The 71,208-nt window shown below is 39.4% G+C and overlaps 2 protein-coding genes and 1 pseudogene across 6 annotated transcripts; all 3 read left to right on the top strand.

The window, feature by feature from the left end:
• Positions 1 to 11,759: 11,759 nt before the first annotated feature.
• On the top strand, positions 11,760 to 20,498 carry LOC115015912 (BOLA class I histocompatibility antigen, alpha chain BL3-6-like; annotated as a pseudogene).
• Positions 20,499 to 20,888: 390 nt separating this feature from the next.
• On the top strand, positions 20,889 to 49,633 carry LOC115015900 (ATPase family AAA domain-containing protein 2-like). 4 transcript variants are annotated; one of them, XM_029443519.1, is made up of 27 exons: positions 20,891 to 21,256; positions 22,104 to 22,186; positions 22,523 to 22,551; positions 24,142 to 24,238; positions 24,761 to 24,833; positions 28,378 to 28,459; positions 28,613 to 28,738; positions 28,930 to 28,996; positions 29,499 to 29,585; positions 34,106 to 34,214; positions 34,410 to 34,525; positions 35,895 to 36,069; positions 37,882 to 37,970; positions 38,168 to 38,327; positions 38,771 to 38,861; positions 39,191 to 39,505; positions 39,582 to 39,690; positions 40,277 to 40,463; positions 42,596 to 42,781; positions 42,971 to 43,106; positions 43,184 to 43,374; positions 44,215 to 44,374; positions 45,709 to 45,831; positions 46,074 to 46,160; positions 47,017 to 47,192; positions 48,439 to 48,563; positions 48,892 to 49,021. In XM_029443519.1, the coding sequence occupies exons 1-26, from the start codon at positions 21,098 to 21,100 to the stop codon at positions 48,559 to 48,561; spliced, it is 3,336 nt and encodes a 1,111-aa protein (XP_029299379.1). In that variant the 5' UTR covers positions 20,891 to 21,097; the 3' UTR covers positions 48,562 to 48,563; positions 48,892 to 49,021. The 4 variants fall into 4 exon arrangements, 2 of the variants coding, with proteins under 2 accessions (XP_029299379.1, XP_029299380.1); XM_029443520.1 differs by lacking the exon at positions 47,017 to 47,192 and adding an exon at positions 49,503 to 49,633 and having other exon boundaries at positions 20,892 to 21,256; positions 48,892 to 49,020; XR_003833038.1 differs by lacking the exon at positions 48,892 to 49,021 and having other exon boundaries at positions 20,889 to 21,256; positions 47,017 to 47,376; positions 48,439 to 48,525.
• A 2,005-nt stretch (positions 49,634 to 51,638) lies between these two features.
• Positions 51,639 to 65,766, top strand: LOC115015903 (zinc fingers and homeoboxes protein 1-like). Of its 2 annotated transcripts, none has more exons than XM_029443525.1 (8): positions 51,639 to 52,002; positions 54,921 to 55,403; positions 56,402 to 57,019; positions 57,680 to 57,806; positions 59,292 to 60,479; positions 60,852 to 60,983; positions 61,833 to 62,296; positions 65,330 to 65,766. In XM_029443525.1, exons 2-7 carry the CDS (start codon positions 55,045 to 55,047, stop codon positions 62,286 to 62,288), a joined length of 2,880 nt encoding a protein of 959 aa, XP_029299385.1. In that variant the 5' UTR covers positions 51,639 to 52,002; positions 54,921 to 55,044; the 3' UTR covers positions 62,289 to 62,296; positions 65,330 to 65,766. The 2 variants fall into 2 exon arrangements, with proteins under 2 accessions (XP_029299385.1, XP_029299384.1); XM_029443524.1 differs by having other exon boundaries at positions 51,640 to 52,025.
• Positions 65,767 to 71,208: the final 5,442 nt, after the last annotated feature.

The raw sequence follows: 71,208 nt of genomic DNA, 5'->3' as shown, positions 1-71,208 counted from the left end.
TGAATAGAATAAAACTAATACATTGGCAATAAAATAGAACAAAATACATCAAATTAGCACTGAAGGAAGAAATTAAAAGGAAAATTAAATGATATTTACAAGCAAAAGATACAGTTATGTAATTACATGTATGTATATATACACATATACAGTATATATTATATACACACACCAAATGTTATGTAAAATGATGGCATGGTGTCTGAGTTAGTTAGAAAACTGGTATTTACAGACATTTTGTATCTCATTTAATCAAATATCTTTATGTTCTTCTTTCACTCATATTTTTTAATTGTGAACACACACACACACACACACACACACACACACACACACACACACACACACACACACACACACACACACACTCTCAGGTGTGGTTTCAAAATGCTCGGGCCAAACTGAGACGCTCCCTCACTACAGACGACTGTCAGGTCAACTCGCCCTCTGCTCCCCCGAGAGGCCTAACCATGTCGACCGGCTCCTCGCCTCCAGCCTGCTCCCCACCCGACCAATCACAGCCCTTCTCCTCCATCAGCACCATCGACCAGCTGCAGCTCTCTCTGCTCACCGCTCCACTCAGCGAGCCGCCGGTGAGTACGGACACCAGCCTGTCGCATCAGCTGCAAAACTCCGCCTTCTTCTTTGACTATGATTCCCAGAGTGCACCAGGGTGCATCTCCTCACTGGAGGCTTACGAGGACTTTGAAGAGGCTGGAGGAGCAGAGGGAGAGGTTTCCCCTGATAGTTCTTTTAGACCACATTACTGCTAGTCCTTACACCACCTCCACACTGTGAGTAACATCAAGAAAAAAAATATCTTCAAACTAAGAGAAAAGTGAAAGTGACAATCCTTAAGATTTTAGTTTTTAACACTTTTAATGTGAAGTATTAGGACATCAATAGGTTTATATCAGCAGGAACTTGATTCAGCTCGGATACGTCCGTAGGAGAGTAAACAGTTACACTGATATCAATCTGGTCAAATGATAATCTACAAATGAATTTCTTGTGACTCTCTCATGTGTGAGAAACTGAAAACTATTGTATAAGGAGATCATTACACAACAAATCATTCAATAGCTATTGCCAGTGGTGGAATTTAACTCAGTACCTTTACTCAGCTGTACCTGCCTTTATTTGTACTTTACTTGAGTACTTCCTTTCAATACTACTTAATACTTCTACTCCATTACATTACAGAGGGAGATATTGTACCTTTTACTGCACTATGCTTATTTGGCATTTAAGTTATTAGTTACTTTTTTAATGATATACTTATATGATGCAGATACTACCTGGCTACACAGCAGTAAACAAAGTATCTAAGATCGGCTCCACTTTGATAAACTACAACATTAAAATGCTCTCACATGCATTTATTAGTGATAGAAATGAAGGAAAACTGATATTCCATATTTAGATAACACTGTGAAAGTCATTCTGCACAATGAGTACTTTTGCTTTTGATACTTAAAGTTTGTTCATAATACTTGTGTACTTTTACTTACTCAAGGAACAATTTCAATTCAGGACTTATTTCTAGACTGAGATATTTCTACGCTTACTTGAGTACAAGATCAAAGTACTTCTTCCACCACTGGCTATTACAAAAAAGAAATTGCTGACCATAAATGGTTTTATTTAAAATCTTAAGGATTATAACTTGAACAAAAGCTGTAACTCTCTTGTTGTGTAGTTTCACTGTGCATTTACTACTTTTGGGTCAATATAAGCAAAATCACACTGTGTTATGCAGCTTCTTCTTAATAATTATTGCGAACAACAGAAATGTAAAGAAAGAAAACCTTATAAGGTCATATCATCACGAGGACAAACGTTGAATTATTGCCCAGTCCTACTTTAAAAAAGACACTTGGGAACATGTGATGGACACCATTATTAAAACAATCATTGATAGTTTAATCCATCATAAAACAAATCATTAGTAGAAGTAATAGTTTGTTACGGTCTCAGATTCAGTCAATAATTTGATTGTAATTCAATTTATTGTTATTTGCAACACATGAAAATGTGGAAACAATATTTCCTCAGTTCGACAAAAAAAGCATCTTCACTCAAGGTCAACTTACTAACTTTTTCTTGGAGCTTCTAACCACATCACGTGATCTGGGTGGTGTACACTTTACTCCACTACATTCATCTGACGGCTTTAGTTACTTTACAGATTAAATGTTTATCCCCTTCCTGTCCAGTGAGAACCATGTGTCTCCAGATGAGATGCATGTTTGTGATGAGCTGAAGGATGAAGTGTTGCTTTACGTGTTGAGAAGATTCTCCTCCTTCTTCAGCTAAATAAAGTCTTTAAAAAGCCTCTTGGATCAGCTGGAACACACGTCGTCACAAAGCTGTTTTTCTGAGCAACTCACGAAAAGTTGAGTCTTTAGAGACACGTGGTTCTCACAGGACAGAGAGCTACAGACGTGATGATCTATATGAGCATGATGCATTGTGTAGATTAAACTACCAACAGGATGTAAAGGAGAGCAACCTTAAACTACTGCAGTCACATGAACATGCACATTAAAGCAGCAGGGATGTTAATCCAGAAACATCATGTATAAAAGGGAAACACTGAGGGAACATTTTACTGCTCTTACTTTTCATACTTTGAGTGCATTTTGCAAAAAATACTTGCATACTTTCACTTCGATGCGATACTTGTAGTGGAGTATTTTTACAGTATAGTAAGAGTAACTTTTACTTAAGGATCTGAATACTTCCTCCACGCCAGACAGGTTCACATGATGACACCGATGCTGAGATGTGATCAGTACAGTAGCATGTAGACCATGAACGTTTCCAAACGTCAAGAAATAACGTAATATTTCTTAACTTTTGTACAACTTGTTTTGTAGGGTCACACATTTTTTCCACCAACAACACACTTGTACATCTATTGAAATCAGATATGTCTGTTTTAAGATTCTTCTGTTGCTTCCTGTATGATACAACTCTCTGTGTTCTGTGAATAAACCAACAATGTTTTCCCCACATGTCCTTCCTCCAAGTCTTCTGTGGCTCATCCATTACAACGGGTAGCTGATTCAATCATTAGTTGATCAACAAAAAAATGAATTGGCAACTATTTTGATGATCAATTGATAATTTAAGTCATTTTTCAGACATCACCTTGGCCTTTAAGATATTGTGATGGACATTCTTCACAATTTTTAGGATGTTTTATACGTCAAACAATTGACAGAGTGAAGGTGCCCTGTGGAGTTTTCTTAGCTTACATTCAGTGTTTCTCACCAAGATGCATTGTGGGTCTTTGAGGTCTAATAGATGTGTTTCCTTCCTCTTTAAACATTTCACAATGCAGAACTTCTTTAAAACCTGCATTCTTTATATTCTTGTTTGGTAGTCTTCTTATTCTTCTTCTTCTTCTTCTTCTTCTTCTTCTTCTTCTTCTTCTTCTTCTTCTTCTTCTTCTTCTTCTTCTTCTTCTTCTTCTTCTTCTTCTTCCCTGCCTCAGTTGGTGCAGAGCTGTGTGTCCTGTTGCATAACAATCACAGATAGTGACATTGTGTGAAACCAGCTGCAGGAATGTGTATGTGTGTATGCATGAGAACAAACTCATAGAAAATGCTCCATAGCACCACTAGTGGTTAAAAAGGCTACAGGGTGTCTTTATCTAAAAAGTCTGCAGATTAACCGCGATATAACAAATAATCGTTAGTTTACGTGTTCAAAATCTGATTTCAGAGAGAAATCATGAAAGCAGATATGACGTACAACAGTAACGTTACTCTGAATATACAGTTATACATTCCTCTGCTAGAACCAAGAAGTTTCTCTATGAACTTGTGTTTTACCTTTGTTTTCTCTTCCAAATGAATTTGTGTGATTGATGTGTTCCCAGATATCAGCTGTCATCTGGGTGAGTATAATGTTATTATTACTTTATTATTATTATTATTATGACTCTGGTCCTGGCCTACCGTGCTGTGAATGGATCAGCCCCTTCCTACATCCAGGCCATGGTTAAACCATACACCCCAGCACGCTCACTTTGCTCTTCATCAGCCAATCGGCTCGCTGCTCCCTCACTGCGAGTGGGACTCAGATTCCCCTCAAATAAAACCGCCTGTTTGCTATCCTGGCTCCAAAATGGTAGATCGTCCTCCCCATTGATGTCAGGTCAGCAGACAGTCTTCACACCTTCCGTTAATACAATAAATAAATAATGATTTCACCTATTTGAAGATAATGTACTTGCAAGATTCTTGCTGTTCGGAGTTGTATCCTCATGATTGTTTGCACTTATTGTAAGTCGCTCTGGACAAAGTGTCACCTAAATGAACTGTAATTACTGATAGAAACAAAATAAAATAAGTAATATGTTGTCATAAATCAGACTTCCCCTTTAAACCTAACAATGAGTTTGTGCATTGAAGCCTCTAAACTTTATCAGTGCTGGAAAGTAACAAAGTAGATTTACTCAAGTACTGTACTTAATTACAATTTTGGTACATGTACTTTCCTTTTTATTCCACTTTATACTTTAAATGAACTGAAATAATGTTGTACTTTTTACTGCACAAAGTAACCAAGTTTATTTAAGAGCGATAGTTTCTTTCAAAGTAAGCAATTACTTTATAAAATATGATCTATTATTACAGATTTAACTATCAAAAGCATATGACGTTAGGTTCACCTTGACCAACGACAGCATTAAAGTACATATTAATAAATCAATAATAATGGCCAGTAGCCACTCTACTTTTACGTGTCCTTTTGAATACAGGACTTGTACTTGTAATGGAGTATTTTTATGCTGTGTTGTTGCCACTTTTAATTAAGTAAATGACTTAAATACTTCTTTCCACTGAACTTTGTGTCCTGAACAAAAATGATCGATCTTAAAATAGGTTGAAAGTAGAAACGGTTAAAGAATCAACACTCTGCAGAGCCTTTGTTGTATAATTGGTGGCAAATGAAATGAGTGAATAGTGTTGTTTGCTTTCAGGTTATGAGTGAATGAGAGTTTGTCAATGACATGATCCCTCAAAGCCAGACTGCTTGAATAACATTCTTTCAGGCGTGTTTGTGTTTTCCCAGCGAGACGACTTTCATGACGACCACATTGACAAAAGAAGCCACAAACTGCCCTCGTCTTCCTCTCCTTCTCTCCACACAAACATCTTAATGAATTGGCTGCTTCCTTCTTTGTGAATTGGCTCCCCAATCAAGCGGCTATAATTAGGACAACACTCTGGGCCTCGTCGCTGAAGTGAACCGAGGTTTCTCAGGTGAAAGAATGAAGGTTATGACTGTCGACACTGACTTTGTGTGCGTCAGAGGGGCGAGGACCAATCGGGTGACAGCAGCCTGTGACCCAGGGAGGAAGGAGGGCAGGCAGTTTTTAAAAAGGTCAGAGGCGACGAATGTTAGAGAAGATTCAACAAGTTGTGCCGCGACACAAGGTAAGAAATGTGACTAAATATAATTTCCTTATTTGTTTTTTGATGCTAACAGATATAAGATATAAGTATATGTGTATGAAACAGCCAAGAAGTTTCTCAGTGATGTGATTTTGCAGGCGTCGACTCGCTTCGTCCACACAAGGATCAACAATGGTTTGTTAAAAATGCTGCTGCAAGACTTATTTATTATTTATCTTATATAATATACTTGTTGGACCTGATGAAGGTCTAGTAAAATAAGGATTTAGTTGTATTGGACTTTTTGCATACGTTAATAGTTTTGCATTACTTGCACCTCAGTATTGTTTTATTTATTCATCCAGTGTTTTGCATGGCCTGGCACTCAGTTATCTTTTATTTCTGAAAAAGTCGGGTGACCAACTGGTCAATTGTCAACGTGGCAAGAAAAACTCAATTCATTTAGTTTGTGATTTTCTAAGTTTTGAGTGTTTGAGAATGATTTATTTTCTTTGGGAATTTAAGAGAAAGAAATAAACATGTCACAATGTTATTTTTGTTTCAAAATGCTCTGGTCTTTAATTTAAAGCACTGAAACCTACAGTATCTACCGTAACTCCAATTTAGCTTCAATCACAATGAAGCTAAGTTGGAAGTGCGGTAGGTTTTGGTGTGGAACACATATTCTGAACCCAAACACAAAACTCTCCTAAACAGATATTCCACTTTCTTTTCAGAAATTGTCCTGCAAATTTGATCCAATCTTCATCAGATTTGGGAGACATTTGAACATTTCCATCATTCGGTAATTTCCATTTTCCGTCATGAGTCTGACCCACTTCAAATATTGCTAAATTTATCCTCATAAGCCCCATCATACACAGATAAACGTTTTAAAAAAAGATTTGGCTACCATTACCCAGGAAACTTAGTCACTTAGTGTATATTGATCTGGATAAATATAAACACTGTTATTAAAATAACACATTTAGAGGATTATGCAGCCTTGGTGGATTTATAAATAAACATAAAGTATATAAATATACACACACAGTAGTTTAACTGTAAAATTGGATTTATAGATAAGAAATGTTCTAGTTTTTACAAACATAACATTTAAGCAAACTATTTACATTATAGAAAAGTATCAACATTAAAATGTTTGATTTAGTTGCTTCGTAGTGTCCTTATATTATAGTATATTATTATAATTAATCCTTTGAATGTGATCACAAATTCGAATTGTTTTTGTGTTCCATTGATAAAACTTTTTATCAGGCAAACAACAAAACTAATGCAGCATCATTTAAAAAACCAAACATTTACCTCCTGATATCTGCAGCTGTAAATCTCTCAGTCCTCTTAACACAAGATTGACTTTCTTTTATTATTATTATTATTATTATTTATGTGATGCCATCATGGTTCTTGTACCCTGACTTAATGAGCTGATATTAATGTAGTGAAATGAATTTGCACAATAATAAAAGTAACTCTTTGATAAATTCTTTTATTTCAAGATGAGACTTTCCTTCCATCTCGGGGCCTCAAAGCTCACCCTCCTCTCCCTCGCGCTCTTCTGCCCTGTCCCACGGACAGTCACATCGTACCCCCACTCCCCCTCCGCCCTCCAGCCCACGGTGGAAGGAGCTAAACTGGAGTCTGACCTGCTGCACCTCCAGGCTGCTCTGGATGACCCGAGGGCAGACTGGCTCGTCCGGCCTGATGCCTGGGCCACGAGGCCTCAAGACCTCCAGCCAGCCCTGCTCAACACCGGGGAGGAGGACCGGTCCTGGGAGGAAGAGGCATTACTGAGGGCCGAGAGAGGAGACCTGGTAGCCCGGCCGCAGTCGCCCTTCCCCGGGGGTCACTCTCTAGAGAGCATGAACTATCAGGAGGGAGGAGAAGGGGAGGACGGAGGGAAGAGGAACGAAGCTCTAACCTCCATCGCCGGAGGCCTTCAAGCTGTCAGCCGGGAGAAAGGAGGATTTGGATTCCGCTTCGGGAGGAAAAGATGGACTGACAGGGGATGGATGGATTAAGGGAGGAGGAGCACAGAGGAGAATAAGTGCAACTGATGAGGGAAGGAAAGAGAGTGAAGCTGTTAGGAGAGGAATCAGTAAACAGACTTCTTTCCGTGTGAGGGTGGTGATACACTCAGCAACAAAGATGGCCTCCAGCAACATGCAGAGTTAAAAAAATGGCACCAAATTGTTGCTGGAAAAGTTGCCCATTGGATCACTGCCTTAAAAAATAAGCTAATTGCAGGTTGTACTTAAGTTTAAGGAAATATTTAATAGAACACAGATTTTAATTATGGCCTCTATCAACACCTGAATGCATGAATTGTAGTATATGAATTCAACACTGCAAAAAGTAGCACATTGCAATGTAAAATGCTCTCCTGGTGTTTTCTTCTTCTTTGTTTGCCTTAAAGAAAGCAGTGAGAGACTTCTTCTTTAGTAACTAGATGTACAGAAAGACAGAAAGAGAACTTAGCAGCAAGTGTTAAAGCTTATCTGCAAAAGTGAATGTAAATGTAAAAGTATTTCTGTCAAATCCAAAGTCTTAACAGTGTAACGATATATGTACATAGCTATAGATCTATACATAACAAGAAGTATGCCTTGTGTGTTCATTTGTTGCCAATCAATAAAGAGTTAAAATGCTAGAAAAGTTAACGCACATCGTGGGTTGGAAGTTTACTTGAAAGTAGGAACATTTGTATTTTTGGCTCCTTTCTTTTTATTCAGATGACATTTCGAGACGTCACCCTCAGACTTCAACATTAACAATCTTGAAGAAAAAAAAAGAACAAAAGAAATGCATATGGGGCCAGCGTATGCGACACTTATTTGTTACTTTCAAAGGAATAAAGAGTTGTATTACAAAACTCTCAACACAAATGTTAGATGTTTAATGTCATCACTAGACTAGCTTCGCAATGTAATTAAATACATTTACTCAAGTGCTGTACAAATGTGAGGTACTTTCTACTTCTACATTTTAAAGGAATTCTGCATAAAAAAATGCAAAAAGAGCTTTTAAAATATGATGTTTTGTAAAAAATGTAATTAAACTACCCAAATGTTTATACACGCTGTTGGGTAGTTTACTTATTATTGATAATTGTTCTTGCAATCTACTAATTATTTCAGCTGAAAACAATTAGCCATTTATAAGAAAGTTAATTGGAAACTTCATAATCATTTAACCATTACTTTGAATAATGTTAATATATTAGTAATACTGTTGAGGTTTGGACTGTTGGTTTGTGAAGGTGTCACTTTGAGTTCTGGGTAATTGAGACAACATTTCACTATTTTTATAAACCAAACAATCAATGGATTAATGTAGAAAATGATCAGCAGGTTAATCCATATTGAAAATAATAATAATAATAATAATAATAATAATAATAATTAGTTAATAGTTCAGAATGAGTTCCACCTTCAACTAATAATATTATAATGATATGTACTAGTATAGCAGCCACAGGGAACATTGTTATACTTAGTAATACTTTAAGTACATCTTAAAGTGGTGGAAGAAGTTCTCAAATATTTTATTCTTAAGTAAAAGTAGAAAATCAATAGTGTACACTGCTCCAAGTAAATGTTCTGCATTCAAAAGTATTAGCATCAAAGCATACTTAAAGTACCATTATGCAGAACTGCCAAATTTAGAATAAAAAATATAATATTATTGCATTAATTATTAATGCATTGATGTATCACTTTAATGTTGCAGCTGGTAAAGATGAAGATCATTTGAATTACTTTATCTTCTGCTGGGAAACGTTATCATCCATGATCATTTATTAGTTGATTAATAGTTTGTATTAATAATCTGAATTTGCAAAGTAACTAGGAACTAAAGCTGTCAAATAAATGTAATGAAGTAGAAAGTCAAACAATACAATATTGGCCTTCAAAATGAAGTGGAGTAGAAGTATAAAGTAACTCAAAACTGTACTTAAATCCAGGAGCCTACATGTGTTACTTACAGCACTTACAGCAGTTACATTCCACCACTGACATTTTCCTGCATATACTTAAATACTTTGATGTAGCTAACATTTATATGCAGGACCTTTACTTTACTAACATATATTACGGTATGGTTTTAGTAATTAGTAGCCTACTTTTTGATTACTTGGTCATATTGGATCCTTGCTGAGCTGTTTAACAACAACAACTGTACAACCTTGTGTGATAGAATCTGCCTAGCAACCTGCTCCGAATTATCTAATTGGATGATTCACGCAGAGTAGGACAGCAGTCCAAGCGCGCACTTCAGAATAAAGCGGGTGATTGACTGTTTTTCCTGCCCAAGGTCAGGGTCCTTGAACACAACACAAGTGGAACGTCAAATTACGTGGTCACGTCATGTCAAAAACGAAACTGTCATTACGTAAAGTGTTAAAAAGTGTTAAAAAGAGAAAGGTGGATGCGGAATGTCGGAACTTTTCAGGAGAAATGGAGAACGATTATTTATTTGTGGAAGTAAAAGGCCATTGTGCCTATTTTGTGCGGACGCGCTTGCGGTCATGAAAAAGGCTCTCGAGTGTCATTACAGCCCAAAACATACCAAACTGCACGAGCTGAGAGGACGAGTGTGTTTGGATAAATGTAACACACAAGCAGCTCTCTGCAGAGCGTAACATACAAACATGGAGAGATAAAACAGAAAGATACATGGATGAAAAAGTTGCTTTTTTTGCACAGCATGAAAGAAAGGTGAAATGAATGGGCTGTGTCTTAATTCTTTAGCAGAGGCTATGAGTTCAATAATTAGTACGGCCCTCGAAGGATGTTCTAAAAATTTAAGTGGCCCTTGATAGGAAAAAGGTCCCCCCCCCCCCCCCCCCCCCCCCCCCCCCTGCTGTAGAGTATCACATTTGTGAAATGAAAGTAAAAACTGCATTTTTGTTGTTGACGTTAGTTGCCACTATAGACTGTAGGCCTATACAGATACATGTTATTGGCCTACTATATATACAGTCTATGGATTCAACCAATAGATATTTTTTTTAGCTAACTAAATTCATCGGTAGGTATTTTAGAAGACAGACGATGTGTAACGATCCCTACCTGTCCTATTGAACAACCTGCTACTTCTCTAATCTGTTTTGGGCATGTCCCACTGTGATATCCACAACTTTGACCGTTAAAAACTATTAAAGTAGTTAAAAAGTATTCAAATCATTCCCTCAAGCAACACCACTATAAATACTTTGCTTAAGTAAAAGTAACGTTAGAACAGAAATATTTACAACAACATGTACCTAAAGTATCAAGAGTCAAAGTATGCATGATGCAGAGTGGCTATTGTCAGTGTTAACTATTATATTATATTATTCGATCCTGTTGTAAGCGGTACTTTATTGTTGTAATTTTGAAATACTTCATATAACGATAGGCCTACTATTGGCTGTTTAATGGATTATATTTTATAAACTGATAACATGTTTTGTTTTTAAAATTGTAATTTGAAAATGAACTATACCTCTCAAATAAATGTAGCGCAGTAAAAAGTAAAATATTCTCTCAGAGATCTGAAGTGTAAGTATAGTACTTGAGTAAATGTACTTTGTTACTTTCCACCACTTCTATTTCTATCAGCAATATAGGGTGTATTAAATGATGCAACGTTAAAAAATATATATTAAAAAATCTATCAGAACTGGTTATCACAGTATATTATCATATAATTAAATTATTACATTACATTATTACAATAATTACATAAAAAATGTTATCTTAATCCAATACATATAACAGATTCAGCTAATATTATAATGATGTATTGTCAGGTATGTAATATGTAATTTTTCAGACAATTTGTACTTTTACTTCAGTAAAGTTTTGAATACAGGACTTTTACTTTTCAACAGAGTATTCATAAACTCTAATATTGTTACCTTTACTTGGGTTAAAGACCAGGATACTGCCTCCATCGCTGCAGATGTAAAAGAGCATCATCTGGATTATCATAGTAACAAAATAAAATCGTCAAGGTTAAACGAGTAGACATAATTAGTAGCTATAAAAGAGTGAGAATCCCGATCTCTACAAAAATGTGTCTGATATTTTACAATCAATGTAATGTTTAGCCATGTATAGATCGTGTGCATGTTACGTCACGCTGTGCGCAGTGTATAATTGTTGTAATAACTCTACTCGTGACCCAGAGAAACGGTTCTTTAGATTTTCCTAAAATCATCAAAAACAACGATCCACAAAAGAGGGATGAATTACTGTCTACCTAACGCCATAAACTGTGCTTCGTCACACAGTTTTGTCACGTGTTTGCACACTACCGCTAAAAGTATTTGAGATATGTAGTTTACGGGCAGCCCCTGAATGCACCATGAAGAGTTGACAGAAGACGGAAGCAGCAGACACACCGCAGCGCTTTACCTCCGGGACATCCGATAGTCGGATAAAACTTGAGTTTTAGAAACAACAGCACTCTAGATTTAGGTGAAAATGTATTTCATAGCCGTGCTTGTTCTTTTAGGGATAGGACAGACGGTGAACTGCGGTAAGTTAAGAGTTTTCCGAAACGTTCTTGTAAATCAGAAGTGAAAGTAAAACAACGAGTTTGTGACGTCTTAAAAATTTCGTTTTTCTGTTCATTATCTTCGTTTAATTTGTTCAAATGGACGTTAAGCGTTTACATTTTTGGTAATTAAAACGTATTCTGTAGCCGCTGTACATCAAAAATAAACAAGAAAAAATGGATTACTTCCAGATTGTTAGTTGTTGTTGAGTGAGGCTATTTGTACAACATGGCGTCAGTGTAAATCAAGATAAGCGTTACATTTCTCTATCAAATACTTTAAAGCTAAAACAGTAATATATTGGCGCTGAACGTAACGAGCCAAGGAGACGTCTTAAAAGTGTAAATAGTTTGTTTAGTTGAACTAGCAGTCTACCAGCCATTGACAGAAAGGATCTGTTCATGGCTGGTAGAAGCTACAGTCATATCCTGAGAGTAAAACAGGTTGGTAGACATGTTTGAGTGTGTATTGCTCTTAAGGGCTTTGGCTTGATCCATGAACACCACCCTGTTGCTGCTGGCACTGAGGTCCAACAGGCCACATTGTTAAGACATGACGAGCACAGGCTGAATTGGCTCATAACAAAGTTAGATTTCTTTTTATGTTGTTGTTTTTCTAATATTTGATAGGTTTATAAATACATTACATATTTCACGCATATCTATCTTTGGCATTTCTCTACTGACATTTCTTAGTACTTATTGACAGACATATAAGACAACACTGACATCTGTGAAAAGCTTTATCTCCGGTTTCTTATACCGTATGTTACAGGAAGTCAGACAGGAAACAACACACTTCCGTCTTAATGAATTCAGCTGTCTACACAGGCCGAGCTACAACTCACATTTTGCTTGTGCTGTATGCACGTATCCACGACCCAGAAGCATCTTTTAGGTTAAAGGTATTTTCTGTTTTACTCCAGGTGTTATTATACACTGGGCTATTAAACTGAAAAGCATCTATTGTGCTATGAAATTGAAAATACTAAATATGACTTACTTTTTCCTCGTCCCAGTGATCGGAACATCTGGGTGATGCTGTTAAATGTTCCGTGTGTTCCCAGTCACTTTATTTGCTTCCCACGAATCCACAAACCTCTACAGACCTGATGTTGGTCAAACAAAACAAGCGATCTGTTAAACTCACCCGTTTTTTCCTTGTTTGGATTAATGAATCTTAAATGAGTTTTCTCAAATGTTTTTATGACACATAAATATTATATGTTATTAAATATTATTATGACACTGAAATAGACAAATGACAATGTTACAAAGGAAATGACAAAAACACATTTCAAAACTTAATGATATCATTTCTGAAAGAAACAAAAGTACAACTAAACAAGAAATAACTTGAAAAACATATAATAAGAAAAAATATTTTCCACATTTCAGGACAACTTTTAAGATTATCAAAGTATTGGATCAAAGGACCCGGAGTGGAGTAATACTTCTTCCTCGTAGTGCAAGATAGTATTCTAACTAATCGTTACTGAAATGTCAAAGGTGGTTGTGCAAGCGTTTTGACTCAAGCTGTGCCTACATGTTTGGATGGACGGGGCTCATTCAAAACATACGTGTCAAATCTACAGGTTGTTATCTGCCTTGTCTAATAAATATCTGTCTGTCTTTCTACCTGTGTGACTCTCAGAGGTCCATTCCCTCACTTACACATACACAGCCTTCTCCAAACCTGTCAAACTCCCTGGCATCCATGACTTCACAGCAATGGGTCAGCTGGACGGCAGGATGATCGACTACTTTGACAGCAACATTCAGAAGAAAGTTCCCAAACAGAAGTGGATGAACGAGAGACTGCCTGAAGATTACTGGGAGAAAGGCACGCAGTCCCGCCAAAGCAAGCAGCAGTGGTTCAAAGTCAACATCGACATCCTGAAGTCTCGTATGAGACAGAATGACTCAGGTAACTCCGGGAACGCTTTCTGATCCTCATGGAATCAGCAACTCGCGCTGTCTTGTTGCAAGAGTCCAACAAACAGGGAAACCTCTGTTTGTGTCCCGCGTGAAACCGAAAGTCAACGTTGAATTATTTTAATTTACGTTTTAAAATGAACTTCATCTTTTAGTAAACTGACCAAATCATTTTGTTTCAATTCACAACGTTAACCACGCGTTTAAAACTGTGACTAATCTGGGACAAAGTATGTTTCCCTTGAAATGTAATTGACAATGCAGTTTGGAAACATAATTTTTCAGAGACAGTGTGTGGCTATGTATTTATCCATTTCCTTGTTGTAAGGCTGTTGTTTCACTGTCCTGCCCCTCGCTCTGGTTTCAGACATCCATGTTCTTCAGTGGATACACGGTTGTGAGGCCAACGAGCTGCCCGATGGCAGTATGAAGTTCCGTCGCGGTATAGACATGTACAGCTACGACGGAGACAACTTCCTGTCCTTCGACGACAAAAGCGGCACCTGGGTTGCCTCAATTCCAGCGGCTAACCCGACAAAGAAGAAGTGGGATGATGTCCAGGTGCTAAAGGAATACACCAAAGGCTACCTGGAGAACGAGTGTATGGATTGGTTGAGCAAGTTCATGAAATATGAGAAGCAAACGCTAACCAATGGCCTGTATGTATGACTTAAAATCATTCCTGTATTTTTATTTTCTTATTACTTCAGATAATCAAAGTAGCTTTAGTAATGGAAGGACTACTATGCAGGTTGTTAAGTTACTAACCGGCCCGGGGCTCAACATCGACCCGTGTCCATTTGCTGCCCGTCATCCCCCGCCTCTCCCCCTTTCCCAATCGTAAACTGTACCATCATTAAAGGCATAACAAGTATAATACAAATACTAGCTGTTCTTGAAACTATTGTGATTCACTCTACATCTGTACATTCTTTGTTCTAATAATAAATAATATAATTATTATGGACACAGAGACAATATATACAAAAATACAGTTATAATAATCTTGTTTTTATTTTTTATAAACGGTTCATACATAAGCAGCTGCATTATATCTAAAACACAAGTGAGCTCACCAACATTAACAAGCATTTGGCTGAAATTTAGGAAGCAGTCTGACAAAGATAATTACTTGCATATTGTCTTTAATTGTAGTATTTGTCAGGGGACATTTTCAGCTCCAGGTGTGGCAACATTTCCATCAAAGTTAATACTAGATTCCCTTATTGAATACATTCCGCTTCAGCTGTCGACACTTATAAGTAAAGGTTAAAATAACTTTTCTGTTAAATCTGTAATCTCCTATTTCGATGAAATCAGAATCACTTTAATTTTAATGGCAGCATAATTCATTTAATTTGCCAACCTGAAACCACTGTTTGTAAAAAGACCTGACTCTATGAAAGGAAGGTAGATGTGTCACAGCGGTGGTGTTTGATGTTGCTAGTTTGATGTGTTTTTGTGTCATACTGGTTTTATTTAAACATGAAAAGCCTGCAATCGTTTCTCTTTCCAGTGTCCTCCGAAGGTGTTCGTGTTTTCAAAGAAGGCCCACAAAGAGAAGAACGTCATCTTGACGTGCCTGGCCACAGGTTACTATCCAAAAGAAATTGTGCTGCAGATCAAAAGGGACGGACGTGTTCTGACTCTAACAGACGGATTGTTTTCCTCGGGCACTCGACCAAATGGAGATGGCTCCTTCCAGAGACGAGACCACGTGGAGATTTTAAAGAGTGACATGTCCACATACACCTGTGACGTGAAGCATATTGCAATCCAGGGCTACATGTTGTGAAGACTTGGGGTAAGAAGTTTTTTCTTACTGTTTTTTTCCCGCCATTTGTCGCGGTTTCTTTTTGCATCGTTTACATGTTGCACAGAGCAGCCAGGTGAAAAGGATTATTTGTCATTATTAGTTGACTAACACTCATGTCATTTCTGTAAGCTGAGTATCTCCACAAAGAATCCTGCAAAAGCACCACTTTAAATTGTGTTTTTACTAAAGATGTGCGCAGAAGTTTCTAAGATCTACTCGAAGTCATTCAGCATTAAAGAAGCATAAACAAATATTAATCAACTAAAGAAGTCTTAGTCGACTAAAACCGAAATGACCGATGGGTGGACTAAGCGAGGGCAGCCCTAGAGATGACCTTACCAGCAAAGGTTCCTAACCACAGTTGAATTCGTCATAAGCCACAAGATAGATTATATGAAGATAACAAATGGAAACGCTTTTGAAAGTGAACTTAATATAAAACTAATGTGAATGTTTTCTGTGTTTTAGATCATACACTTCCTGACGATTCTACCGGATTGATCATTGCTGGAGTGCTCCTGATCCTGCTCCCGCTCCTGATCTCGATCGTGGTCCTGGTCTTGTATAAAAAAGGCATAATTAGTACGTGCAATATATAAATATTGTCTTCTTTCAACAACAAGATATCCTCTAGGCTGGAATATTGTTTCGTTCCAAATTGTGTTTAATATTCTGTAAAAAGAAAATACATGCAATGTTTAATTCCACTTTGTGTTTAATGAACAAAAACACTTTAATATTGAGGTTTAATCTTCAAAGCAAAATATATCTTAACCATTCATATGAAATGATACTGTAGTGCAGTATTCAATGCAGTGCGTTTACACCATTTACAAAGTACATGATGTTACAGTCTGCTCAGCCGTAAGTTAAGATGTGTTGTGTGGAATCCTTATCAGGTGCAAAGGTCTCTTATTATTTTATGATAGGACTTCATGAGGCGTTCAGAGGACACATTGAACTGTTATCCTTAATTCACTGAAGTCACACATTTGTACTGGGAGCTTCACCGTCAGCTATAGTCTTCGGCAGGGCTGCGTCTAAACAAAATCTATTTTCAGATTTTCATTCGAATGATCTAATGATGAGTCGATTAGTCGCTCGACAAAAAAATGAATCTCCCAACTATTTTGATTATCAATTATCATTAACATCATTTTTCATGCAAAAATGTCAGGAAATGCTGTTTTGGACGGACAAAACAAGACAGGCCCCTGGACATGGAGAAACTGGGGTGGACATTTTTAACTGTTTTCTGACATCTTGCAGACCAAACAATAAATTGAAAAAGTGATCGGCAGATTTGTGAATGATAAAAGAAGTTGGTAGTTGCAGCCCTTATTTCAATGCTGTGTATTTAAAGATCTATATAGTGCTGACCATGCTGTTGATTGTTATCATTGTCTTTATTTACAGAATGTGGCAAAAATGGAGACAAAAAAAGCGATGGTAACTACTTTTATTTCTTTAACTTAAAGCATGTGGCTGGTGTTATTTTAGATGACTTACTTACTACAAATAGTATAATAGTTTCTACAAAACCAAACCCAACAATATGTTAGTCCGTGTCCAAATACTTTCTGACTTACTGCCTAAATGCAAACCAATGTAATGCAAATCTAAAAGTTTTAATCTCTCCTCTCACTTATTGTCAAAGCTCAGTGTGCAAAACACTCAGGTAGCAGCAGATGTTGAAATGTCATATCAGCTGTCACTGCTTTGTGAGATTTATTTAAGTTCTGTGTTATAATTTTGGTAATTATAGAGTTATAATTATAAAATTGTAAAAACAGTTAAAAGAAAGTTGTGACGCTGCCTTTTGTAAATGACCTAAAATAATTTTTCTTTGTTGGCAGCTTCTAGTCTGTCTCTGAAGAGCAGCAGCTCTGAAGGCTCTGGTGAGTATCTTTGTCCACTGGTTAAGAAGCTTGACACTTTGGCAGTCTTAAATTGTTGTCTGGCCCCCTCAGTGGTTTCTGATTGGTCGATTTAATATAGCAAAGTTATCTAAATGAGATCATAATCACTGAGAGTGACATGCAGCAGAGGTCCCCTGCTGGAATCAAGTGATCCTTTTAGTCAGTCTTGTCCAGGCTGTAACTTCTCATAGACTATTGATTATAGACAAATGTATGAAAAGAGATACAAATTGTTAGTGTGTGTGTGTGTGTGTGTGTGTGTGTGTGTGTGTGTGTGTGTGTGTGTGTGTGTGTGTGTGTGTGTGTGTGTGTGTGTGTGTGTGTGTGTGTGTGTGTGTGTACTTTGTCTTTCTTAACAGATGAATCACTCGAAGTGAAGTGTGTGGCCAAAACTTTTATCAAGGGTAAGTGTTTTCTTCTTGAACGATGTCACAAAGACGTGATTTTGCCTTAAGCTACATTACAATAGTTGATATATTGTATCTCAAGTGGTAAATAGTTTGTGTGTTTTAGTGTGAAGAAGTGTGATTGTACAAAGGATTAGTGTTAAATCAAGCTGAAGATGATGAAGTTAAGAGGTGCTGTACTTACAGTATCATAAGGAAAACCACTAGTTTAGTTTCAGTTGTAAAACTGATGTGATGTCACATCACTTCAATCTACTACGCATTGTTTTTAATATAGAAGGGGGTCTACCTCTGCCGGCACTGACTCACAGCTCCTGATTTCCAAACACTACTAGTGTTGGGCTTTTGTAAGAATGTTCAAACCGGTTTGATATTAAGCAGAACATCTGAATGGACCAGAGTTTACCACTAGGTGTCGCACTTGACTCGGCAGCCCATGGCTTTCTTTCTCTGCAGTGTTTACACGTTGCCTCGTCTGTTTTGATGTGAGGATCTCCTTCATGTTGCCAAGTCATAAATAGCGCACGGCCTGTCAGACACTAGTGACCCTGTTAGTCCATTTATAAACACATAAACACTATTATTGTATTCACGTAGTCACATTACTTATTACTAAGGCAATACAAGTTGGATTCAGCGCTGCGACGCCGTTGTTAACGCTGTGACCCCCGCGGCACAGGTTGCTTATGCACGCTTCTTTTTAGATCGCCAGAGCGTGTTATAATGCTAAATGCCGCTTCAGTTTTAAGCTCATACACCAGACGGGACAGGGGAAACCAGAAATCCACCCATCTCTTAAGTATGACAACACATTTTATCTGTAGTTTTTAAGTATCTACCGTATTAATTTAAAAAATCACTTCTGTTCATCCCTGCAGACGATGACAACAATCACACCAGCCCCAAAGCCCCCGAGTCCAACTGCCTTCTGGAGAACAAAGAAGAGCAGAGAGGCTGAAGTCTCTCAGATAATCAATGATCGAGTGCAAACCCTATCTGCAAATATGATGTTAATTGTTGTGGATTATATGGGGGTGTTTCAAAGTCTACAAGACTAGAAATACTAATAATATCAAAAGTAGTCCATATGTGATGTGTTGTAAACAGGCTACCATTGAGAAATACACTTGTATCATTTAAGTAAATTTAAACCAGTCAGCCACAAGGTTTTATTTAATAAAAAGTACCTTATGTATTTTTTATGATTAGCAGGAATAATTTAGAACACATGGTATGACCTGTCAAATACTGCTTTTATTCATTTAATACTTTTATGGAGCGTGTAGATTTAAGTTGCAAAATATATTTTAGAAGCTTTGAATGTGCAGGTTTTGTAGATTCCTGTAATAACAGGGCTGGAAATAAATCCAGCCCTCCTTTGAAGATTTTCGTGTGCTGAATATATTGTTAGGACATTCTCAGCCTCTAAATAAGGAATTTGATCACTTTTAAGTTTTGCGTATTTTGGTAATTTTACTCGTAATCAGTGCTTATACTATATCTGTTCTTGGTGTGCTTTCTAAATACAATGCTAATTCATGAATGAAAGGAATACAATTATTTCATTAAAAATGATAATATGCAGGATAACAATACTGAAAACCCAAAAGAGTAAAACATTTTAAATCCAGAAAATAAATAGTCTGTTTTGGGTAGATATAGATTATTAAAAATGTTATAGACCAAATGATTAATCGTTAGTTGTAGCCCTAATTATAGATATTAATTCCTCATATAAAACAGTAAGATGTATGAAAATGAAAGAGTTTATAATGAGAAATCCATTCTTTAATTCTCTGTGAAATTTCAGTTTATATCTGTTTCTAAAGATAATTTTCATTATAGTTTAATCCGTCAAAGGATTCATTTCTGATTAATTGATTAGACATTTGGTCTATAAAACATGACAAAATAGTTGGAAATTCCTGTCACAATTTCCCAGAGGTTAAGGGTCAAATGTGTTGATTTATCTGACCAACATTTCCAAAACCCAAATATATTGACAATATGATTATATGTTATTAAACAAAGTAAAGCAGACGCTGGAGAGAATATTTGGCCTTTTTGCTTTATAATTGACTCAAACGATAAATCAATTACCAAAATTGTTGCAGATTCATTTTCTGTTCATTAACTAATTGACTAATTAATCGTTCACTTCCGTCATAAGACCAGTTTTTTATTGACCCCCACATATGAGCAGGTGAAGTCTCTCATCCAGCACACACACATATTCTGGATTTGAAATGTTTTACTCTTTTAGGTTTTCTGTATTGTGATCCTGCATATTTGTGTATCATTTCTTTTAATGGGAAAATAAATGAGTTTTTTCCTGTCACCAGTCTGTATATTGACTCTTAATTAAGATAACCTTTTCTTTTTTTTACGAGTGGTTATTTTTTAAATGTTTGCACTATGAATACAGTTGAAATAAATCATTATGAAATCATTGTTGAATGGAAGTGTTTGATTAGCTGTACTGCAGCAGATAATTAAACAAAAGTCCAACATGCTGCATCTGTCCAGGGAGTACTGCAGTACAGCACTTCATTTATATATAGTTATAAAATCGTGTATTTTCCAGGAGACCAAACAACCCATTCCGCCAAAGCAAGACAACATTCTCATTAATATCCTCAGTATTAAAAGCACATAGGTTGATTATTATTATTATTATTATTATCGGTTGTTATCGTTCGCTAGTCTTTCGTTTCTACTTTCTACTCGCACATTACGGCATGACGTCACTAGGCGGCGGCAAAACACAACGTTTTTGAATCCACACGTCAGTTTGTCGACGGTCCGTCTGTATCTGTTTATCGAGTGTGTGTGTGTGTGTGTGTGTGTGTGTGTGTGTGTGTGTGTATGTGTGTGTGTCAGCTCCGCCTGAACACACGGAGCAGCAGCCCATTAATCTGAGCAAAACAACCGTCAAACACCTAAACGCGTTTATCTCCTAATTCTGGTCATTTTTGTTTATTGTTAATTTACCGGTAAGCTAGTAGTTAACGTGTTGCGTGTTAGCTTGTGTATGTGTACGGCGTTGCCATGGTGACTCTTCGCACTCGAGGCACAGGGGACGCGTATCCGAGCACCGGGCCGCTGCAGCAGCAGATGCCGTCCAATTCCCCGCTGCAGGCTGCACCAGGGATCCAGAGCAGCAGCAGCAGCACGGTCCCCAGGCCGGAAGAATCCGCACTGTGCGATGTGAGTCCGTCTTTGGTTTTGGTTTGAGTTTCGAGGCTTCATTGCATCATTTGAGTTTGTACGTACCTTATGTTTGTCCGAAGAAAATTATTAAAACTGTAAAGTCACAAAAAATAAAACAAGACTAGGAGAGAGAAGGTCAGTAAAAAAAAGAATTAACACAACAAAAAACAATATACAGTTAAAAGGGGGCCATATTAACATGAATTAATAGCAACATATTTTTATTTATTTATTGATATAAGGACTCTGCTACACCTAAATGTAAATACTTGTGTTACAAGACACAATTACATTGTTTTATTTAAACTCTCACATATCAATATATCAGCCTTTAAAATCCTGTATTAGTCGGGCCATAATACAAAACATACAACATGCAGTTTGTGTGTGCCAATAAGCTGGCTGTACAGCTCTGGTGGTTTAATTGAATTAATTGAATTTCTAAAACACATTCCGAATCAGAATCAGGTTTGCCTATAGAAGGAGTTTTAGTGTGTAACAATAAGCATAGAGTAAATAAAAAAGCAAGCACTGCATAACTTAAGAAATAAACTTATGAAATAGAATAGATAAATAATAGAGAATTCCCAATGAAATATGAATTTTTGCAGGAAAGGGCAAAATATTGAGCATAGGTCAACTACCATCCACCATAGAAAGACTGATGTAATACACTTAAAGAGTATTTACACTCATTGTTTCAGCCTGTGTCTGCACAACTTTGAAAATATGTGAATTTCTGTCTGTGCTGATGTTTTACTTTGACAGTGTGAGTATAAACACTGACTTCAGTTAGTTAGTTTCAGTTGGCTGAACTTCTGGAATGTTTGCCCTATTATTTCAGAGAATTAATGATGATGATCAGAATTACGTTGATTCAGAAACACACGAGGATGAAGATGAGAAACCACAGAGAGCCATCATCAGGTCAGACCAACATGACCAATGAATGTTGTTTGATAACCACCTTCACAGATGAATTAATTAAATTCAGGTCAATTCATTGATAAGTCGGTTGACATAATATTATAAATGTTTATTAATTGTCAGTCCAAAAATCCATCTAGTCATTTTAGTGTTATATGTCATTCAGAACGCTGCTTTCTGACTTTGTGTGATAAACATGGGTTTATTTACACAAAGACAGATGCAACTACATTGACATTACAAACAACACCCCACCCTTAACTTAATGTAATGTAAATCACTCTGCTGCAACTGTTTGCATGTTTTCTCATAAGGAACCTTGGGTTGTGTTTATAGGAAATCTCCAAGGCTTCAAAACACTGCAGGTAAAGACAATGACATCATCAGTGAGCTTTGTGGCCTGGATTATCAGAGAGGTTTGGAAAAGAAAGAAAAAGACCTGAAATTTGTTAACCTCCACAGAAAAGTCATGACATATCAGGTAACACAGGAGATATGTGGGATAATAGTGGAATGTAACTAAGTACATTTACTCAAGTACTGTGCATACACACAGCACTGAGGTACGGTACTTGCACTTTACTTGAGCATTTACATTTCAGAAATCAGAAATCCTTTATTAGTCCCACAATGGGGAAATGTAGCAATGTATTTCTCCACTACATTTCAGAGGGAATTATTTTACTTCACTTCAATTATTTGAGAGTTTTAGTTACAGCTTTAGTTACTTCACAGTTTGACATCTTCGCACACAAAACATGTGAAAATGTTCAAGTACGGCTGAAATTCCAAATTCCAAAGTCCTAGCTTCACAAATGTGAAGATTTGATGCTTGTCCCTTTAAATACATGTAAAGTATTAGTAGTGATGTTTTGGTTCTGGGTAATTGTGACGGCAAACCAAACAGTCAACGGATTAATGTAGATAAAAATCATCAGATTAATCCATAATTAAAATAATAATTAGTTTATAGTTCAAAATCCTCAACTCCCCAGCCTCAATCCACTACAACAGTAAAATCCTGCCTGATCATTAATGCACGAGTATTAATAATCTAATGATATAAGATATTTTATTGTATAACAGTCACAGGTGACATTCTTCTATTTTTAATACTTTAATTACATTTTTCTATTTTTCTAAAAGTAGCATTTTCAATGCAGGACTTTTACTTGTAGTGGAGTTAAGGCTGGGCGATATACTGTATGTAATTTCATAGCTCAATAATAATATAGCACAATATAGCATGCTTTCTGGTTATTCCATAAATAAAATGTCAATATGAAATAACCACATGGTCCTGTGTGAATTCAATTGGCCTACTTGACTAAATGAAAATACTGAGTATTTTCTCATTGAATTAAGAACATCAGTGCAAAATGAACATAACAGATTCAAGTGAAATATATCAAGAACAAATCAATATCTCCTGTTGTACACTGACATGTGTACATGCATGCAGATACAGAGTAATCACAATTCGGAGAAATTTGAGTTAGTATGTGCTTGTGTGTCATGATCTTGATTTATGATTTATTCTTGATATGATTCCGTTGAAAGGTTATAAATGATCATATTGAATTATCTCCCAGCCCTACGTGGAGTATTTTTAAAGTGTTGCATTCGTACTTTTACTTAGTGAAGGATCTGAATACTTCTTCCATCACTGGTGTGAATATGTGTGTTGCCATATTGTTGCATTGACAGATAAAAAGCTTATTTCTTGTTCAACGACACAGTTAAAACAGACTGGTAGCAAAGATTTATTTCATGAAGGAGTATTTAATATAAAGGAATCTGTCACTTCAACGTCTCAGGACAGATATTTGGTTGTCTGCTTATATTTTCTCATGATGGTGTAAATGCTGTTTCAGAGGCTTCAGCAGCCTGATACAGAAACAATTCTGCGGGAATCACTGATTTATGTGTGTGTGTGTGTGTGTGTGTGTACTCAGATGGTGGAAAGAGGAGTGGGCTGAGGAGAAGCACCAGGTCGACCAAACCGACCTGCAGATATCAGGACTCCAACATGTTCGACGGCATCGGCACCAAGTGAGACATCAACACTCTTTCAGCAGACACATGATGACACATTGGACTTCACCAAACTACTTTTATTAATGGCAAAATGTCTCTTCTTTCCTCTCTTTGACCCTTGTCCTTTTTATTTTCTTACTTTTACCTATTTATCCATCACCTTATTACTATGATGACTATTACAGGTTTTATTTGTTTTGCTTTTTAATCTCCTTTTTCTTCTTTTCCTCCTTACCCCGTAACACCACTACTCCAATTGCACAACAAACAAATCTACAAACAAACCTTATTTGTTGTCTGATCTGTTTTTGATATGTTAGCGTCTGCAGGACAACATAGTCACATCTGAGCTGTGGTACTTTTGTTTGCACTGATTTTGGTACCAGTCTTTGGGATCAGCTTGCACTGTAGCATTTATTATTGTCATCAGTTATCACCTTCACAGTCTCTCCCAAATTTTTGGCAAATAAATACTGGCATGGATGTGATGATAAAGTAGAATAATGCATATTTAATTGTACACTGTTCTCTCTGCAGCACGGCCAGGTTGGTTCTGAATAAGATGGACAACATGAAGAAGAAAAGGCATCTTAGTAACAACAAAAAAGGAGTGAGTAATTTAACATCCTGACACGTAACACTGCTTCTGGCCTGATCTAAGTGTTACTGATGATTCATTCATTTTTGACAAAGAAGCTGTTGTCTTAGCATTTTAGCATGCTTCCTGTTTGCTCTTCTAAATGGTCAGGGGACGCACTGTAGCTCTATGTGTGTCTCACATATGGCCTGATTTGAGAGGGTGTGGGGGACTGCACATCTTTTCACTCTGGATCTCACTTTAGCACAGTTGCAGATCACTGAGGGTGCATGTCAAAATAACAACAACTAGAGTTGTGTTTGACGATGCAGATAGATTTGCTTTGATTTGTCCAGGTTTAATAATATAAGTCTCTGATAATTCTATGAGGGGCCTCTAGGGAGATTAATCAGAATTACACACACACATATAAGACACTCTCACACACACAACTGAAACCAAATGCTCTCGAATACACATGTGAAACACTCTCATATACACATGTGAAACACTCTCACATACACATGTGAAACACTCTCACATACACATGTGAAACACTCTCACATACAATGTGAAACACTCTCACTTACACATGTGAAACACTCTCACTTACACATGTGAAACACTCTCACATACACATGTGAAACACTCTCACACACACATGTGAAACACTCTCACACACACATGTGAAACACTCTCACTTACACATGTGAAACACTCTCACACACACATGTGAAACACTCTCACTTACACATGTGAAACACTCTCACATACACATGTGAAACACTCTCACTTACACATGTGAAACACTCTCACATACACATGTGAAACACTCTCACTTACACATGTGAAACACTCTCACATACACATGTGAAACACTCACATACACATGTGAAACACTCTCACTTACACATGTGAAACACTCTCACATACACATGTGAAACACTCTCATATACACATGTGAAACACTCTCACTTACACATGTGAAACACTCTCACATACACATGTGAAACACTCTCACATACACATGTGAAACACTCTCACTTACACATGTGAAACACTCTCACATACACATGTGAAACACTCTCATATACACATGTGAAACACTCTCATATACACATGTGAAACACTCTCACATACACATGTGAAACACTCTCATATACACATGTGAAACACTCTCATATACACATGTGAAACACTCTCACATACACATGTGAAACACTCTCATATACACATGTGAAACACTCACACACACATGTGAAACACTCTCATATACACATGTGAAACACTCTCACATACACATGTGAACACACTCTCACATACACATGTGAAACACTCTCACACACATGTGAAACACTCTCACATACACATGTGAAACACTCTCACATACACATGTGAAACACTCTCACATACACATGTGAAACACTCTCACATACACATGTGAAACACTCTCATATACACATGTGAAACACTCTCACACACACATGTGAAACACTCTCACACACACATGTGAAACACTCTCACACACACATGTGAAACACTCTCACATACACATGTGAAACACTCTCACATACACATGTGAAACACTCTCACATACACATGTGAAACACTCTCACACACACATGTGAAACACTCTCACACACACATGTGAAACACTCTCACATACACATGTGAAACACTCTCATATACACATGTGAAACACTCTCACACACACATGTGAAACACTCTCACACACACATGTGAAACACTCTCACACACACATGTGAAACACTCTCACACACACATGTGAAACACTCTCACATACACATGTGAAACACTCTCATATACACATGTGAAACACTCTCACACACACATGTGAAACACTCTCACATACACATGTGAAACACTCTCACACACACATGTGAAACACTCTCACACACACATGTGAAACACTCTCACACACACATGTGAAACACTCTCATATACACATGTGAAACACTTTCCTCTCTTCGTCCCTTGTTATTACTATTACAGGTTCTATTTGTTTTCTTTTTTCAATCTCCTTTTCCTTCTTTTCCTCTGTTCCCCTTAACACCACCACTCCAATTGCACAACAAACAAACATTTCCCGAACACAAACACCTCAAATCAAAATCCCCAACCTCTGATTATTACTTTTCTGCTGATACTGTTATCTGTCATGTTCCCGAATGTACTATGTTCTGTTTTATGTCTTGTCCTGCCTCACATGTTATGTCTCTTTGCACTAAATTAACCTTCTCTTTTTTATTCTATTCTAATCTAATGTAAGATACTTTAGACTTTAAAGAAACAGAGCAAGTGAGACACAGATATTTCATACAGAGCATGACACAGTTTGGGAAATAAGTATTCAACGCGTCATCATTTCTTTCATTGAACATATTTCCGATGCAGCTATTCATTTGAAATTTTTATTAATTTACTTTTTCTGAGTAAGGGGCCGTACACATGCCACGTTTTTTGCACGCTCAAAGAGTTGTGTTATATGTGTGTGTGAATGGTATTTCTGTCTTCGTGGGTGCTGCCCTTTCTGCCTCGCTTATCAGTCTGCTGTGAGGGCGGTGCACCTGGCTGCACGCTGCCTCTCTGCCTCTGCTCGCTGGTCATGGGGAGTGGGCGACGTGGTTTCTATCAGCTGCCACCATATTGGAAGGCAGACGAAAGCCCGAGAAGCACCAGCCCTTGTCTTTTGAGTTTTGTATGTTTTTGTCACATGAAGCCACTATATACTTACTATACCAATAAATACTCTTGGCCTTGTGTTTATGTTACAGTAGAGTTGAGACTTACAGTAATTTAGGTTACCAATAACAAAAAAGAATACTTGATTTTTCTATAGTTAAACACCACATGACTTTGTGCAGAGCCAGATGTGCCCACATGTTGCTTGTATCAAGCTGCTAAAAGCTTTTGTCATTAAAGCTGGAGTGCAGAACATTTGTCTCCCCCCTCTGGCAGTGAGAGTAATTACCGTATGGGAGAGACTAGCGCTCCCATACGGCACTCTAGCGCAGGAAAGTGGTCACAGACGCCAGACTCCACAAGTCCAGTATACTGTGAAATACAGAGAGCTTTCCCTGACTGTGATAGGCTTACTCAGCATTGTGCGGACTCCATTCATTTAAATGTAAAACTCCAGCTTTAACCTTCGATATGTCTTTAAACTGAGATATTTGAAGCTCCGGACATTAGACTAGACCGGGACGAGTCCTGCTTCTTTAATGTCTGCTGGTGTTTCATAATCCTCCAGGTATTTTCTTCTGCCTTGTGTACAAACACAAAATGAGTCAATGTGTTGTCACAGGCCAGCAAAATAGGTTTTTACCTGTGTTAAACAGTATAAATATGCAGAATCTGGAGCTTATTTGGACATAAAAAGGCAAAATGTAATCATATTTTTTTAACGCCATGAATTCGCCTCATAACCTGCTTAAAATGTGATAGGGTTAAGATCTTAAGGTCCCAGGCAGCGGGGTCACTCTGTGGGTGGAGGATGTGTGTATTCTGTACTGTTTTGGTTTTTCTTACGGTGTTTTTGTGTTTGATGAAATTGCAGAAGACAAGAACTCCTGTGCCTCCACAGACAGAGCCCAGTGACAACGAGGATGACAACGGTTTGTCCCAACATTCAGGAAAATGTAAGATGCGAGAAATAGAGAGAGAAGAAGATTATCATAAATTATGAGTGGAGAGAAGAAGATGTGAATCAATTAAGATGCCACATTTTTATTGTGGTCTTCATAAATCCTCTCCCTTTTTTCTTTTCTTACATATAATATTATATTTTCCAGGTGGAGTTGTTGATGAAGAAAGCAGACAGGAAGTGGCTGCAGACGAAGACAGCAACTGCAGCACTAACCAGAACTTTGACGCCAAAATGAGCCGAGCCTCGTCGCTCTACGAGGGACCCAGCAGCGGTCAGCAACGCACCACAGAAAAAGTCATCGCTTTTTCCAGATGCTCTAATCTAACATCTGAATTTTTTACCCTTCAAATAAATCACATTTATATCCTTTCAGCTTTGTTAATATATAATTGAAATGTACAAAAGTCCAGGTGTGGGCAGCTCTAAATGTATAGTTCTGATGTTTTCTCTGTCGTTGTTTAGAGTTCCAGAGAGGAACGTTCAGGATTAGCGCCTCCGGATCGAACACGACCCGCAGAGCAGCATTCAGGTCAGACTGGAGGCAGAACTTACAACTTTATGTTCTGTAAGCAAAGACAGACGTGTATGTTTACAAATGAATATTTCAAGACTTGGAGTGACATTGCATTTTGCAACTGCTCCATTACTATTTCAGCATTGAGGAAACTTTAGTATCTCTGTCATATTCGGCCCCTTTATTTATTATTTTATATTATTGGAACATACCAAGAAAAATGGCTTCACTTTATGGCTCAATTTTGACTTCATACCTAAAAGATGTTCTACGTTGATCAAGTTTAATCTGGTTTAGTTCATTTGTTGCTTCGAAATTAAGAAATGCAGAATTACAACCTCCAGCTAAATATTGATCTGGTATCTCTCGTGTAATATTTGTAAATATTTATTGCTCAGGCAGGATGCAGCCTGACAAAGAGACCATCGAGTTAACATTTTAATTGGATCAAAACAAACCTCTCCATTCAAAAGTCCTTTACCGCTGTCACTTTGTTTCTTTTCATTTCATCCTCCAGACCCACTAAGAGTGCTCTGTCCAATCAGTCTGATGAAGACAACGACTCTGATGATGAAGTGCAAAATGTTGAAAAGGTCCTTGGAAGGTCAGTAGGGAGATGGTGCTCTTCACTGAGGGAGCTGTGGTCTTTGCTTTAGATTTTAAAACTGTAAAATGTGACAGCTGTTCAGGAAAAGCACAATTTCTACAAATCCATAAAAAAAAATAAGCCCCGAACTAATGTGAGGAGAGAAATAGGCTTCACATCTTGTTTCATTTTAGATCTTTAAGACAGAGTTTATAGAGTTGCTCAGGAAGCTGATGCACAAGCTTAATTGGTTTATTGAACAACGCAAATGAAAATACGCCTTTTTGCTTCTTTGCAGAGAGTTAGAGGAGAAAGTTTATACCACTCTCATTTCTGTTCGGTAGATATGAACCTACAGCCAGCAGCTTGTTAGCATAGCTTAGCATAAAGACTAGAGACAGGGAAACAGCTAAACCTCTAAAGCTCACTGATTAACAGGTTACATCTTGTTTGTTTAATCTGTACAAAGATTGATGTGTAATAACAACAATGTGTGGTTGTCCCGGGGTTTATGTACCAAACTGGCAAGCAGCAGAGACTCCAGGAGTTACTGGCCATCCATCCATCCATCCATCTATCGTCCATCGCATCTACCGATCTACCGGGATCGGGTCACGGGGGCAGCAGCTCCAGTAAGGAACCCCAATCTTCCCTTCTTCGGGCCACATCCTCCAGCTCCGACTGGGGGATCCTGAGGCGTTCCCAGGCCAGTGAGGAGATATAATCTCTCCACAGAGTCCTGGGTCTTCCCCGGGGTCTCCTCCCAGCTGGACGTGCCTGGAACACCTCCCTAGGGAGGCGCCCAGGTGGCATCCTTACTAGATGCCCGAACCACCTCAACTGGCTCCTTTCAACGTAAAGGAGCAGCGGCTCTATTCCGAGTCTCTCACGGATGGCTGAGCTTCTCACCCTATCTCTAAGGGAGACGCCAGCCACCCGTCTGAGAAAACCCATTTCGGCCGCTTGTACCCGTGATCTCGTTCTTTCGGTCATGACCCAGCCTTCATGACCATGGGTGAGGGTAGGAACCAAGATCGACCGGTATATTGAGAGCTTTGCCTTCTGGCTCAGCTCTCTTTTCGTCACAACGGTCCGGTAAAGTGACTGTAATACCACCCCCGCTGCTCCGATTCTCCGGCCAATCTCTCGCTCCATCGTCCCCTCACTCGCGAACAAGACCCGGAGGTACTTGAACTCCTTCACTTGGGGTAATGGCTCATTCCCTACCCGGAGTAGGCAATCCACCGGTTTCCTACTGAGAGCCATGGCCTCAGATTTAGAGGTGCTGATCCTCATCCCAACCGCTGCACACTCGGCTGCGAACCGATCCAGTGACTGTTGAAGGTCACAGACCGATGATGCCATAAGGACCACATCATCTGCAAAGAGCAGCGATGAGATCCTCAGACTACGCCTCGATATCCTATCCATGAAAATCACGAACAGGATTGGTGATAAAGCGCAGCCCTGGCGGAGGCCAACATTCACTGGAAACGAGTCCGACTTACTGCCGAGTATCCGGACACAACTCTCGCTTTGGGCGTACAGGGATTGGATGGCCCTCAAAAGTGACCCCCTCACCCCATACTCCCGCAGCACCTCCCACAGTATCACCCGGTCATACGCCTTCTCCAGATCCACAAAACACATGTAGACCGGATGGGCGTACTCCCAGGCCCCCTCTAGGATCCTTGCAAGAGTAAAGAGTTGGTCTGTTGTTCCACGACTACGACGGAATCCGCATTGTTCCTCTTCAATCAGAGGTTCGACTACCGGCCGAACCCTCCTTTCCAGTACCATGGAGTAGACTTTACCAGGGAGGCTGAGAAGTGTGATACCCCTGTAGTTGGCACACACTCTCTGGTCCCCCTTTTTAAATATGGGAACCACCACCTTGGTCTGCCAACCCCTAGGCACTGTCCCAGACTTCCACGCAATGTTGACGAGGCGTGTCAACCAAGACAGCCCCTCAACACCCAAAGCCTTCAGCATTTCTGGACGGATCTCATCAACCCCTGCGGCTTTGCCACTGTGGAGTTGTTTGACTACCTCAGTGACTTTCATCAGGGAAATTGACGATGATCCCCCATCAGCTTCCAGCTCTGCCTCTACCACAGAGGGCGTGTTAGTCGGATTCAGGAGTTCCTCAAAGTGCTCCTTCCACCGGCTGATAACCTTCTCAGTTGAAGTCAGCAGGGTCCCACCCTTGCTGTACACAGCTTGGATGGTTCCACGCTTCCCCCTCCTGAGGTGCCGGATGGTTTTCCAGAAGCACCTTGGTGCCGACCGAAAGTCCTTCTCCATAGCTTCTCCAAACTTCTCACACACCTTTGCCTCTGACACGGCAGAAGCTGCCGCCCTTCTAGTCCTTCAATACCTTGCAACTGTTTCCGGAGTCCTCCTGGATAACATAACCCGGAAAGACTCCTTCAGTCGGACGGCTTCCCTGACCACCGGGGTCCACCACGGTGTTCGAGGATTACCGCCCCTTGAGGCACCTAAGACCTTGAGACCACAGCTCATCACCGCAGCTTCAGCAATAGAGGTTTTGAACATCGCCCACTCAGGTTCAATGCCCCCAACCTCCACAGGAATGGCTGAAAAGCTCCGCCGGAGGTGTGAGTTAAAGATCTCCAGGACAGGGGCTTCCTCCAGACGTTCCCAGTTCACCCGCACTACCCGTTTGGGTTTACCAGGTCTGTCCAGAGTCTTCCCCCACCCCTTGATCCAACTCACCACCAGATGGTGATCAGTCGACAGCTCCGCCCCTCTCTTCACCCGAGTGTCCAAAACATGCGGCCTCAGATCAGATGATACGATTACAAAATCAATCCTTGACCTTTGGCCTAGGGTGCTCTGGTACCTGGTGCACTTATGAGCATCCTTATGTTCAAACATGGTGTTTGTTATGGCCATTCCATGACTAGCACAGAAGTCCAACAACAAACGACCGTTCGGGTTTAGATCAGGGAGGCCCTTCCTCCCAATCACGCCTCTCCAGGTGTCTCCATCGTTTCCCACGTGTGCGTTGAAGTCTCCCAGCAAGACTACGGAGTCCCCTACTGGAGCCCCCTGCAGGGCTCCATTCAGGGTCTCCAAGAAGGCCGAATACTCCGAACTGCGGTTTGGGGCATAGGCACAAACAACAGTCAGAGTTTTCCCCCCCATAACCCGAAGGCGTAGGGAGGCGACCCTCTCGTCCACCGGGGTAAACTCCACCGGGGTAAACTCCAACGTAGCGGCGCTCAGCCGGGGGCTAGTGAGTATCCCCACCCCGGCCTGACGCCTCACACCTTGGGCAACTCCGGAGAAGAATAGAGTCCAACCCCTATCCAGGAGTACGGTAGAGCCAAGACTGTGCGTGGAGGTAAGCCCCACCAGATCCAACTGGTAGCGATCCACCTCCCGCACTAGTTCTGGCTCCTTCCCCCACAGAGAGGTGACGTTCCACGTCCCCAGAGCCAGCCTCTGCTGCCCGGGTCTGGTCCGTCGAGGTCCCTGATCATCACTGCCACCCGTGTGACAGCGCACCTGACCCCAGCGGTTTTTCCCATGAGTGGTGGGCCCACAGGATGGATGGATGGGTACTTAACCTCCCATCAAAAAGAGCAAATTGTTGTTTTAACATTAACTTCATACTGGATATTATATACAGTGTTTTGTACGAGTAGATCTGACTGTAATTACATTTATGTATTCTGTCAAATTAATTGTTGCTTAGATGTACTTTTATGGAATAAGAATATAAGATACTTTATTAATCCCCTTTATTATGATGTGTATGACAATATTTTAGTCTTATTCTTTCAGCTGCAAACCTGGCAGTGTGAAACAGACTTGGTTGAAAATAAAAAACAATATAAAGACATAATTCTAAGCAGTAACTAGTACGGCTCAAGGACATGACACGGATCAGTGAATATATGATACGATCAGACACTGCTCCGGATACTTTTATGTATGCTGTGGGTGATTACCTATTTACTGCTTTGAATTTTTTTTTTTATATTTTATTTGTTTCCAAGACAGTTTCACACCGCTGGGGTTGCAGCTGAATGAACATGGCTAAAATATTGTCATACATGCCATAATTTACCTGGGGATAAATTAAGTATCCGTTATGTAGTGAACCACCATCATAGGACTCGAAACACGGGTTAACCCTGAAGCTACATCGCTTACCATCAATCCTTCGCAGTACAGACCTCAGGTCTCTCTTGTTGTGATCTCAACAAGACTTTTACCGGTTTGAACACAAGAAAATTAACTGACTGTGGTGTAATGAAGCGAACAGACATGAGAGCGGTATCTGCTCATCCAACACTCGGCAACAAGGCAAATAGGTGTATTTCCCAAAATGTTTAGCTTTTCTTTTAAGCTCACAAGATTTATGCTGCTTTTGTAAAATGATGTCTGCCTTTCTCAAACATGTATAAACTGTATCTGTGTTGATTAAATGTGTGTGTTTCCCACAGAATGTCACTGTTGATGTTATCAATCGTCATTTCTGTTGACTATGTTTTGGTTTTTCTTGCCAGCTGTCGGCCGCTCGGCCTGCGTACGGAGGATCTTCTGGGGACTTGCAGAGACCAGATGAACGCAGGAGCAGGTCTGGCAGATATTGATCCCATGGCTATCGACCAATCAGTGAGTTTAGATATGTTGGATATTAAAACAATGAAACTATAAGTGAGCAGTTTGTTGGCCTTTAGCGAAATTTGCTCTCCAAGTTATTCTATGATGATTTAGAGGTAAACCTGCTTATGGCAACATCCTCTCTCACTGCCTTTCATACTCCCTTCCTTATTTTTGGCTCATGCCTTTCTTTCCTTTCCTCCTCAGGTTGGGTTTGACAGCATCGGAGGTCTGTCTGGTCACATCTCAGCTCTGAAGGAGATGATTGTGTTCCCACTTCTGTACCCCGAAGTCTTTGACAACTTCAAGATTCAGCCTCCCAGGTAACACACACACACACACACACACAAACACACACACACACACACACACACACACACACACACACACACACACACACACACACACACACACACACACACACACACACAAGATATTTCCAATTGATATGTTAGGACAAAATTATTGATAAATATTTAAACATATTTAAATGATAACTGTATACATAGTGTGTTCCTTAGATTAGTGTTAACAATGTTTAGTATGTTTGTTCTGTGGAGCATTAGTTAAGACATAAAACATAAAACCTTCTCAAAAGAGTTTCTGCACTGCAACTCATTTGATATAAAAAACAGTTTCAGTCCTCAGTTGTGACTCAAAGACAGAAGCCTCAAAAATTTTCATTTAAATATTAGTGACAATACAAAAATATGTAAACACACCTGTGTTTGTCAGCTCTCAGCTTGGGGTTTGTGTGGTAACACAGCTGAGCCATTTTAGTTCATTCATGGTGATTATCAAACTTGTGTTGTGATTTTTAAAAGTTTATGATGTTTTCTGTAAAGACCTTTTGATTGTGCATTACTTTTGAGACAAACAATACAAAAACATATTTATTGAAATATGTCAGAGACAGAAAGACAATTAAAGGAACTTACGCTGTGTCTCAATTCAGATACTTCTATTATTACACTGCCATGAAGTACTCTGTACACTATGTGCTTACTTGCGTAGTGTGTGAATTTCCACAGAGTAGTGTTGTCTCAAATTGGTTGAGATGTAGACTTGCGTGTCACCAGCGTAGCAGTCAAAGTGGATGCCATGGTGACGGAGGATTGTGCCCAGGGGGAGGAGGTAAATGATGAATTGGAGTGGACCCAATACTGACCCCTGGGGGACACCCAGTGAAACCGGAAAACACCCTGAACTGTGGTTCCCCAGCTGGACAAACTGTTGGCGAGGTAGGAGGAGAACCAGGAGAGTGCAACACCAGTGATCCCAATGTCAGCCAAGCGTTCCAGGAGGAGTGGGTGGGAGATTGTGTCGAAGGCAGCGGTGAGGTCGAGGAGGATGAGGATCAAATCATGACAGATTGTTGCTGATGGCTTCTATCCAACAACAGTACAGTGCTACTTAGTGAACTAAACCCACCTGTATAATTCATATTTGTAAACGGAGGTGTTCACCAGAGCAACCGCAACTGTTGCCAGCTCAACGTTTTGACTGTTATGAGTGCACTATCCAGGTACTCATTTTGCATTTTATGCATTTTGCCATACTTCTCAGTGTGAATGCACTTATGCACTAAAAATAGCAAGTGTAAGTACAGAAGTACGCAAATTGAGACACAGCACAACATTTAAAATTTAAGAGGAATAATTGAACTTTTTTTGTATGTCTCACTCTCTCCAGAGGTTGTCTGTTTTATGGACCTCCTGGGACGGGAAAAACGCTGGTTGCCCGGGCACTGGCCAATGAGTGTAGCCATGGCAACAGGAAGGTGGCCTTCTTCATGAGGAAGGGAGCCGACTGCCTCAGCAAGTGGGTGGGCGAGTCAGAGCGGCAGCTGCGGCTGCTGTTTGAGCAGGTAACTGTTACGCAAAGCCCCTTTCTCTGTGCTGTGCAGACATCTACATTCAATATATTTGGCCTCTGAGATCTGATGAAAGGCTCTAATGCTTTGTCATAATGGCTCTGGCCTTCAGTGTCCTGAAAAGCCTAAATGGATGTCAGAGTCTGTCTCGAGAGGTCAAAGAGTACAGATGACCCAGGTCCATGTCCCAGGTGCATATCACATACCATGCAAAGGTCTATCGTTGACCCTTAAAGGTTCAATGTGTAATTCTGAGCCACCAGCCCCATAGAAATAGGGGGCAGAATTTCACCTTTAAACTGGCTCCATACAATCTCTAAATGTTCATATTTTAGTTGTAGTAGTTTGGCTTGTTTATTATTTTGGAATTTATTCTTTATATTGTGTATTGCATTTACTCCTGTGTAATGCCTGTCAGTCAGTCAGGACCAAACTGCTGAAACTGTGAGAGCCTTTCAGAAAACTCTGCTGTCTTATAGATAGATAGATAGATAGATAGATAGATAGATAGAGAGAGAGAGAGAGAGAGAGAGAGAGAGAGAGAGAGAGAGAGAGAGAGAGAGAGAGAGGGATAGAGAGGGATAGATAGATAGATAGATAGATAGATAGATAGATAGATAGAGTAGATAGATGGATAGATGGATGGATGATGGATAGATAGATAGATAGTGGATGATGGGATAGATTAGATAGAATGATATATAGAGAGATAGATAGAGAGAGATAGATATATAGAGGAGATAGATAGAGAGATAGAGGAGATAGAGAGAGATATATAGGAGAGAGAGGAGAGAGAGAGATATAGCAGATAGAGATAGATATATATATAGATAGAAGATAGATCTCTATAGCGAGATCGGCGGAGATAGAGAGAGAGATATTATATATAGCAGAGAGATAGGTCTGATATATAGACGCGAGAGATATATCAGACGCGATATATAGCAGGCGATCTCTCTCTGCTCCGCGGATCTCTCTATCGAGCTCAGATAGCCTTCGCTAGATCGCGCGCGTCCGCTCTCTCTCGATCGAGCGCTCGCGGCTTCGCTGGCGAGATAGACTCGCGCTAGTACTATCGCTATCATAGCTCGAGAGCTCTCTCTGCTCGCGCCGCTCGCTCGTCCCGCGCGCGCGCGCGCCTCCGCGCGCGCTCGGCGCTCTCTCGCTCCGCTCGCAACTCTCTCGCGCCGCGCGCTCGCCTCTCGCGCGAGCTCCTCGCTATGCCGCGCGCGCGCGCGCTCGCTCGCGCCGCTCCTCGCGCGCGCGGCGCTCGCTCTCGCGCGCCGCTCGCTCGGCGCGCGCGTCGCTCGCTCGCCGCTATATCTCGCTGCTCTATCGCTATCTCGAGATAGAGAGATAGAGAGATAGATAGAGAGTGGATCAGACAGAGTGACAGGCTGTACTGAATGTTATTTTTTACATTGAAAGCTTCTATTGAGATTTTCCAATGAAACTTTAAAAGTCCATTAATACAGTTGCCTGCGAGAGAGAGATGGTAGATCTGGAGTGTTTCGGTGTTGAATTAAAAAATCAACAATCTTTTTCAGAATCGCAGACTCCACCTTTAAATGGATGAAGTTTGGAAAAGTTTATCCCCCCTGTTCATAAGTCCTCATGGCTGGCCTAAATTTAACCCCCATTTTAAATAAGTTTAAAGTACTTAAAACTACATTAAATATCAATTATGTTAAACTAAACCACAATGTTACTGTGCCCTGTCATTCATCAGTAAATGAAAACCACTTTAACAGTTTAATTAGTTTTCTTCATCCAAGTTTTTTGTGTCCTTGTGTGTGTTGTCCTCAGGCATATCAGATGCGTCCGGCCATTGTCTTCTTTGACGAGATCGACGGCCTGGCTCCGGTCCGATCCAGCAGACAGGACCAGATACACAGGTCAAAACAAACTGACGCAACAAACAAAACTGCAGCAAAGACGCAGAAACCATCTTTTCTGCAGCTTCAGGGAGTTTCTCTTTGAACGAGACAACCAGCGTTCATTCCCCTGAATCAACTGTTCAGAGAACGATGAAAGCTGACATTATAAAAGCAGATTACTTTAGTTTTTATGTCTTGTGATATCCGTCATGCAGCTCCATTGTGTCGACACTCCTGGCTCTGATGGACGGGTTGGACAGTCGAGGTGAAGTCGTTGTTATCGGAGCGACTAACCGCCTGGACTCCATCGACCCGGGGCTGAGACGGCCCGGACGCTTCGACAGGGAGTTCCTCTTCGGGCTGCCTGACAGAGAGGTGACGTTTCTTTTGTCATAACTGACTTTTTTATATTGTTTTGAAATAAGCCATATACACATTACATAAAACGTTCAGTATCCTTTGTTAACAGTTGTTATAGATCTTTCCCAAATCCAGTGAGCAAAATGTTGTAAAGCTCATAATGTCACATTACTTAAACCCTTTTTGCAGAACTTGAAAAATGATGATGGCACACTGATACTCAAAGCTTGTTTGGTTATGATGGATTAATGTATTCTGAGCTGTTTGGACAAACATGGTGTTTGTTAATAAGTCATTCCGCTCACACGTTTTAAATGTAATTCTTGGAACTCTAATTGTGTTATTGTCCGCTTCTGTCTCTATTTTTTGTCATTTTGGTGTAAGACTCCTGTTTAAATTGACATTATGACTAAAGTTCAGTTGACTTAGCGGACGGTTTTATTCGGCTTGTGTTTCAGTCTCGGAAAGAGATTCTGAAAATCCACACCAGGCAGTGGAAACCTCGCCCGTCTGAAGACTTCCTGGATGAACTGGCCGAGAAATGTGTCGGTAAGAAAGACTGCATGGACACCACATGAAGAGATTTATTTGAATCTGCATCTAACACTGTACATAGACTGTTAATGAAAATTCACACAGCTACAGAGAAGAAGGATGTTTGCATACAAAAGCAGGCACATTATAAATCTGATATATTTGAACACTTATTATGTGTGCTGACAGAAGGATAGTTGTTCCAGAAATATCTTAGAGTTGCATTAAGAGTTTTATAATTGTTCAATCTGAACGGTGACATTGACCTTTAAAACAGTTCATGTCTGGGCACTATTGAATGTCTCTGCAGGACTTGATGATTCTGTTGGTTAATTGTCTCTCAGGTTACTGCGGTGCTGACATCAGGGCGGTGTGCACCGAGGCGGCGCTGTGCGCTCTGCGGCGCCGCTACCCGCAGATCTACGGCACCTCCCAGAAGCTCCTGCTGGACGTCTCCTCCATTGTCGTCAGCAGCTGTGACTTTATGGCGGCCATGAGGAAGATGTCGCCGGCCTCCCAACGCTCTGCGGCTTCGCCCGCCAAACCCCTCTCACCTGTGGTTCAGCCTCTGCTGGGCGCCACCCTGCGGAACATCCAGGAGGCTCTGCAGAGGCTGTACCCTCACGCCGAGCAGGGGATGAAGAGGAAGAGGGAGCCAGGTGAGTCAGAGTTGAAGGTTCTGCTGTTGTCCTGCTGAAATATTATATTTTATATCTGTTGTTTTCTCCATGTCAGATCTGACCTCTGGGATCCTTGATGACGACCTGATGTATGGAGGAGATGAGGCCTCCAGCATCTTCACACCCTCCACCTCCAAGAGCAGAAACTTCCTGCACTTTGCCAGGTGAGTCTAATCAACACTTCATCCGGATCTGGAGCAGCAGGTTCAACAGTCTCTACTTTACAAAGACATTTCATGAACAAAATTCAAATATTCCTGGCAAAATTACATATTTTCAACTAGAATTATTGGCATGAAGTACAAGAAAGTAACACCCTCCTGTCATTTTTTACAATATTTGATTTGTTTTGGTTAAATGTACAATTTAGAAATAAAGCAAAACACTGTGTGTTACTTTTCTGTAGGTTTCAATCTCAGCGTAATTACATTACATTACAGCATAATGTAATATTATGCAAGACAAACGAAGTATATTATATTATTATATTATATTATTACCCAAGAATTCAGGGTAACATTTCCTGCTTTGACCTCGCCCTGACGACGGCTCATCGAGCTGAGATAAACCAGTTGAGTTTAATTTGAAATAAAAGCTTTTCATGTGTGCTTCTATTACAGTGCTTTAGTATCTCTTTATAAAACCTCTTGTTGTTGCTCTCTGCTCAAGACATTTCGGACAGCAGATAGTGCGCTCACATCTTTAGGACTTAATTTCCACACATTTTACTGCTCTCCTTTCTTTGTGCAGGAGTGCAGTCAAACACCCAACGTCCCACCGTCCAAGGATGCTCCTGGCAGGTCGTACTGGTTCTGGTCAAACCTCCCACCTGGCTCCTGCTCTTCTGCACGCTCTGGAGCGCTTCACTGTCCACAGCCTGGACTCTGCGGTGCTGTTTGGAGTCAGCAGCACCTCCCCGGAGGAAGCCTGCGTTCAGGTGACTCCTCAGCTAACACCACACTGATGTTGACTCATGCTGTCTTACTCACATAAAAAATAATTAGGTTCATGGTGGTGTTGCCTTCTTGAAAGCTTCCCCTAGATCAGGGGTCGGGAACCTTTTTGGCTGGGAGAGCCATAAAAGCCAAATATTTTTAAATGTATTTCCTTGAGAGCCATATATTTAATACAAATAAGTTTTAAGTATATCACGTCTCTGAGTACAAAAAACGCTATCAGTTCCCCCCCTCTGATTTTTTAAAGTTTTTATATTCACAACTCACTTTTCACATTGAACAGGTGCTCTTTTATTAAATAAACTAAACGCTTATGTTATTTATCTAATTTATGTGCACGTTTTTGTGTCTACTGCAAGCGTGTCAAACTCAAGGCCACAATTATATCCGGCTTGCGAGAAAATATCATATGTCTGTCATAACTGGCTTGCTGGTTTTGGTAATTAAATCAATGCATGGCACAACCACGGGAAAATACATATTTGAGGAAGTATCTAAAGGTGTGCGAAATGAAACTGCCCCGGGACAAACGGAAGGGACTGACGACAGATGGAGCGCCTTAGATGCGCGGTGAAAGAGCGGATTAGTGGGCAGGATGCGGGAGAAGATGCAGCTGACGGTGTATCACTGCATCATACACCAGGAAGTGCTGTGTTGTAAAGCTCTGGAGATGGAACATGTAATAAGCACCGTAACACGGACAGGAAACATGAGGAGATACATTCAGAACATGGCGGTGCGATGGCTGAGTCGAGGGAAAGTGCTGAATAGATTTTTCGAGTTGCGTGAGAATATCTGTTTTTGGAAGCAAAGGGAAACACACCACAGATCTCTGGGATGAAAAGTGTCGATGTGAGCTGGACTGTTCACACTGTGCGACATAACCAAGCATCTCAATGTTAAACCTGCAGCTTCAGGGCCGTGTGATCACGGACATGTGTGATGCAGTGAGAGCCTTCCAAGCCGAGCTGCCTGTGGGAGACACTGGTGCAGCAAGGAAACACTGACAAACCATCTCCACCGCTGTGTTCCCGACCGCGCATTCTGCTCATAAACTGAACGCATTTGCCGACTTTGCATAAATTAAAATTGAACTGCTCAGAAATCCGTTTGTACGTTTGCACGTTTGCACGTTTGCAGGTGCAGTTGAACATCCAAATGGAGCTGATTGACACATTGTGTAATGACACACTCAAGGCAAAGTATGACTGTGTGGGCGCTGCACAGTTGCCAAGCTTCATCCCCGAAACGATGCCTCAACCTTCATGCCGCTCAGATGCTTTGCATGTTTGGAAGCACATACCTGTGTGAGCAGCTTTTCTCTGTGATGAAGGAATCGTCTCACTGATGCTCACCTTCACTCACTGAGGGTTTCCACAGAACCCCAAACATTAAACTGGCAGAAAAGATTCCAAACATCTCGCTCTGACACATGTGCATACTCTGAGGATGTAGCCTACCTAAATATGTTCCATATCTTTTTGCACTTTATCCAATATGTGTATCCTGTTCAATAAATGTGGACCGTGTTTGGCCCTCGACGTAGTCCCAGTTTTTAATTTTGGCCCTCTCTGTGATTGAGTTTGACACCCCCGGTCTACTGCTTGTTTTTCGCAGTTTCTCCTCAGCTGTTTCGAAAAGGGCAGGGGTCCGCCCCCTACACACACACACACACACACACACACACACACACACACACACACACACACAGTTACAGTCAGAGACAGAGTGGAGAGGGGAGAACTAAAACAAAATCCGCTGCTAAATGTTTTACTTTAAAATGACACAGTATAATTATTTATTACTTGTTAAACATGTTAAAAAATATCAGCTCAAAATTGTCTGCGAGCCGTATTGAGTCATCGAAAGAGCCATAGGTTCCCGACCCCTGCCCTAGATTGACATCTCTGAGCTCAGCTGTCCTTTACTGACATCTGGTGGTGACAGCATGCAACTGCAGAATATTTTTAGATGACGCTCTGGCGTAAACAGTGTGTCGTAATCTCTGAATCACAGAAAACCAATAACACAAAACATAAACATCTATTTTAGACGAAGAAACAACGAGAAACTCAAAAGTCTTTGTGGTAAACATCTATGTGTGCCCCCTCAGGTGTTCTGCGAGGCCAGGCGGACGTCTCCCAGCATCATCTACATGCCCCGCATCCAGCAGTGGTGGGAGACTGCAGGCTCCTCGTTGAGGGCCTCCTTCCTCAGCCTGCTGGGCAGCATCCCATCCCTCTCCCCCATCCTCCTCCTCGCCACCTGCAGCATACCCCATCTGCAGCTGGACCCAGAGGTGAGCACCTCCAATAAGACAGAATGTGTCTGAAACCTCTTTCCTCTCACATGTCCATCAGATAGAACTTTTTTTAATCAATTTTATTTCTACAGAAAGCCAAAGTGTGCTGCTTTGTTTGCCTTTTTGAGGCAGAAAAACAATAAAAAACACATTATGAAAGTGCTCTGACACTGTTTCTATCCTCAGATTCAGTTTCTGTTTCGGGAGGAGTACGGGGAGGTTTACACCATCAGTATTCCCAACCGGCAGGAGAGGACTGACTTTTTCCATGACCTCATTCTAAACCAGGCGACCGAGGCTCCACCCTCCAAGAGAGGAGCACGTATGTGACTCTTGTTCAGATGCGTGTTGGGTAACACATTTAATGAATTCTGATATTTTGACCTCCTCCACTTGCAGTGACCATGGAGATCCTTCCCCTGGCTCCCCTGCCTCCCCCCCGCCAGCTGCCGGAGCAGGACCGCCTCCATCTGGAGCAGGAGGAGGAGGACGTGCTGCGGGAGCTCCGCCTCTTCCTGCGTAACATCACCGAGCGTCTGACTCTGGACCGCCGCTTCAAGGCCTTCACCAAACCTGTCGACATAGAGGAGGTGAGTAGATTCTGTTTAGTAAACTTAATGAGAGAAACAGTGTAAATAAACCCAAAAATATAGTCCATAACTGCTGATATTCTTTCGTCAACTACTGCTTCAAGATCAAGATTTTACTCATGATCTATCTTTTAAGTGAATGAAAACTCCTCAGACCCCAAAGCAAATCTTACAAGTCCAGCTGTTTCTATGAGCATTTAGTCTGGAAGACGAGTCTGCAGCTGCAAAGAGTATTTTCCTCACATGTCTAAAGAAAGTTATATCAGTTGATCTTTTTCAGGGAATAAACCATAATGTTTCATTTTAAAATTCAAAGATGGGTGATGTTGTATTTGATGATGTTTATGTCTCAGTGTGGGAGGGAACATTTTGGTTGCCTGCTTTAATATGACGTCTGTCACAAGCAAAGCCAACTACATGTCTGTGTCTGCTTTTAAATCCCTTCTCAAAGCTTTAATCAGATAACTTAACATTTAGTTACATTTTGTATCTAGTTGTTTTACGCATCTTGTTTTAAGTGTGTCTTATCTTGTTTTGTTCTTTATTTATTTTGTGTTCATTCTTTTATGTTGTTAAGTACTTTATTTTAGTGTTTTGCTGTTATGCTGTAAAACTTATCATAGCTCAGAAAAGTTAAAGTCCAAAGCACACAGGACATGTGCAGAATACATTAATTTAATGAAAAATCCTGAAAATCTGGAAGTTAAACTATAGATTCATGAGCAGAATCCCTGGTTTGTCTTTGAGTTCCTTCAGCATGCTTTTACCTGTCCTCTGTCCTTCCCTTCGTTCCTTCTTCCTTTTCTCTGCCCACATCTCCTCTTCTCTGTCTCCATCCAGGTCCCGGACTACATGTTGGTAGTGAAGAAGCCCATGGACCTCTCCACGCTGCTCACCAACATCGACGAGCAGAAATACGTCACCGTCGGCGAGTTCGTGTCAGACACAGACCTCATCTGGCAGAACGCCCTCGAGTACAACCCGGACAGTGACCCCATGGGTGAGTGAGGAGCGTGAACGCTGTTTCCCAAAGGCCCAAAATAATTTACTGTTAATTCAAACGCAGTAAATCCAGGAGCTCCAGGGTGACAGAATAATCAGGACATGAATTCTTTGTATCCATTTGAAGCCTTATTGGAAATGCCAAATATTACCTGTGATTTTTTATTGAATAAGACTTTTGTTTGTCCTTACACTAAAGGTTTCATCTTACTTTATGCTCCACTTCTTCACTGTCTCCACGAAACAGACTGAGCAGGTGATTTCAGGCAAAAGCTCTGATGCTGCATTGATTTCATTCATCACATCCACTTCAGTCGTAAAGCAGACGAGTTCAAAAAGCTTTGAAACAGCTGACAGTCTGACATTTTCATTAAAGACATCGTGTCTGGTTCGCTGTAAAGCCAGCTGGTTATAGTGAAAAACATCCTCTGAAGTTCCTTCTTCCTCTTTGAGTGTGAGTGTGAGTGTGAGTGTGAGTGTGAGTGTGTGTGTGTGTGTGTGTGTGTGTGTGTGTGTGTGTGTGTGTGTGTGTGTGTGTGTGAGTGTGAAACAGAGCTTTCACCTGGATGCACCTGCTCATTATAGAAGTGTGGTGGTCAATAAAAAACTGGTCTTATGACGGAAGTGAACGATTAATTAGTCAATTAGTTAATGAACAGAAAATGAATCTGCAACAATTTTGGTAATTGATTTATCGTTTGAGTCAATTATAAAGCAAAAAGGCCAAATATTCTCTCCAGCGTCTGCTTTACTTTGTTTAATAACATATAATCATATTGTCAATATATTTGGGTTTTGGAAATGTTGGTCAGACAAATCAACACATTTGACCCTTAACCTCTGGGAAATTGTGACAGGAATTAGAAACAGAAATAAACTGAAATTTCACAGAGAATTAAAGAATGGATTTCTCACTGTAAACTGTTTCATTTTCATACATCTTACTGTTATATATGAGGAATTAATATTAAGATTATTTGCATTATTTACATTATCGATTAATCATTTGGTCTATGACATTTTATATCATTTCTATCCCAGTTCCTCAAAGTCCAAGGTGATGTCTTTAAATTACTTATTTATTCACTTTAATACTTTCTGCATATTTGAAAGGCAGAAAACAGCATTTCTGACTTTTTTTAAAATGAAGAAATAATTTAACGATTAATCAAATATCAAAAATAGTTTGCGATTATTTTTGTGTTGATTGACAAATCGATAAATCGACTAATCGTTGCAGCTCTATCTTTAATAATATATCAGAAATAATGTTTGCATATTTTACTACTGTGTGTGTGTGTGTGTGTGTGTGTGTGTGTGTGTGTGTGTCAGATCGTCACATCCGTCACCGTGCGTGCGCACTGAAGGACACGGTGCGCGCCATCATCAGAGACGAGCTGGACCAAGACTTTGAGAGAGTCTGCCAGGAGATCAAAGAGTCGCGCATCAAGAGAGGTGACGCTTCCTCAAACGGCTTCTTCTGTCAAAAGTGACCTGTGGCTTGAAGTGACGGTGAAATGCAGCAGAAGTTCAACACGGACACTATTAACTCAAATCAGTCTCAACCATATAATCTAACTGAGATCCAGAGAATCACAGGGTTTGAGCCACAAAGTGCATCTGAACTCCACTGTGGGAAAGAGCAGCCTTTAAAAACCGCTGAACTAGAAACTTACACTTTAATCCTTTGCTTTCAGCGTCCTCCTGTTGGACTGAGGTAAACCCAGAGGAGGCTCACGGCCTCTGCAGCTCCACCGTCACCACAAACAGCCCTGGACCTCAAAGTAAGTCCACCACCAGGGATGACAAGTGTTTGTTTTCTTGAATAATCTCTTTTATTACTGATGTCTGCAGGTAAGAAAGAACAACAACACCGGGACAACTTTTTTCTTTCGAGTGAATTGCATTATTGAAAGGTCATGTCATGTCCTTGGTATTGTTTTAGGAACCTGAAGTGCAGTTTAATTTGACCATTTAATCTAGTTATTTTTGTTTGTGTCTACTTTTTCTAAAAAAAATATCAAATGAATGAATACATGAATTAATATTTACAAAGACTCAAGAATTGTATCTCATCAGAATTTAATTTCTGGCCAAGTGGAGAAAGTTTAGAACAGTTTTCCCACTGCCTGCTTCAGACAACTTTCTTTTTAGTATAAAGTATAAAAATGATAATAGAGCAGTTAAATTACATTTTAGACTTCAGGCCCTTCTTAAAATGATTGCTTAGACTTATGACTTGGGTTTTTTTTAAATGTCATCTACAGACCCTGGTCCAAATGTCTCATTTTGGAAACAAATTTTGGGTCAAACAAAGTATTTTCAACATTTCATTTGGCTGCTGTGTTGCAACACAAAGTTCCATATTCATTCAACAAAAGTGAAAGTGAGGGTGAAGTAAAGCTAGAGGGACAGGAAGTCTTTATTTAAGCATCAAAGCTTGAGAGTGAAAGAGCAGATGACAACAGGAAGAGGCAGCTTCAGCAGTAACGAGAGAGTGCAGATGAAAAGGAAATGAAGAGGATGAGGAGATTGAGGGGAGAGAAGAGGAATCCTCCAGCCTTCACTTGCTGCTCCTTTTAATGACCCTCCCTCTTCTCTCTGCGCCCTCACTTCCCCTCCTCTCACTCCTCCTTGCAGCTCCAAAGAAAAAACGTTACAAACAGTCGAGAAAACCAAAGTGGAGCACTGGTGTTATTAAGGATACCAAGAAAAAGAAGCCACCGATCCGTGCCTCGTCCTCCTCTTCATCCACTTCCAGCAGGGCCAACTCTGAGTCGGGCCCAGAGGACAACGGAGTTGTTGAAATGAGAGCGGTGAGTGGCTCCACCACACCAGAGAGCACAGGCAGGCAGCACCTGACAGTTTCACCACCACTTCAACAGCATCTCAGATATCCAAAATGGAGTCCTTGTGAACGGGTACTACCATCCCGAGCCAGCTGACAGCATCACTGTGAGCTTGAAGACGCCTCCGCACCTGAACACCATGGTGAACGGGGTTTGTTTGAGCAAAATAGGTCTGTTTGTGTAAGAAAGATGCCTCTGAGCGGGTTTTGAACCTCGTGGCAGTGTGAATGCCTCGCTTTGCTAACTGGTCACCGCTGGACTGCGACCGAGCTACACTGCGACCGAGCTACACTGCTGCAGCTTCAAAGCACGGTGGATGACAACGTGCGTAAAACTAACAGGGAGTGAAAGTAAGATGGCTGCTTCTGCCGAACAAGCTTCAGCAGGCCAAAGCGTCAGACTCTGCAGAAGTCTGGGCATCGAGCAAAGCTGACACGACCCTTTCGCTGATATCTGATCAAAGAAATGTGCAGTTCAAATGTGTTTTTTGTTTAGTCTACATCAGGGTTATTACCGTAAATTGATTTCCAAATCAAAAGATTTAAACATTATTGCCATTCCTACACAGTTTCATGCATTTTCTATGTGTATGTAGCTCCATGCTTCTGAGACGTTATACCTGGCCCTAACTAAAACTAAATATAAACAAACTGAAACTTAAACCTAAAGTTAAAAACTAAAAGGAAAATAAAAAGTCAAATATAAAATGAAATGAAAGCTAAATGAAAGTTGTAAACTCTTATAACCTTGGTGTACATGTGATGACACACACACTGTTTAAGCAACTCACTCATCCAGTCACAGTATTGTGCACAGTAAGAAACACAGTCGACCAAAAAGTCCTCAATCCCACTCAAGCCGAAAACATTCAAATATTTAAATAAATGTCATGTTAACTTTGAACAACATTCGGAAAACTAGTGACGAGTGAAGCCAAGTTGAATGTTATTGAAAGAACATGAACAGCGAGGTCAAAGTTAAAGTGGTAGCACTTACTGTAAGCCTCTGGCCCTGTGTGACGCTGGGACTTACTGTTGTGCAAATAAATAAAAATGCTATTCATATTTGGCCCCAAACTGCTGGAGTCAATATAAACATGACCCGCCTTTACAGCTAAAGTTGATAAGCCATGTCACCAATACTTTTAAAAGTAACAAACTGAAGAGCAAACCCCATCTATGCCTCATCCTCCTCTCCACGTCTTCCTCCTCAGGAGAGCGTGAGAGACGTGAGACCAGAGCCAACATGGAGCAGATGCAGCTCTTTAACAGAGACACATCTGTGGAGAACGTCGCCGAGGAAACGCCACTGCTGGTCGTGGATCCCAGAGAACTGAGGGTCAGTCGACCGGATTGTGTGGATAGGATGGACAGATGGTTTTGGGTAGAGACCTTTCTGTCCTTTCAGTTGACACGGAGGCTGTGGTAGTTCAACACGTGTGTCAAATGAATACATATTTTTTCCACTGCTCTGGTTATGAAAGATGACATCCTAATCCTTAACTCTAATTGGCTCTTTGGTTTTCCAATTTGGGACACAGCTGTCAATGAGCACAACACCAGAGAATGTGAGATTTGGGCAATGATTCAGAAGTCCAGGTTACCATGGTGAGTAGTAAATGTTTATAACTAGTATTCAGAGCTGTGATTATTGTTGCATATTTCAGGATCTCCTCAGCAGAGCCGTGGCTAAGACGGAGCGCTCTGAAGCGGAGCCGCTGGAGAAGCTTTTTGCTCTGCTGGCTCAGTGCATCTACAGACACCGAAACAACCACAACAAGACGGAGCTGGTTCAGGTACGACCGCCACACAGACAGGAGGGGGAAGCTCTGACGTGCACTTTGTTTTTCTATTCGAAGCCTCAGACGTCGTGAAAGGACACTTCTTGACTTCTTAACATCAACAGCGTTATGTTGTAGGCTCCTCAGCTGCAGTTTACAGACATCGTGAATTAAGATTCTCACTTTGAGCAACATAATCTTAAACATTGTTATAGAAGCTCACGAGCTAACTTGTACTTTACGTTAAATATTTGTACAAGTTCTGCTTTGGTCTTGATAGTCTTGGGTTCTTAGCTGATTCCATGTGCAATGTCAACTACCTCAAAGTGGAGCACCGGTGTGTTTGTTATTTAAAAGGGACAGTTCACTACAAAATCCAAAATATATAATTTCATGACAAACAAATATCAAATATTGACTTGAATGCTGCAGTGACAATGATTGTTTCTCAGGGTTCGAGGTTTATTTTCATTTTTTATTTCCCCTTTTTCTTCCAGGAAATGAAGAAAGAAATCGACAGCTTCTCTTGATCTCCCATACATGGTCTATTTTAATAAATGCATTATAAAAAGGAAGTTGTTTACTCATTAATTTGTATTTATATTTGATAATGACACATATCTATTTACCTCAATATTTATTATTTACTTCTGATATTTGTGCTTCATATTAATATTTGTTGAATTTTCTCCAATTTTAGATTATGATTTTAAAATGTTCAGTTTTCATATTAAATCATCGGTTTTGTAGTGCTTTGCTTACAGTAAGTGTGGTTTTGAGATACTTGTACTATATATATTTCTTTTTTATAATATTTTGCACATTAACAACGTAATAGTTATAATAATTAGTGTAAAAAATAGAATATTTATAGATTAAACACCTTAAAGTATAAATATTTCAATTGAGTTGTCTGAAAAATACAAATCCCCACCACTAATAAGAACAGAGTAGAACAGAATGGAGACCTTTTTCACTTTGTCTTTATTATTATTATTATTATTATTATTATTATTATTATTATTATTATTATTATTATTATTATTATTGTATTATTATTATTATTATTCAGTGGGTTATTTTTTCCATCCTATCTTATGCCTTCTTTTTCATCTGATTTTTATCTTGTTTTTACTATTATTATTATCACGTTGGATTGATTTTCCATCTTATTTTGGTATTCTATTCCTGTTTTTATATTCATTCTTTGTCTACTTACTGTTAAAGTAAAACACTTTGTATTTCTTGTATAATATGCATTAATAATAATTAATGCATATTAATACATGTATATAATAATATCCCTTTGATACTTTGAAGTTAAATGCTCTGATAATACTAATGCACTTTTACTTTGCATTAGAACTTTAACTTAACGTAACAAAGTATTTTTACATTGTAATCCAGCAAATTTTACTTCAGTAAAATATCTGAGTAATTCTTCCGCCACTATAAACAAATTAATTAAAGCTCCGTACATTACGTTTGGTACAGTATGTGACTGTAACTTCTTGCATAACTACATCAGTACATGGTGATCGGACTGCTGCTTCAGTGTGATATGATAGTACAGGGCTGGAACACACTCCTGGCGTCTGTCTATGACGTAATGACGTACAAATAATAATGTCAAAATAACGTCAATACACCAATGGCCATTTCCGCTTAACAGGGATACCTTCAAAGTAAATGATTGAGAATTGTCGCACATAAAAAAAGAACAAATATCTAAACACTAGACTGGTGTTTTGCTTAGTTGAACAATACAGACAGTAATTTACTTTATACAACAATATAATGGAAATCAAATAATATGAAAACGAATAATACATATGGAATCATGGAAAAAAGATGAATAAATACAGAATGTTTACATACAGAAAAAGGAGGGAAATATACTAAAATAATCTTTTGAATTTCAATGAAAATGGTATTTTATTGGAAATTTGAGTTCTAATAAAAATGACACCTTGGGTAGTGGTATTCAAACTGTTTATGTATTATAAATTACAACATTTGATGGTTTTATGTGAGAACAAATCACATAAATGTCAGTAATTTAATGTTTAACTATAAATAATAAAAAGATAGTAACACCCAATTTGGTGTAGTGTATGCCACTTTTAGCTTATTAATGTGATTGAGCTAATATTTGTAGAGATATTTTTTAATTTGATGTCCTCAGAAGCAAGGTTGTTGTTTGTGATGTGTTTTTATAAAATGGCATATATTATTGTTATTATAATTATTATTGTGGTGGAGTGTGCAGTACATTTACTGCATTTACATTTACTCAAGCACTATGTAAGTGTAGTTTTAAGGTTCCTTTACCTTTACTTGAGTATTTCCATTTTTTGCTACTTTAAATGAGGGTTTAAATTTTCTAAAGAAATAAACTCTACTTACTTAATACTTGTACTAAATTATATCTCAGAGGAAAATATATTAAAAAGTATGTATTATTTGAATTAAGTATATAAAGTAGTAGGACTTTTACTTGTAACAGAGTACTTTTTACACTCTGATATTACTAGTTTGACCTAAGCGAAATATCTAAGTGCTTGTTTTTTAAAGCATAGACTTAACGTATTAACGGCGTAATTGGGGCAAACTTTAGTTTAGGCTTTTATTTTGAAAAGTTCAATCGGATACATTTCTCGGCCGTTGCTCGCTTATAGCGGCGGTATGAAAAATGGCCATCGTCAGATTCGGTGAACTATCGGTGGCTTTTTTATTAAACTGTCCTTTTTATTAGCGAAGCAACAGAGCAAACAATGCGAGTCGTATCAGTGCTAGCCTGCTAGCTGAAACTGTAACTAACGGGTGGTAGTTTAGCTTGTTAACTGGCCGTTAGAGTGGCTCCGTGTCCCGGGCTGAAGCAGATGGGATCCTCGGTGTATTTGGGTGTAAGGCGGAAGACTGCGCATCAACACACCGAACCAGAGATGCTACAAAGCTACAGCCGCTAGACAGCTAAACGTTTGTTGCAAGATGCAGGTAAACGGCGACCGATTAACCAGGTAAACACACGCCGGGCTGACAGCAGACTGTTATCCGTGTCTGCACGGTTACTCACCGTCCTCACATCCGCTGCCACTTGTGGAGAGACCCGTTAAACACAGCGTTCAGCTAGCTAACGTTAGCTAGGACGGTGCTTGGACGGCTGTTTGTTTGTTGTCGTTTCTCTTTCTTGGTTTATTTCTCACACAGTAAGCTAGCTACAAGAAATTGTGGCTGGAGTCTAAACTGCATTGGTTAACATGTCTTTTCAATGTGTGCGTGTGTGTGTGTGTTGACAGGAAGTGCATTTTCTGCTGCAGCCTTAGAGTTTGACACACGGCACAGTTTGTTCAGCATGCACAAGGCATCAGGAATCAGGATTTTTACCCAAATCTGCAGAAACATTTGCTATAATATCTTAGAAATGAATCTGATTTTGACTGATTTGTTCCATTCAGCACTATCACGTGCTATTTACACAGCAGTCTTTTAAAGCAAACAGCAGTTTTTGATAAGGTCCACCCAGATAAGAAAAGTAGCCAGAGGCACGATTATATAAAGTAATAAGATAACTAGTATTGGTCCATAGCAGGGAAATTGAATTACACACAGTAGCAAAGAAGTGCTGCAAAATAGATGTATAATATTGGCTAGTACAAAAAAGAAACCTTCTTTATAATAATAATAATAATAATAATAATAATAATAATAATAATAATAATAAGCTTTATTTGTATAGCACCTTTCATACAAGAATTGCAGCCCAAAGTGCTTCACAGCAAAAACATAACAATTAGTACAAGATTAGACAGAATCAGAGCATTTACAGTACAATAATCACAATGTTGATGTAAATGAGTCTGAAGTACCATTATAAAAATAGCAGAATTAAAATAGTATAAAATAACATTGGAGTATTATGTCTAGTATCTGTGCCGTACTTAACGACCCTCCTGTCGGAAAACCACATTCATCACATCATTCTTGTAATTGTTTTAAACTATCAAGGCCATATTTTGAAAGCATGAGATCAACAATGGGCCCCTGTGGCCCTTCAACTGGTTTACTCCCTTTGCTACCCATTCCTGGTAGTCTTTGATTTACGTTTACAGCGTCAATCTCTTTATTGACCTTTTAACGTATAAAACACAGACGTCTCCGTGAGTCCAGATTCTTTTGGCAAAATCTTGGTTAAAGCCCGCTTCATAAACAAACCCCTGTTTGTTAAGTTTTATGAAACCTATCGGTTAAAGCCAGTTTTTCTCCAATATATTGTGTATATTTATATATGTATGTATGTATGTGTATATATATATATATATATATGTATGTGTATATATTTATATATATATATGTATATATTTATATATATATATATATATTTATATATATATATATATATATATATATATATATATATATATATATATATATATGTGTGTGTGTGTGTGTGTGTGTGTGTGTATGTATGTATGTATGTATGTATGTATGTATGTATGTATATATATATATATATATATATATATATATATATATATATATATATATGTATGTATGTATGTATGTATGTGTATATATATATATATATATATATATATGTGTATATATATGTATGTGTGTGTGTGTGTATATATATATATTATTTTTTTTAATCTTTCACTTTTCCACTAATTGTGTAAAGAACATGTAAACACATTTATCAGAGAAACTTCCTCTTGTTCCCGTAGTAACAGTCTATTTGATCTCAAGTTTTTCAAAAATACACACTCTGAAAATGTATCCTAGTTACCTTTACACATTCAATGTTAAACCAGTAATAATTCACCATTAAAAGGCTAAAGTAAAGAGATATAAAATATCACTATTAAAAGGCTAAAGTAAAGAGATATAAAATATCACTATTAAAAGGCTAAAGTAAAGAGATATAAAATATCACTATTAAAAGACTAAAGTAAAGAGATATAAAATATCACTACTAAAAGACTAAAGTAAAGAGATATAAAATATCACTATTAAAAGACTAAAGTAAAGAGATATGTCTTCACTTTTGAAGATATTGAGCGAGCTTGCCTCCCTAATGTCTGCAGGTAAAGTGTTCCATAGCTTTGGTGCATAATTGCTAAAGGCTGCATCCCCAATTTTCTTTTGGATGTTTCTGAACATTTAATAAACCAGTAGTGGATGATCGTAATGTTCTTGGGGGCACATAGTTTATTAGAGAGTGTAACTTTATGCAGCTCTTTTTTTAAACTAAGTTACTAAGTGCTTTACATGGTTGAAACGGGAACACAAAACATTTCATGACTGCAACGACAATTACAACAATATGAATTAAAATGGAAATACAATAGTTAAGTTAAATGTTGCTTATACACATGAGAAATATGAAGCAAAAAATGGCAATAGAGGTACTTTCTACGCGACACTAAATGGACAGCTTGCTGCAGTAATATCAGCTGATATATGCAGGTATGCAGATATGTTTTCCACCAGAGAGCACTGACACATGTTTGTATACAGCAAAATGTCCCACGCAGTACATCATTTTATAACAATTCCCTAAAATGTGAATTTTAGGGATCTCTATCAAATGTAAAAAAAAAAACATTTTAATATTGGCAGTGCATTTTTTTACCAGATTGTTTAACTCTGATGCCTTTAAAATCCTCAATAAATGTAAAATTCCTGGCATTTTATGCTCCTGTGATTTGAGTTCAGGTGTGTCATGCACATCGTTAATTTTGTGACACCTATGTTCATTTTGTCTGTTTGCACCTGAACACACCAAATGAGCAAAAGGAGAAACATCTGCAGAGTTTGACCGAACTGATTAACTGACATTAAACAGAAGTTTACCTATTAGTCTTTCTGCTAAGATCACATACGTTAACAACATGTTACTTTCTTGTCTTCAGGAATTAAGGATCACGGAGGAAACATTTAGACTGTTGACATCCAACTTTATGGAGCCACAACAGGTCGTCTTGTACTGAGACGGCTTTAATACTCTGCTAGACAAAGCGCTCTCCGAACGTCAGGATGGCGAGCAGGAGGAAATCCACCACCCCCTGCATGGTCCCTCCTCGAGAAGCTGTTGACTCGGACCAGGAGATGGAGGACGTCACAGATGCAGCTGATCCAGAGGGCAGTAACGGCGTGGCGACCGTCTCCTCTGAGCCTTCCGGTCTGTTGGAGGAGTGGGGCGAGGATGCAGACTTGAGACCAGTGTCAGACCACTATCTGGACTTGAACATGGCAGAGGGAGGCTACGAGTGTAAATACTGCAGCTTCCAGACGTCAGAGCTCAACCTGTTCACCATGCATGTGGACACGGAGCATCCAGATGTCGTCATCAACACCTCGTACGTCTGCATGGAGTGTGACTACCACACCAAGAGGTATAATACTTTTACAAAAGCCTCTTTTAAAAGCATTACATCTTATTTCAAAAAGTCTCCATTAACACTGATTCAAATACTTAAATATTCCTTCAGGAGAGCCATTCAAGTCAAGCAAGCGTTCACACAGAAGTACACGTAGACAATTCATTTACACACATAAAAGATATTCCAAAAATACAAATAGGACACATGTTAGAAAGACTTACACAAGGATTAGTAGCAGAAATATCCAATACTTCTGGAAGACAACTGAACTTCCTTAAAACAATTTTACGTACAGGCAATCTAAACCTCCTTCCTGATGGCAGCATCGTAAAGTAATTGCAGTCAAAGAGATGTCGGCCAGCAAATAAAATACAAAGTTCAAATACTTTCAATAAAAGAATGAAGAAAACGTTGCCAATGTTCTGCAGTTCCCACTTTGAATGAGTTTACAGTCGAGGCGCTGCTCAGGCTTTGTCACGATGACGATCTGTTTGTAGTTCTGCACCATTCCAACACTTGAGATGATCATTTCTTTAGAATTGGATATCTTTGGTCTCTGGCAACTCGAGATAAGAACTTTCTGTATTCATTGTAAACAATGAAATGATCAGTTAAAATAAATGTTTGGTCAATCAATAATGGAAGCAACCATGAGTTAATTCCCACAGAACAATGTAACTTGTTTATTAGAGAGACATAATAACATATTTGGCTCATCGGCTCCACTCTTGTCTGAATTGTTTCTAAAGAATAAGATTGAGAATACAAAACAATTATAATTGAATTACTCTGACACAAAGTTATGTACATATTTCCATCAAATAATAGCAAACTTATCTCCTGAATATATGTGCAGCACATGTATTTGTTGGCTGTGATATCTTTAGCTTTTGAGTCAACCAATAGAAAGTAAAAAAAGAAAATACCTCCGATCAATATTTTTGTCTCGTCATCGAGTAGTACTCTGTGTCTCATAAAAGTGGTATTGACCCATATTTCTCCCCTTCCAGTTACGACACACTGCTGGCCCACAACGCTCGCCTCCACCCTGGCGAGGAGAACTTCACTCGGACGATGGTGAAGCGAAACAACGAGACCATCTTCCAGCAGACAATCAACGACCTTACCTTCGATGGCAGCTTCGTCAAAGTGGAGGACAACGAGGCGGAAGAGACGTCCCGCAATAGCATCGCCCTCAGCAAGACTCCCATCATGAGGATCAAGAGCAGACCAGAACCTAAGAAGTTCATCCTCTCGCACAAAATGGCCGTCGACGATGTCATCAAAGTGGAAAGTGACGAGGACGACGAGAATAAGGAGCCGCCTACGCTGTCTCCCGCACCGATGACCCCTGTCGTCGTCGCCCCTCGTCTCATCCCCGTCTCCACGGCGGTGCAGGTCCATGCCATCCCGCACAACATCGTGGTCAACAGCTCCAACGTGCTGCATATTAAAGGTGGCTCGGGTGGCGGCGCCGTGCTGCCTCCTGGGACGCTGGCTCAGGTTCTGTCGGCCCTGCAGAACCAGCAGAACTGCACTCAGACGCAGCTCCTCATCCCCATCAGCAGCATCCCCACCTACAACACCACCATGGACAACAACGTCCTGCTGGTCAGCGCCTACAACAGGTAACTCGTAAGAGATGGAGTCAAAGAGTCATAATGTAGTATGTAATAAAAGTCAAGGTATTATGAAAGTCATGGTATAGTTAGGAGTTCAATAAAACAAGTTATAAAGTCCTAATATTTCAGAACAGTCATATAATATAACAGTAAACAGCATCCATTCATTATCTTTCTGGAGAGTTTTATTCTGTTGCCGGACTGTAATATATATGTATATTATTTAATTAGTCTGTCCACAGAAAATGAATTGACAACAATTAATAATTAAAATGGGAATAATCATTTGAATAATTAGTTATAAATGACAAACATTAGCTGCTTTCAGCTTTTCGAATGTGATGATTTGATACTTTCTTTCTTTGTCATGCGTTACATATGTTTGTACAGTCCCAATATGTAAAGCTCCATATAGACTCATGCATATATGTACATATCTTGCTTTTTTATGAGTTTAAGTTGCATTAAGGGTATGAGATATGATCTCATAGAGACTGTTAAAGAGACTCCTTGTGATAAATATAAAGGAAAACAAGGAACTAAACAAAACACCAAGACTGCAGCGATGTGTTGAATACAGCTTACCGTGGGATCCCTCTGTCTCCTTCCCTTCTTTAACAGCTCCGTTTGTAGAACAGGAACTTATCAGACTCTGTTGTGTCTTAGGTTTCCGTATCCCTCGGTGTCGGAGATCATGGGCTTATCTTCGCAGACGAAGTTCAGCGAGGAGCAGATCAAGGTCTGGTTCTCCGCTCAGAGGCTGAAACATGGAGTGAGCTGGACACCGGAGGAGGTCTGTGCACATCCACACCCTGGTTTAGGCTCCATGTTACATGTTCATTTAGCCTGATGCACCTGAGTCTCTCACTGTGCAGTCTTTACCTTTTTAATTACATGCTTTAGGCCTCTTGCTGTGGAATAGATGAGACAGTCGCAGATTGTTTGTGTTATGTTCGGAGAAGGGAACAAATTGTTATTACACCTCATGTTGGATAATATTGGCCTGGTATGGAAAAGCCATCCACAATCCACAGCCATCAATTAAATTATTATTATTTATTGTTATTTTTGTCATTTTTATTATAATGGTCAACAATTATGTCTGCTTGTGATATGGTAAAATGTTAGTTTGTTTCTGAATAGGAAACAAGCCTGAGCAAATAGCCTTTATAATTGATTGTAATTCCCATAAAGTCCCGTTAATTCCTATAAAGAAGTTTCCATCTGCACTTACTAATGTTGTTTCTAATTACTGTCGATGTCAAGGACATGCAGGGAGTTGCATTTATTTCCCCATATATGGAAAAAAATAAGACCGCATGTGACCCACAGACATGTGACTTTATTTGAATAATCAATCAATAAAGTGTCATAGTTTCCTTGTCCGACAGCTTCATTGAGAATAATACACAGTAGTAAAAATAAAGCCTAGTGTAATGTGGTAAAAAGGTTTTTAATATTTTTTGTGTGCACGCTTGTTTTTCTATCATGTTGGAGTCGTACTGGTTTTACATCTAAAGTGCGTTCTGTAAATACCTAACAAAGAGCTTCAAACCCACAAGAATCAGATTACAACACGAGTGTCTGGTTCTGGCTGATCCAAAATCTAACAGGCGACACTTTTGAACCATCTGCCTGAAGCTGGAAGACGCCTTTTTATTTGATTTCCTACTCCTCTTTTCCCACTTTTTGATAATTGAAATTGAAAATAATTTAGCATGTTGTTGTTTTTGAGCGTTTGCCAACTTGTGCCTCCAATTAGATTAAGTTTGTTTCACTCTGAGGGACAAAGACTTTCCCCAGGTCAAATGTGAAGTGCTTGTGTCAATTACACAATTTATAATCGCATTGCTGCATGAAAATTAAGTGTTTGATGTCAACGTTTGCGTTAAATTCAGATCTATGCATGAGTACATAGAGTAGATATATTGATCAATGCTTACTAATGCAAGCAGCAGTCAAAACAATCTCACCTTAAAGTCACTGTTATGGCACTTTCCATTATATCACATCATCTTCATCAGCATCACCCACATATACAAGAAGTCCTTAAAGGGCCAGTGTGTAGAATTTAGGGGGATCTAGTAGCAAATATAGAATAGAATATTCCCAACTATGCTTTTATTAGTGTATAATCACCTGAAATTAAGACTGGTTGTTTTTCTTAAAATGAGCCATTCCTATTTACATCGTGAGCGGGTCCTCCGCCATGTTTCTACAGTAGCAGAGAATGGACAAACTTAATCAGTCTCTCACTCTTTATTTCTTCTCTTTACAGGTGGAGGAGGCGAGGAGGAAAAAGTTTAATGGCACGGTGCAGACCGTCCCTCAGACCATCACTGTCATCCCAGCCAACATCGCCGCAGCCACCAACGGCCTGCAGTCCATCTTCCAAACCTGCCAGATCGTCGGCCAGCCGGGCCTCGTCCTCACTCAGTTGACCGGTAACGGGAGCACCATGCCGGTCGCCACTCCCATCACCCTGACAGTCGCAGGCGTCCCCGGCAACCAGCCCAAAGCCACAGAACCGTCGACGTCAGAATCAAAAACTGAGATGTCACTCAGCGCAGCGCTCAGTCTGGACGCAGCGGCAGCCAAACCGAAGAAGTCCAAGGAACAGTTGGCGGAGTTGAAGGCAAGCTACGGCAGGAGGCAGTTCGCCACGGAGGCGGAGATATCACGACTCATGCAGGTCACCAAACTCTCCAAACGAGCAATAAAGAAGTGGTTCAGCGACACACGCTATAACCAGAGGAACTCCAAGGATCACCAAGGTGTCCTGCTGAGTGAAGCCCCGCCCACCAGAGTGCCAGTGCCAGGAGGACGAGGAGGAAGGAACAGCAGCGGCAGCCTTAACGACAGCAACAATAGCGACCACAACACCACCATCGTCATCGACTCCAGCGACGACGCCAGCGATTGCTCTCCGACTTCTGCCAACGCCCTGCCCGGTTCCACTAGAGACCCGCGGGTCAAATTCCGCCACGCCTTCCCCGACTTCACGCCACAGAAGTTCAAGGAAAAGACTCAGGAGCAGCTGCTCGTCCTGGAGGACAGCTTCCAGAATTCAGACACACCCTCGGACGAAGAGCTGAGTCGGCTGCGTGCGGAGACGAAGCTGACGCGGCGTGAGGTCGACGCTTGGTTCACTGAGAGGCGGAAAATGCCTTCAAAGGAGGATGATGAGGAGGGAGAGGATGAGAAGGTTGCCGTGCCTTCTTCCTCTGCTCATGAGCGGCAGACCACTCCACCCGCCAGCAGGAAGACGATGAAGAAGACGCCTGAGCAGCTCCATATCCTGAAGAAGGCCTTCGTCCGCACACAGTGGCCGACGCCCGAGGAGTACGACCAGATGGCAGAGGAGAGCGGTCTGCCGAGGACATACATCGTCAACTGGTTTGGAGACACGCGCTACGCCTGCAAGAACAGCAACCTGAAGTGGTACTACCTCTACCAGAGTGGAAAGGTAAAAGTGTCTGTCTGCATTAAAAGCACATGTCAGAATAATGCAGTCGATGCTTTCTGTATATGAACTTATCTTCATCTTTTTTATGTTTAGAGCAGAAGTAAAACTACTGTTAGAAGAGCAGTCTAGGGTACCGGTAGTAGCCTGCATCTCATGGCCGACTGTATCGGAGTGTGTAGAATGAAAGCAATTTGGCTTTGTATTATCGGCCCATAATTTATCAGCTTTATCAATTATTGGAATAAAACGTATATTGTATATTATTATTATTATATATATATATATATATATATATATATATATATATATATATATATATATATATATATATATATATATATATATGTAAATAAATAAAATAATGTTTTTAAGGTTGATGAGGCGCTGAACGGTGGAGCTAAAATCCAAAAGAAGTCCAGGAAGCGCTTCCGTGGTTGGTCCAGGAGGACACGCCGGCCGTATCCCTGCAAGCGCTCACCACAGGGGGGCGCCAGCACCATCAAGGTCTGTGTGTGCAGTATACACCCTTTGTTCAGTTCATCCAGGTGCACTTTGCTTAAAGTAATGCAGTCTAATAGGACAGTCCTTTCAATAAATCATTGCTTCATTAACGGTTATAATGTTCATTTGTTTGTTGAAAGGAGACTTTTCGAGAGGTGTTTATTTAACTTTATGGTCATTTTGGACAAAATATCAGAAACACCTGTGTACCTAATACATTTAGTTTATTTACCTAAAGCTCCTGCTATTATGATTATAAATATATGTAAAAGAAACAAAAAATGAATATGAGATGTCCCTGAAAATGTGTTCATTTTGAGAGGGATTTGTGTTTGTTACAAATACCTTCCCTCTGTTTCTTTCTTTTGCAATAAGTAGACTCAGTAGTTGATATGAAAACTACTTTAGACTCAAGACTTAATGAAGCAACAAAGTTTTATTTAAATGTTCTGTGTTTTCTTTACAATGTGACTTACAGTCATGATGGAAACAGAAGATCAACAGTAATGTGATGTGTGTGTTACAGTACAGAGGTGGCTGGTAATGTACACGTTACAGTAATGTGATGTGTGTGTTACAGTACAGAGGTGGCTGGTAATGTACACGTTACAGTAATGTGATGTGTGTGTTACAGTACAGAGGTGGCTGGTAATGTACACGTTACAGTAATGTGATGTGTGTGTTACAGTACAGAGGTGGCTGGTAATGTACACGTTACAGTAATGTGATGTGTGTGTTACAGTACAGAGGTGGCTGGTAATGTACACGTTACAGTAATGTGATGTGTGTGTTACAGTACAGAGGTGGCTGGTAATGTACACGTTACAGTAATGCCGTGTCTCCGTCCTGCAGGTGAAGTCCGGTAAGTCGTTCCTGAAGGACTACTACCTCAAACACCGAGCCCTGAGTGAGAAAGATCTGGACGATCTGGTGTCAAAGTCCAGCATGAGCTACGAGCAGGTGAGGGACTGGTTCTATGAGACCGCCAGGAGGGTGGAGGAGGGCAAGGAGCCATTCAGCGATGAGGAGGCCGAGGGGGAGGAAGAAGAGGAGGACGAGGAGGAGGAGGAGGAAGAAGAGGAGGAGGAGGAGGAGGAGGATGGCGCAGCAGCAGCAGAGCATGCAGACAGCGAAGAAGAGATGGAGGTGAAAGAACAAGGAGAGGAGGCCAGTGACGACGACTGCAACGAGGAAGAAGCCGAGGAGGAGGAGGAGGAGGAGGAGGAGGTGGAAAACGAAGAGGAAATAATCCAGGAGGAATCTGAAGACGTCAGCCAATCACAGCCTCAGGCAGAGGAGCAGACATGAGCAGACAGGTGAGTTTGATTTTCTGTCCCACTAAACCTCAGCTATGAACTGTGATCTGCAGTCATCTACACTTCTTCATGAAAAGGTTTGCTTTAGTGCAAGTTTGCATTTGGTTCATTTAGATTAAAACAACTGCAAGTAAACAAGGGCTTGCAAACAAACCTTACATGTAATAATAATCAGAAACCTTTATTTATATAAAACATTTTATAGCAAAAAAGATTGAGATTTTATTGAAGCAGTTCTCACACGGCTGCGTGTACAGACGTTTAACACTTGAGCCAATTTTTGATTAATCACATGTACCTGTAAAGACGTGTGTTTTAAAGGCATACGTCATCACCAGGCTCTTTAGAGCATCATTTCAATAGTTTAACAAATGTAATTTATTCAACAAAAGCAAATGAAAAGCAGTACTGAACTTAAAAAAGCATGAAGTGTGAGTGTTGTAAAGTGCACAAAGGGAAACGTGTGTGAGAAGGGTTGAGAACAGATAGACTGGGAACACTGGGCCCAGGTGTTACCAGGAGGCACTAACGAACATCCTGCTCCACAATGCATCAAAATACACACACTGCTGCATACACAAATACAACGGGTCCATTGGGGGGTGGGCGATATAACGGTTTCGTCACCATCACTGCTGTCGCATCCTGCCATGACATGGATTTTGCAATACCGTTGTCACCTGTGTACACGTTTTTTTAGTTTAGGAACACACACATTTTGGTTTTAGCACACACACCAGGGCGATCGACTTGCCAAGACACCCAATGAACTTAATTACGCCCACCTTTACCGGTGTGACCAGCCGCGCCTGTCTGTCTGTCTGTCTGTCTGCCTGCCTGCCTGTCTGCCTGCCTGCCTGTGAACATACGAAAAAAGCATTTTTGCCCCCCAAATATTCTTTATTGCTCAGATCCAGGTTGCTCAATACAGTTCACTCACACCTCAAAACAACAGCATGGCTGTTAATCCCTGGGAATGAATCTCATTACATTTACTAAATCGCATACTGCTCGTCCTCCCAGAACTTTCATTCCTATTTGAAGCCAATTCAAACTTTCATTTAGCTTAATTTGAGTTTTCTTTCTTAAGATATGTTCCCTTACATTGCCAATAGAGTGAACAGAGGTAGAATCATGTTTACAGATGAATATCCCTTTTAATTTGGTAATACTGTGATAATACAGTCACCAAAGAAAACAAGCGTGATATACATTGTAGGTCCCATCGCCCACCCCTGGGGTCGATAGGACTTCTTTTATGACTTTTCCCTGACATAATATATAATGATTTCTTTAATGTATTTTTATAACATACTACACTATGACCTTTTATGATTTATGTTATTATGATGCACTTTTTAGTGATGTTGATATGTTTTAATGTAGGGAGTTCCTCGTGACAGGTGGTAGTTGAGGCTCCCAGCGAAATTTAATGGTTTTTAACATTGTGTTAAACTTGTTTTATATTGATTTAATACGGTTATAATCATTTATGTTGAAAATGTATCTGAAAATTACACAAATACAATCCCAAATCTGAAAACTTTATGTACAAAACATTATACAAATCAAGTGTGATACAGGCCGATTAAGAGCTGAGTCCGAGATTATGCAAAAATTTGATCACAAACATGAAACTAGGCTAAGACAGTAGTCTGAAAATTGTTCTCTGAAAGTCTGGTGATGAAATAAAATGAGGCAAATATGTTGCAGCAAAGGCACACACACACACACACACACACACACTTTACGCCCTGCCCCTCACAGTGAACGTGTACCTATCAACATCACTGCATACAACACAATGATTTTTTTATGACAAACTATACTATCTGTGCGTCCCAATAACCATAATACCATATTTAATTAATACATAATTATAACTATTAATGCCAAAACATTTTTTTAATCAAAGCCAATATTTTAATAAAAATACTATCATTTATTTAATTTGATATCGAGAATCGCGGAACTTCACAGGTGTTGGTATTGACGACTAAATGTCTGGTATTGTGACCCTGAAAGCAGCACCTGACAGGGTTTCTGCAAAATATCTGTTATTTTTTTGTGTTAATTGATTTCCGACAATAAATATAAATACATTTGCTCCGGCCATCATATTCTTTTAAAAATGATATATCGGGAACATACTTGGACTCAGTGGTGGGCCGTCAGGGCCAGCAAGGCCTTCTCTGCTGGCCTAAACATCCTCAGAATATAAATTTCATTTTGATATATTTTTTCCACAAATATGTATTAAATTATTCCCCATAGTCTATTCTCTTCATTTCATAGCTTTCCTCTTGGTTGCGCTGCTTCCAGCCTCAGATGGAGATTTGGAGGTCTGGCCTTTATGTTAGAGCTTTTATCCAATCATATTTCAGCCATCATGTGTTGCACATTGTACTGCTGTGAATGCCTGCTATTTACAACTAAATGTTTCAGAAATATTAATATAACTCTGTCGTTAGGGTAATGCAACGCCCGGTTATACTGCGTCTCTGTCTAAATGTATAGTTTCTAGAGCCATGCCGTCATAATGATGGTATTAAGAGGTGGAATAATTCAGGTAGGACTGTGTAGGACATCACTGAAGGCCTAGGTATGAAATGTACGGCCCGCCACTGCTTGGACTCAAGGATGAGCTGATTGGTCAAAAGTCAAGGTCCCTGTGACATCACAAAACATGATTTTCATGAATTCATATGCTAATTATGACAATTTCACACCTAACACACAACCGAGGTGCAGAGGTAAACCCTGAACAACGTGCAGAGATTACGTAGGTACAATTATTTTATTCAATGCATATTGTTTTGAACTTGATATTCAGTTGATTATAGTTTATTTGGAGCCTTCAATCAACAGTCAGGTCATCATCAGGGATTTATTATCTGGATCTAGAATAAACAAATGTATTGCAGGGATTTAACGTTGAAATGCAAATGATATGTGACATCATGTACGGCACATGTGTTTGATAACTGATTCAATGTTCCCGTCCTGATTATATTTTTTTCGTTTAATCCACAGCATCAATGCTGCATTGTGGAGACGGCATCTAGGACGATAACGTGTCGGTGTTTCTCAGCTGGTGGGTCGGGACCCAAAGATGGCCGCAGGAAGCTCAGACAGAGAGTCACAGCTCACAGGGATGACATGTTAACTAAAACGATGAGTTTGTGCCTTTGGAGATGAGCTTTGGGTCCTGATGCAGCTGAGAAGCACTGAGATGATGGCGCTGAGTAAACAGACAAAGCATCACGATGCAGTTTGTTTCTGCTGATGAACTGTGGGGACCAATCAAACGTGCAGGACGACTCGCCAAACGTTACCACGAGAGTAAGTTCCAGTTCTGCTCCTGTACAAATAACAAGGCTTTTATTTTGGTGAGAATGACGGGGCTTTTATTTTAGCCTTTTCATGTCATTTTTGTTACAAAAATAAATAAATCAATGTTTTTAAAGTAACAGGTGAGACCTTGCATGGTTTTCTCATTAATATAAAATAACCTTTTTCATAATGATGGACCATTTTCTCAAGGGAACGTCCTCGCACCAAACAATGAAAACATTTTGCTGTTCAGAAAGAAAAAAGGTTTTTAAAACCATAACTGTTTTTTTATGTGAATAGACGACTCAAATTAGTGCCATTGTGTTTATAAATTTTTGTTTTAAATCAAAAGAAATCAGTGCTGGAAAGAATTCCACGTCTGTGTTTTAACTTTTTTTGTATTTTTTTTTTTTTTTCAAGTCTGAGCGACATATACATGTAAAGGGAACTGAATCCATTCTACGATTATTATGCTACAATGAGTTATTTTGAATATGGTGATCATTTCCATGTTTGCTGTTTGGGTCCATTCAGTATCAATAACATCAATTCAGCTTGTGAATTTACCTCCAAACATACACAGACGTTAACTCCTTAAAGGGAAAATCCACAGTTAAACAGTTGTTGCATTTTTAGTGTTTTTAAAATGTGTAATCAGATCTATTGTTCTCTACGTGGTGGACCCAAAATGCTTCTATAAAAGTAGTCTCATTAACTTAAAAGTTATTTATCCTCATAAACACACAAGAAATGCTGAAAGCTTCAACTGAAGCCCCACTAAATATTGGATTTTTGAGGCCAATATTTAGTAGTCTCAATTATTACAATAATGTTTATATTTACTTAAATATAAGTATGCCTTAAATTTGATTGAGACCCAAATTCGTAGTGAGGAAGACGTGTAAAAAAAATTAACTTTTAATTTGGACAGCAGCTGATGATGATTGATGAGCTTCGTGTCTGGATTTGGTTTTTGACACTTTATTCACTCCGTTACCAGTTTATTAGGTCCACCTAGCTAAAACTAATGTACCTCATACAACAGTCCTATTGTGATAAACTGACGGGTGCACTATTATTTTGTCCACCCAATTTATATCTAAATAATAGAAACACAGAACAATACAACTCACCAGCACTTTAAACTGGACATGCTAACCTTCATGAAGGAGGATTTAGTTTGCATTACTTACTTTATGCTACTTAAGCTATTTATCTTAAATGTGAAGATACGTTTATCTAAAGATGTACCCTCAGGCTCTGGGAAATTCTTATGGCAACCGTTCACTTTCTTTTTTTTAAATAGACAAATCAGGAAATTATTTAAATAGATTAAATCAATATTTAAAATATAATCTAATGTCTTGTTTTGTCCGTCCAACAGTTTTAAAGAAGAAGAAAAAAACAAAGATGTTTATAATGATATGAAATAAAGAAAACTAGGAACCTTTGGCTCTGGGAAATTATCATGACTATTTTTCACTTCACTGACATTTTATGGACAAAATAATTATTCAAGGCAGATTAAAGGTTCAATGTGTAAGATTTGCCAGAATTTAAATTAAAAACATTAAAATAATGAACTAACATTAATCAACAAGGTGTGAAGAGGTAACGGTGATGACGTTAAAGACGTCTCTGTGTTGTGTTGCAGAGATATCTACTGAAGTTAGCATGCTAACAGCTAGCTGCGCTCTGTCCAGTCTGTAATACCACTTGTTCCTCTAGAGGTGCTAGTGAGTCACTGTAGCTGCAGTCTGCCCTCAGTACAGAGGGAGAAGAAGTAACAGCTGTCAGACTCGCTGGTAAACATTACAGCCATGTTCCGTGTCTGTTTTATAGTTTGTTTATTAGATTACATTCAAAGTGGCAGAAAGGAGAAACCCCCCCGCACCACCTCTCCTCGTCCTCCCAGGAGGCTGTTTCTCTGAGTGTATATCTGTCGGCAGCCCCGGGAAACAGTGTAGCTTCAGCTAGCAGTTAGCTGGAGTTCAGCCACAGCAGTGGGGAACTGCAGACTCCCTGTTGCTGCCGTTCCACAGGTCCAGCAGCTGTGACTGCAGGGCTTGGAGCTGGTTCTGACTGAGCTCAAGTCTCTCTGCAGAATGCCGGCTCTTCCGACCTCTCTCCTCCTCCTCCTCCGGCTGCTCTCCTGGCTGTGCCGGAAGATGAGATGAATATGCGGGTCGTTTTCTAGTCAGCGACTAGCTCCACGTGAAGATTATAAGAGAGCAGAGTTTCAGCAGTTAGTCAGTCAGCAGGGCAAGAATAACAAAATGAGACCGACAGGCACAGGAGTAAATAAAGAATACATTAGAAAACAATAAATAAGCCAAACTACTACAACTAAAATATGAACATTACAGATTAGAGGTGAAATACGGCCCCCTATTTCTATGGAGCCGGTGGCTCAGAATTACACATTGAACCTTTTTAATCAATATTTTATATACTATCTAATGTCTTGTTTAGTCTAAAAAAACCCAAAAAGATTTTATTCATAATGACCGCAAAGAAAAGCAGGATCCAGAAAATGTTGTATGAGACTGCAGCAGTTTAATTTCTGTGCAACTCATAAAGTGGACACTGAGTGCAGTCCTATCGACAGTATAGTGAAGGAGTAAATGCTTCTGTATAGTGCAGGAGGTTGTGTCAAACCTGAAATATTTACATCTCAAACTCTGATTGTTTACATTTTTAAAATAAAAGTAGTAAGAACTTTGTGTTCCACCGTACCCTGCTCTCTTTATACACCTGTATACATGCCACCTGACAGAAAGCAACACGTTTAAGGGTCATCAGAGGCATTTTGGGAAATGTGTGAACAGTAGAAATAAAAGGGGCAGTTAGAGATGGACATGTTTCACCAAACTTATGATGAAAAAACAAAGAATGTATAAAACAATGTGTTTTGAAGGTGGATTTTTCCTTTGAGCTCTACATTAAAGCTGATGATGTGATTTTTAAAAAGAAATATGGTGGAGGTTGTTACAGATTGAACTTCAGTCACTTTTCAGTCATTTTTTTAGACACGTTCCCAAATAATTTCTTATTTGGGTCTTTTTTTAAACAAGCCGATTTTATTGATCGAATTGAAAGGGAGATGAACCCAAATAACGTTTGTGTCCTTGTCCAAAAAGAAAAGAAAAACAAAAAGGCATGTGTGCTCTACTTCAGGAAACAGGCAACTTTACCTCAGTCAGTTAAGCTACAAACTCGGCAAGATTGTGACATTTACACTTTTACGACACTTCTTTTTCTAGAGAATTCAATACTGTATGCATGAAAATACGAGTACACGATAATGATTATGTCTCCTTAGATGGCGCTTCTTTTTTCTTTTCTTTTTTGTCCTCGCCACCAAAGTAAGTGAATCACTTTAAAAAGAAGACATAGTTATTAGTGCGTTTATTTGCTCAAATACGGGTGAACTAGCAAAACAATATCTTTCAGGTGTTCCACAGGAATAACAGACGGTATTTTAGGGACGAGAAACCACAAGCACTTGGCTCGGTTCCCACGGGAACTTTTTAACTTTTCATATGTGGGGTAAAAAAAAAAAAAGGAGAAATAAACTTTTATTTTGCTTTTCTCTGCTTTCTATTCATGTGTTTAAACCACGTAGGACTGTTAGGATATGCAAACATCAAAGAACAATCAGCGGGTGCAGCGGTGGTGTGGCTTTTTATTGATCCTTATATGAGCTCTGTAAGTTACACCTTTCTGCCATTCTTTACATTGCTTTAATTGCCTACCGTTTTAGTAGTTAATTTATTTATTATATCTGGACTTTTATTGATATCTTTTTTTTTTGTCTGCAAGCAAAAAATAAAAAGTAAAAAAACAAGTTTGATTCAAATGCTGTTGTCAATTACTCACTTTAATCTTTATCCTCCATCTTTTTTAATCTTTACAATAAAAACAGTGACTAAAGTAACTACCGGTAAGTATATTTACTCAAGTACTGTATTTAAGTGCAGTTTTAGTTTCTGCTACATTTGAGCTAAGTTATTAATCGGTGTGTGTGTGTGTGTGTGTGTGTGTGTGTGTATCAAATTTGTTTAGAATCATTTACTGTCAATCAACTGATTGAATTTGAGTTTGGGGCTGTAGGTTGGACAAAACAAGTAAGACAGAAGACTTATGGTCATGTTTTATTATTTATTGTTAACTAATCGTTAAGAAAATAATTATTGGCAGCCCTTCTGATAATAGTTTATTTTTACGTTGCACATTAGGACAAAGAGAACTTCTGATGAGTTAAAAAAAAAGGATTCATTGTTTGTATATAAAGAAGGAAAATTCATGCATCATTAGTAATAATAATAATACTGCAGTAATATAACACCGCTGGGCTCCTTTCTCTTATGGTATAAGTACTTTTTATTTTTGATTCAGGTTTTACTTCTTCCACCACTAATTAAAACAACATTTAAGAACTTTGGCTTCTTTTGTTAAAAAATGTGTTGATTTTTCACTATTTTCTGATCGAAACGATTAATCTAGAAAATAATGAGCAGATTAATCAATAATGAAAATGATTGTTGGTTGCTGCCCTAATCGGCATTAGTTAGGTACTGTATAGCAGCCATAAACACCATGTGGATAGTGAAGACATACAACATTAGACATAAGTAAACACAATTAAAACACATAATTAATACTATATACTATCATACTTAATACCAATAACAAATATTCAAAATTGTGAGTTAAAACAAATAACAGAAGTAAGGTGAGAGGGAATGTTTTTAGAAGGTGGAACAGGAGGATTTAGAAAAATTCTTAATTATCACAACAAATAAATGTTGTGATCGACTGTTCGTGTAAAGCATTTCAACAGAAACACTTTGAAAGGGGGGGGTTTTGGTTTGAAAATGTAGATTGAAATGTAGAGTTTTTCTTAGATACTTTGAAATTATAACAGTATTGTACTTAAGTATTGCCATTACATAGTACTTTAAACTTCTGCTGCCTGAATATATCACTAAAAATCCAAATAACATAATATACATTATAATACAGCAGTCTGAAAGCTGATTGTACTCCTGTACTTTAAGTATCAGTACATCTTGACACTGGAGTACTTTTACTCTGTAGTATATCTTCCACATTTCACTTTTAATCCAGGCCACAGGTGTTGAAGTAACGTTTGACTTTGACCTTTGACCTTTTGTATCAGAATCAGAAATCATTTATTAGTCCCACAACGGGGACATTTACTGTTACCTGTTAGTGAATTGGTGGTTTTTATTCTGCATAATATCTCATATAAAGCACTTTTTTTTTTGTCTTGTTTAAAAAAAGAATATTTACAGGAAAGTCCGCCTTCCTCTTAATATTTTTAGACAGAAATTTAAATAATATTAGAAATGTAAACATCTTTCGTCTCACGTCTGCTGTTTGTTACAGCAGCAGCAGCAGCTTCATACCTTCGGTCTTGACTCCCACATTCAGCCTGTATTTTTAATTCAAGGTAGTCAATGCGTCGCCAAGTGCGCCTGGTGAAACACCATAGAAACCAGCAGCACCATAGAAACCAGCCTAACCGGTCCAGGAACATACTGTTCTCCTTCACA

Source organism: Cottoperca gobio, chromosome 11 (assembly GCF_900634415.1).
Source record: "Cottoperca gobio chromosome 11, fCotGob3.1, whole genome shotgun sequence".
In the NCBI taxonomy this organism is placed as follows: domain Eukaryota; kingdom Metazoa; phylum Chordata; class Actinopteri; order Perciformes; family Bovichtidae; genus Cottoperca; species Cottoperca gobio.
Note: the sequence above shows the minus strand (reverse complement) of the source record. Positions and strands in the feature narration are given on the sequence as shown.

Bases quoted from the DNA above. Each gene is read 5' to 3' on its own strand.
- LOC115015900 (XM_029443519.1), top strand. From the start codon at position 21,098: ATGGTGACTCTTCGCACTCGAGGCACAGGGGACGCGTATCCGAGCACC. The intron at 24,239-24,760 runs GTGAGACATCAA...TTCTCTCTGCAG, and splicing joins TTCGACGGCATCGGCACCAA to CACGGCCAGGTTGGTTCTGA. The intron at 43,375-44,214 runs GTGAGTAGATTC...GTCTCCATCCAG, and splicing joins AACCTGTCGACATAGAGGAG to GTCCCGGACTACATGTTGGT.
- LOC115015903 (XM_029443525.1), top strand. From the start codon at position 55,045: ATGGCGAGCAGGAGGAAATCCACCACCCCCTGCATGGTCCCTCCTCGA. The intron at 57,807-59,291 runs GTCTGTGCACAT...TTCTCTTTACAG, and splicing joins TGAGCTGGACACCGGAGGAG to GTGGAGGAGGCGAGGAGGAA. The intron at 60,984-61,832 runs GTCTGTGTGTGC...TCCGTCCTGCAG, and splicing joins GGGGCGCCAGCACCATCAAG to GTGAAGTCCGGTAAGTCGTT.